Source organism: Monodelphis domestica, chromosome 2 (genome assembly GCF_027887165.1).
Source record: "Monodelphis domestica isolate mMonDom1 chromosome 2, mMonDom1.pri, whole genome shotgun sequence".
NCBI lineage: Eukaryota > Metazoa > Chordata > Mammalia > Didelphimorphia > Didelphidae > Monodelphis > Monodelphis domestica.
In genome coordinates, this window is record NC_077228.1 from 297748327 (window position 1) to 297820415 (window position 72089).

General features: G+C 38.2%; 1 protein-coding gene across 9 annotated transcripts; it reads left to right on the forward strand.

Annotated features, from left to right (window-relative positions):
* Positions 1–26134: 26134 nt before the first annotated feature.
* On the forward strand, positions 26135–58855 carry TFAP2B (transcription factor AP-2 beta). 9 transcript variants are annotated; one of them, XM_016431128.2, is made up of 10 exons: positions 26135–26261; positions 27118–27326; positions 30976–31002; positions 32257–32715; positions 37800–37860; positions 45529–45748; positions 47447–47565; positions 49931–50072; positions 53984–54243; positions 55296–58855. In XM_016431128.2, the coding sequence occupies exons 2-10, from the start codon at positions 27246–27248 to the stop codon at positions 55355–55357; spliced, it is 1431 nt and encodes a 476-aa protein (XP_016286614.2). In that variant the 5' UTR covers positions 26135–26261; positions 27118–27245; the 3' UTR covers positions 55358–58855. The 9 variants fall into 9 exon arrangements, 8 of the variants coding, with proteins under 8 accessions (XP_016286614.2, XP_007484140.2, XP_016286615.2 ...); XM_007484078.3 differs by lacking the exon at positions 26135–26261 and having other exon boundaries at positions 26780–27326; positions 55296–55358; positions 56738–58855; XM_016431129.2 differs by lacking the exon at positions 26135–26261 and having other exon boundaries at positions 26781–27326; positions 30952–31002.
* The last annotated feature ends 13234 nt before the right edge of the window (positions 58856–72089 follow it).

Here is a 72089-nt window from a genome sequence, read left to right on the forward strand (position 1 = left end):
ATCAGCCCAAAGCTCTCAAAAACAGTCACCATTGGCTTGGCTCCAAACTGCTTTTCCTGGTAACATTCCTTTGATTGACAGCTGACCCATTTCCAGCTTCTGTTCTTTGCGTGCATGCCTCTTCAACAGTCTGATAGTAATCTAGGGCAAAATTCAAATTGTATGAATTATAAAAGTTATCCTTCCTAATCAAGGCCATGCTATGTTATGATTATATATATATATGTGTGTGTGTGTGTGTATACATAATTTTCTCTTCATCATACTTATGCATTATATTTCCTTTATCTTATATCATGGTTTAATCTGAAACATGGGCTTTTAAATTATAGGTCTCATTTGCATCATATTAAAGACATTAAGGGCAGACAGATGGTTCAGACTTATCTTCCTGAATTCAAATCCTGCCTCAAACACTTATTAGATGTGTGGTCCTGGGCAAGTCACATAACCCTGTTTGCCTGTTTCCTCATCTTTAAATTGAGCTGGAGAAGGAAATGGCAAACCATTCCAATATTTTTGCCAAAAAAAACCAAACAAACTCCAAAAAGGGTCACATTTTTCATGACAGAAAAATGAAAGAACAGTGACATATTATGAGCTTTTATTCAAATTATCACAGATTTATAGCTTATGAACAAAGAATGCCACCAGAGCCCAATGTTTTAATGATTAATGAACAGTATGGTAAAATGATTAAATTGTTGATTTTGGAATCAGGAAAACTTGTATTCAAATCCTACCTTTGACATTAGTTATATAACCATGAACAAGGCATTTACTCTCCTGATCCTCAGTTTTGTCATATACAAAAAAAGAGGCGATCTTTGAGGTCTCTTCTAACTCCAAACTCATTGCCCTATGATCTCATGGATAATGAATGAATAAATGGGGCAAGTAAAATAGGAAAAAGTCAAAGAAGGTAGAAAAAACAATCATAAATCAATAAATTCAATAAGATCACACTTCTGTAATGCTACACTTTCAAGACAGCATTATCTACCACCTAATTTTATAGATTACATATTAAGGTTTTCTGGTTTTGCTATAGACTTGCTATGCGATTTTGGATCAGTCACTTTAAACTCATTGCAGTTCACTTTTTCCCTATGAAAAAATGAGTTTAATGGGAGTTCTCTTAATTGCTTCATATAGTTTTAATGAAAATAAATAAAATTATTGACTTGTTAAAAGGTGACATTAATAATATGTATACTGGGCAATATTACAGTCTTCACTTAGACTTTAAAATTAATTGTAAAAGTTTTTTTCTTACTAAATAAAAAAAAGTTACCTTCTCTCCCTTCCACCTCATTTCCCCATTCCACATATTGAGAAAGGGAAAAAAACAAAATTCTTGTTACAAACATTGATAGAAAAGCAAAACAAGTTCCCACATTGGCTATGTTCAAATTACATACATATGAACACTCATGCATACATGTACATATAAATATATGCACCCAAATGTCTTGGTAAGGACTCTCAGTCTAACATTACTTTGGCAGGAGATAGGCAACATGTATCATTTTGAATCCATTAGCATCATGATTGCTTATTGCATTTATCAGAGTTGCATTTATCAAACTTTAAAACTAAAATGAGAATTAGTGCTTTGCAAGTGTTTGTAAAGTTTTTGTTATCCTTCAGTCTCAATTTGATGAGTTAGCATAAAAAATTAAGAACATGTTATTAAAATAAAGGTACTATTATTATTTTCCTTTTCCCATTATAGAAGTTCCTATGCTTGAATATATTTTATTCATTCCTGCATTCATTTGTTAGTTTGTTTAAATAAATTGACTGGAAAGACAGGAGATATATGTTCCCATCCAGTGGTGAGTTGCTTAACAAAACTGGTTCTCTGAAAAACGAAAATAAACACTTCACAAGCTTTTAAGTTTAATCTGCATCATTAATATTTTCTCTATAACTTTTGAAATAGATTAACAATATTACCATAAATCAAGCCACAATCTGTAGTGTTTGCCAATTTCTGAAAATTGAATGATCAGTGTTCTCCAGGAATGGGGATCTGGCTCCAGCACAACCCTGATTTCATCCTACTACTGATCAGCACCAGAGTTTTATCCTCTGTTTTCTGAGTTGGGCCATTTCTCTCTTCTTTAGGCAACCTGAGAACTCTACTTCAAGGGTTTACCACATTAATGCCTAATTTAGTACACACACCTGATTGTATAGTTCATTGCCACTCAGAATTCTCAAATTCAAAAGATCCCTTTGTGTTCAGTCTCTCTAGGAACTGTAGTGACCAGTGTATGCCACTATACTTGACTTGAATATATTTTATAACCTTAATAAATGTATAGTAATGGTGATTCGTCAAGTTTTCTCATTACCAAAACCTGATTGGTAGTTACTGCTAGTTTTTCTTTACTAATTACTACTAATTTACTAATTACTACTATCACTATACCATTTTATAGATCAGAAGACAACCAAAGAGAGGCTAAGTAATGTGAACAGGGATTATACAACATTACGTGTCTTAAGTGGTACAGTGGATAAAGCGCAGGATCTGGAGCCAGAAAGACCTAAATTCAAATCCAGTTTTGGATGCTCACTAGCTATATGACCCTGGGCAAGTCACTTAACTCTGTTTGCCTCACTTCCTTTATCTTTAAAATGAGCTGGAGAAGGAAGTGGCAAATCACACCAGTATCTTTGCCAAGAAAGTCTCAACTGGGGTAATAAAAGAGTCAAACTTGACTAAACATCAACAAAGTGTGTCACTTCCTGAGAGATTATCAAAACTAGAACCCTGGGCTCTTGGCATCAGGTCCAGTGCTTTTCCTGATTAACCATGGTGGCTCTACATGTGCTAAAATTGATCACTTGACTATATATTTTATAACACTATATATCATTCTAGTTACTTCAAGGAGTTTCTTGCTTTATATTGTTCTTGTCATGATTGCCTCTCTCCAGGATTATGCCTAAACAAAGGAATAAATCACTGTAGTCAGGGTACAACTTGTTTACCTTCTAGGCAGCCACCAGGTGAACAGAAAGAAAGAGTTATTTCAATTAAAGTCTATTTTCCTAGGATTGGACAAAGTGGAATGCAGCATCCCAATCTGACAGTTATACTCCTGGCAGCTGCATCTAGCTTCAGTCTTGATTCCATTACATTATGTAGAGGGGTATTTGCTATCATATAGAGGCCATATATAACAGGTATAAGGTTTATGGGGTGTAAGAGTAATTCATGACAGAACAGTAAACAGAACTAATTCAATTTTCATTCTATTGCTTATTTGGCTTCGGAAATAGTGCTTTCACTGTAACTAATGAAAAATTAAATTACAGAAACCTCAAAGAATCAGTAGCATGGTGCCTCAACTCGCTGGATCACAAAAATTCGGAACTGGAAAGGACAAGAGAGATGGCAACTTGGTTCAACACAAACAAAGGGAGCCTTCTACAAGATGAGCCTCAAAATGAATCATCCAGCCTTTGCTCCAATCACAAGGCAGCCAGGTGGTAGAGTGGATAGAGAGTTAGAAAGGGAGTATCCTGTCACAGACAATAGTTATGAGACCCTGTTCAAGTAATTTAACATCTCTGCCCCTCAGTTTCTTCATCTGGATAATAATAACACCTACTTCACAGGGTTAACAGATTTAAAACAAGATAATATAATTAAAGTATAAAACTTTAAAGTGCCTTGTAAATATGAATATTTAATATTGTTTTACCTCCTGAGGCAACCAGTTCCACCAGTGGATAGCTTTAATTGTTAGACAATTTTTCTTGGTATCAATCCTAAATTCCCCTCTCTATAACAATAATAATAACAATTCACAATATTATGACTTTGGACTTGAAAGGTCCATTTAGTCCAAAGGTGTCAGGGTCTATATCCACAAAAATTCCCTAGTGCAGCAAACTAGATGAAAATGTGATTGGGAAATGTTTTTTTTTTTAATTAAAAATACAATACAACATAGTGCTAATTCATGGTTTTCTAAGTCAATATGTCTCAGTCAAGATCCTTATATAAGGTTTAGTGGTCATGTTTCTATTTCATTTGATGCCACTGACCTAGCACACCCTCCTCATTTTTATAGAGGAGACAGATGAAGCCCCAAAAGTTTAAATGACATCTAAGTTCAAACAGATCATGAATAAATAGAATAAGCAAAAGTCATAAATAAAGATTTGAAACCAGGCCCTTTGACTTTGAGACCAATGCTCTATTCGTTGCTCCTAGTTCTATCCTTTGGGGTAAAATATGATAATCCTACTCTCTCTACCACATGAAATTCCTTCTAATACTTGAAGATAATTCTCAAGTCATTTTTTTCCTCCTAAGTCTTCTCCAGTATAAATATCCTCACTTCTTCTATTTGATACTCAGATGGTACATGAGGTCCTATTCCATCCTGGTTTTCTCTAGATTATCAATGTATTTCCTGAAATGTGATACTCGTAATAATTGAACATGATGCCCTTAGTGTGACCTGAGCAGGGCAAAATATAGAACATCCAACTTTTTATTTTTGATGCTATCCTTTTCAATGCAACCCAACATCACATCAGCTTTTTTAAACTCCCATATCACACTGTTGCTTAGTCCACAAAAGCCCAAATCTTAAGAGGAACTGTAGAACTTAAGCAATTGTTCTGTGTTTCCCCCTTTTTAGACTGGTGAAGTTGATTCTTTTGAACCAAAACACAAGAATTTACTTAACATATTAAATTTCACTCTCTCTTCTAACTTGTCAAAATCTTTTTGAATTCTAGTTTTATCAGCTTGTGTCTTACCTTCCTCCTTTAGGTTGTCTACAACTTTGATAAGTACACTAGGTATTCCTTTAGTCAAATATCTTATAAAAATATTAGATGGCATGGGATCAATAACATGTCCTAGGGGCATTTTACCAAACTGTACCTGCTGTCCTGGTAGACCCATCTTCCAAGCTGTGAGATGACATAAACAATCTACACTTGACTGTTTCAGTAGGGAGAGAGGATGGGGAGAAACATTATAGGAGATAGCATATAAATTGAACCCTTGAAGAAGCCAGTGATTCTAAAAAGTGGAGAGGGAAAGTGAATACTGGGGATAGACATCATTTATGCAAAGCATGGAAATGAGATATAGAAAATGGAACATTGAGTTTAGTGAGCAACAAATAAAAAAGTTTATGTGGAACATAATGTGAAGGTGGGCAATGTGAAGTATATCTAGAATTGATATCTTCTAGTCATACTGTGAAGAGTTTTAAATGTCAAATGGAGGAGTTTATAGTTTGCTCTAGAGGAAATGAGGAGCCATTGAAGGTATTTGATAAAAAGAGTGACATGTGCTTTAGACCTGTGCTTTAGAAAAAGTATGCTTATACATATTTTTGTACATGTAGGAATTTGTTTTGATTGACTGAATATTTGTTATAAGGATTTTGTTTTAATTTTAATTTAGGGGTGAGGAGTAAGAGAAAATACTTATTAATTGAAAGTTAAAATTTAAATTTAAAAATAGACTTCTGGTCAAGATGGTGGCTTAGAGAAAGCTAAAGTTCAGATCTCCGGAAATCCTTCCCTACCAAACTCAAACTATATGCTCCTAAGGCACCAAAATTCAAAACAAACAACAGCATAGACCCTGGGAATCTTCCTCCTGGACCTGAACCTGGATCAAAAGGTATGGCCCCCTCAAAAGCCAGAACCCGAGATCACTCAGACCTAAGGGGTAGGCAGAAGGAAGGTCCCAGGACCCATCCCCCCAACCTAGAGCGCTGAGTCCGAGGCAGCAGAGGGAACCTCAGAGCCTCAGGGCCGGCTATCCTGAAGGCTGCTTCCTGAAAATAACCTGACCCAGTCGAGGGGGCACCCAGACAGTAGGGAAACAGAGAGAGATGGGGGAACCCGTAGCCCCCTGACCAGATCCTTCCATCTGAGTCCCACGAAGGTCCCTGCCTCAGGGCATACTCAGTCTAAGGTTAATCCTATCACCTGCCTTCAGAGCTCTAGGAAGTCACAGCCCCTCCCCCCTCAGAGAGCAGGGTCCTCTGAAACAACAGTAACCCTCAGGGCTGGCAAAAGGGCCTCGGGAGCCGGCTATTCTGAAGGCCACTTCCTGAAAACAACCTGACCCAGTCACAGGGGCACCCAGACAGCAGGGAAACAGAGAGATATGTGGGGAGCCTGCAGCCCCCTGGCTGGATCCTTCCATCCAAGTCTCACGGAAGTTCCCTGACTCAAAGCATAATCAGTTCAACCCAGAGAAAGCTAATCCTATCAGGAGCCCTCAGAGTTCTGGGAAGCCGCAGCCCCTCCCCCCTCAGAGTGCTGGCTCTCCTGGCTGGCTAAGGCACAGAAACAAACACCCGGCGGAAAGGGCCAAGCCAGGCTCAGAGAGTGGAAGTAAGGCAATGGAGAAGCATCGGGAGGGAACTGAGGAGGGCAGTAACACGGAAACACCAGCAATTCCTGGCTTCCCCAGGAAGACAGAACAACAACTGCATAGAACAGACTATCTGCCTAGGGCTAAAACCTCTGAACACCAGACAGAGATAAGAAAGCTAGTCCTCCACACTCAGATAGAGATGGCAAACTCCACAGAAGCACAAAAGCCCCAAAATTCTAAGAAAAACAAGAAGAAGGGGGCGACTTTGGACACATTTTATGGAGCAAAAATACAAAATACAGAGGAGATAGAAGAGGAAACACAAGCAAATGCTCCAAAACCTTCCAAAGGAAATGGAAACTCTCCACAAACCAATGAAGAATTTGAATCGGAAAAGATCAAAAACATGGAAGCCCTCTGGGAGGAAAAGTGGGAAATAATGCAAAAGAAATTCATGCATCTACAAAACCAGTTTGACCAAAGTGAAAAGGAAAACCAGGCTTTAAAAGTCAGAATCGGGCAACTTGAAGACGACGAGCAAGAATTAATAAAGCAAAGCCAAAAGACCAAGAAATTAGAAGAGAACATAAAATATCTTGCTGACAAGGTGACAGACTTGGAAAATAGAGGAAGAAGAGACAATTTAAGAATAATTGGACTTCCAGAAAAGCCAGAAATAAACAGCAAACTCGAAATCATAATACAAGATATAATCAAAGAAAATTGCCCAGAGATTCTAGAACAAGGGGGCAATACAGTCACTGACAGAGCTCACAGAACACCCTCTACACTAAACCCCCAAAAGACAACTCCCAGGAATGTAATTGCCAAATTCCAAAGCTTTCAAGCAAAAGAAAAAATCCTACAAGAAGCCAGAAAAAGACAATTTAGATATAAAGGAATGCCAATCAGGGTCACACAAGACCTTGCAAGTTCCACTCTGAATGATCGTAAGGCATGGAACATGATTTTCAGAAAGGCAAGAGAGCTGGGTCTTCAACCAAGAATCAGCTATCCAGCAAAACTGACTATATACTTCCAAGGGAAAGTATGGGCATTCAACAAAATAGAAGATTTCCAAGTTTTTGCAAAGAAAAGACCACAGCTCTGTGGAAAGTTCGATATCGAAAAACAAAGAGCATGGAATACCTGAAAAGGTAAATACAAAGGAAACGGAAAAGGAGAAAAATGTTATCTTTTTCTTTTACTCAAACTCTCTTCTATAAGGACTACACTTATATCAATATATGTATACTAACATGTGGGGAAAATGTAATGTGTAAATGGGGGAAAAGAAAGACAAATAGAATAATCTTTCTCACACAAAGATTCACATGGGAAGGGGAGGGGAAGAAAACTCCTATAAGAAGGAGAGGAAGAGAGTTTTTACTTAAACCTTACTCTCAGGGAAATCAACTCTGAGAGGGAAGAACATCCAGATCCATTGGGATCTTGAATTCTATCTTACCCAACAAGGGAAGGGAGAAGGTAAAACCAAGGCGGGGTAGGGGGGAAGGAACACAAAAAAGGGAGGGAAGAAGAGGGGGAAAGGGGAGGGAACAAAAAGGGAGGGACTAGAAAGGGAAACATATCAAGGGAGGGGACAAGGGGGACTGATTTAAAGTAAATCACTGGACTAAAAGGTAGAGCTGAAGAAGAAAGGTTAGAATTAGGGAAGGATATCAAAATGCCAGGGAGTCCAAAAGTGACAGTCATAACTTTGACCGTGAATGGGATGAACTCACCCATAAAACATAGACGAATAGCAGAATGGATTAGAATCCAAAACCCTACCATATGTTGTCTTCAAGAAACACACATAAGGTGGGTAGACACCCACAAGGTCAGAATTAAAGGATGGAGAAACAGAAAACCCAGCAGAAAACCAAAACCTTCTGGGCCTCAACTGACAGAAAGAAGGCAGGAGTGGTAATCATGATATCTGATAAAGCCAAAGCAAAAATAGACCTGATCAAAAGGGATAGGGAAGGTAATTATATTTTGTTAAAAGGGACTTTAGATAATGAGGAAATATCACTAATCAACATGTATGCACCAAATAATATAGCACCCAAATTTCTAATGGAGAAACTAGGAGAATTGAAGGAAGAAATAGACAATAAAACCATATTGGTGGGAGACTTAAACCAACCATTATCAAATTTAGATAAATCAAATCAAAAAATAAATAAGAAAGAGGTAAAAGAAGTGAATGAAATCTTAGAAAAATTAGAATTAATAGACATATGGAGAAAAATAAATAGGGACAAAAAGGAATACACCTTCTTCTCAGCACCACATGGCACATTCACAAAGATTGACCATACATTAGGTCACAGAAACATGGCACACAAATGCAGAAAAGCAGAAATAATAAATGCAGCCTTTTCAGACCACAAGGCAATAAAAATAATGATCAGTAATGGTACATGGAAAACCAAACCAAAAACTAATTGGAAATTAAACAATATGATACTCCAAAATCGTTTAGTTAGAGAAGAAATCATAGAAACAATTAATAATTTCACTGAGGAAAATGACAATGGCGAGACATCCTTTCAAACCTTTTGGGATGCAGCCAAAGCGGTATTCAGAGGTAAATTCATATCCCTGAGTGCATATATTAACAAACTAGGGAGAGCAGAGATCAATCAATTGGAAATGCAAATAAAAAAAACTTTAAAGCGATCAAATTAAAAATCCCCAGCAGAAAACCAAACCAGAAATCCTAAAAATTAAGGGAGAAATTAATAAAATCAAAAGTGATAGAACTATTGATTTAATAAATGAGACAAGAAGCTGGTACTTTGAAAAAACAAACAAAATAGACAAAGTACTGGTCAATCTAATTAAAAAAAGGAAGGAAGAAAAGCAAATTAACAGCATCAAAGAGGAAAAGGGGGACATCACCTCCAATGAAGAGGAAATTAAGGCAATCATTAAAAATTACTTTGCCCAATTATATGGCAATAAATACACCAATTTAGGTGATATGGATGAATATATACAAAAATACAAACTGCCTAGACTAACAGAAGAAGAAATAGAATTCTTAAATAATCCCATATCAGAAAATTAAATCCAACAAGCCATCAATGATCTTCCTAAGAAAAAATCCCCAGGGCCTGATGGATTCACCAGTGAATTCTATCAAACATTCAGAGAACAGTTAACCCCAATACTATACAAACTATTTGACATAATAAGCAAAGAGGGAGTTCTACCAAACTCCTTTTATGACACAAACATGGTACTGATTCCAAAACCAGGCAGGTCAAAAACAGAGAAAGGAAACTATAGACCAATCTCCCTAATGAATATAGATGCAAAAATCTTAAATAGGATACTAGCAAAAAGACTCCAGAAAGTGATCAGAAGGATCATCCACCATGATCAAGTAGGATTTATACCAGGGATGCAGGGCTGGTTCAATATTAGGAAAACCATCCACATAATTGACCACATCAACAAGCAAACTAGCAAGAACCACATGATTATCTCAATAGACGCAGAAAAAGCCTTTGATAAAATATAATGCCCATTCCTATTAAAAACACTAGAAAGCATAGGAATAGAAGGGTCGTTCCTAAAAATAATAAACAGTATATATCTATAACCATCAGCTAATATCATCTGCAATGGGAATAAACTAGATGCATTCCCAATAAGATCTGGAGTGAAACAAAGATGCCCATTATCACCTCTACTATTTGACATTGTACTAGAAACACTAGCAGTAGCAATTAGAGAAGAAAAAGAAACTGAAGGCATCAAAATAGGTAAGGAGGAGACCAAGTTATCACTCTTTGCAGATGACATGATGGTCTACTTAAAGAATCCTAGAGATTCAACCAAAAAGCTAATTGAAATAATCAACAACTTTAGCAAAGTTGCAGGATACAAAATAAACCCATATAAGTCATCAGCATTTCTATATATCTCCAACACAGCTCAGCAGCAAAAACTAGAAAGAGAAATCCCATTCAAAATCACCTTAGACAAAATAAAATACCTAGGAATCTATCTCCCAAGACAAACACAGGAACTATATGAACACAACTACAAAACACTCTCCACACAACTAAAACTAGACTTGAGCAATTGGAAAAACATTAACTGCTCATGGATAGGATGAGCCAATATAATAAAAATGAACATCCTACCCAAACTTATCTATTTAGTGCCATACCCATTGAACTCCCAAAAAATTTCTTTACTGATTTAGAAAAAACCATAACAAAGTTCATTTGGAATAACAAAAGATCAAGGATATCCAGGGAAATAATGAACAAAAACACAAATGATGGGGGCCTTGCAGTCCCAGACCTTAAACTATATTACAAAGCAGCAGTCATCAAAACAATTTGGTACTGGCTAAGAGACAGAAAGGAGGATCAGTGGAATAGACTGGGGGCAAGCGACCTCAGCAAGACAGTATATGATAAACCCAAAGATCCCAGCTTTGGGGACAAAAATCCACTATTCGATAAAAACTGCTGAGAAAATTGGAAGACAGTGTGGGAGAGATTAGGAATTGATCAACACCTCACACCCTACACCAAGATAAATTCAAAATGGGTGAATGACTTAAACATAAAGAAGGAAACCATAAGTAAATTGGGTAAACACAGAATAGTATATATGTCAGACCTTTGGGAAGAGAAAGACTTTAAAACCAAGCAAGACATAGAAAGAATCACAAAATGTAAAATAAATAATTTTGACTACATCAAATTAAAAAGCTTTTGTACAAACAAAACCAATGTAACCAAAATCAGAAGGGAAACAACAAATTGGGAAAAAATCTTCATAGAAACCTCTGACAAAGGTTTAATTACTCAAATTTATAAAGAGATAAATAAATTTTACAAAAAATCAAGCCATTCTCCAATTGATAAATGGGCAAGGGACATGGATAGGCAGTTCTCAGATAAAGAAATCAAAACTATTAATAAGCACATGAAGAAGTGTTCTAAATCTCTTATAATCAGAGAGATGCAAATCAAAACAACTCTGAGGTATCACCTCACACCTAGCAGATTGGCTAACATGATAGCAGAGGAAAGCAGTGAATGCTGGAGGGGATGTGGCAAAGTAGGGACATTAATTCATTGCTGGTGGAGTTGTGAACTGATCCAACCATTCTGGAGGGCAATTTGGAACTATACCCAAAGGGCGGTAAATGAATGTCTACCCTTTAATCCAGCCATAGCACTGCTGGGTCTGTACCCCAAAGAGATAATGGACAAAAAGACTTGTACAAAAATATTCATAACTGCGCTCTTTGTGGTGGCCAAAAATTGGAAAATGAGGGGATGCCCATCAATTGGGGAATGGCTGAACAAATTGTGGTATATGTTGGTGATGGAATACTATTGTGCAAAAAGGAATAATAAAGTAGAGGAATTCCATGGAGACTGGAACGACCTCCAGGAAGTGATGCAGAGCGAGAGGAGCAGAACCAGGAGAACATTGTACACAGAGACTAATACACTGTGGTATAATCGAACATAATGGACTTCTCCATAAATGGTGGTGTAATGTCCCTGAACAACTTGCAGGGATCTAGGAGAAAAAACACTATTCCTAAGCAGAGGATAAACTGTGGGAGTAGAAACACCAAGGAAAAGCAACTGCCTGACTACAGCGGTTGAGGGGACATGACAGAGGAGAGACTCTAAACGAACACTCTAATGCAAATACTAACAACATGACAATGGGTTCAAATCAAGAACACATGTGATACCCAGTAGAATCACGCATCGGCTATGGGGGGGGGGGGAGGAAAAGAAAATGATCTTTGTCTTTAATGAATAATGCTTGGAAATGATCAAATAAAATACTATAAAATTTAAAAAAATTTAAAAACAAAAAGAGATTATATTTGGAGGTATACAAAATGTGAACCTGAGAGGGAAGAGGTTAGAATCTAGAATTCTGGTAAGAAAGATGTTTCAATAGTCCAGATGAAAAGTAATGAGAACCTGAATGAATATGGTAACTATATGAGTGTAGAAAAGGAGATTTATTGAGTTAGAATTCATAAGACTTGACAACTGACTAGAGTAAAGTGAGTTAAAGAGAAAAGTCAAGGATAGTACCAAGCCTGTGAACAGGGTTGATTAGAAATATTATCACGTACTCAACATAAATAAGAGAAATTTCAGTAAAGGGTAGGATTAAAAGAAGACGATGAGTTCCATTTTGACCATTGTGAGGTTGGGGTTGTCTATAAGATTTTCAAGAGTAGATGTTCAACAAGCTGTTGTTAAATTAGAACTGAATTTCCAGGAAGTCTTTACTGATTGATATAACAATATGGAAGCTATCTGGGTAGACAATAATAAATTACATGAGAGTTGATGAGACCATTGAGAAAGAATTTAGTAAGAAAGAAGAGAAAGGCTTTCCTGCTACCAGATAATTTTCAGGAATAATATTCACTTGTCTTTCCCTACCCTGGCCATTCTGGTATCCCAAGAACTCTGGTTTCTCCCTGCCTTCAAACTGTGGAGAATTTCTGACTTCTTGCTGCATATGAAAAAAAAAATTCAAGATAGTTCTCTGAGATGAGAGCCAAAAAGTCACTACCTTGGGAAGTTCAAGAACAGAGACTTTGGGGTGCAAATGGCAGAGACAGAATCTGAGAACCATCATATGATCTTCCTTCTTTATCCACCTTTACCCTCTCATTCTCTGGCTAAGAAGAAAAAGAAAACACAGAAGGGAAATTGGCCCTGGGGCTAAGTGTAATAACATTACTCCTGACAAGTGAGTTGAATGTATTGCATTATTTATAATTAAATGTAAGTGATTCCATTAATAAAAGCTAAAATAATATAAAGTGTTGTTTCACCTTAGGAAACACAAAAGTTAAAAGAAGACTGTGAATGGTAAAAATATCTGAAACTAAAATCTCTGAATTTCAAATGTGTTGACCAAGAAATGGATGAGAAATGATAGTTAAAATTGACTGCCAACCATTATTTGGTCTTTCAAATGCTGATTTTCTGTGATAATTAGGCCATAAAGTTAAGCTTAAATTAATACAATTAATAGAAAAGTGTTCAAAAACATGTCTCATAAGTACTTTATCAATGTCTATGAAAGTTTTACAAAGAATATGAATATCCCTTTATTATTAAATATGGGTTTGGGATGCATCACATCTTTGTTTAGTGTCCCTTCAATTGTTTAAGGATTCTGACAAGTTTCCAAAGAATAGCTTTTTTTTTAGTTCAATCATTACATAAATTCTCTATAACTCTTAGATTCCAAAAAGTATCTCTCTCAATGTTAAAAAAACTTATAAAACCCTCTATCAATATAATTAATGAAAATTTATTCTTTAAAGTCATCCACCAATATAGCAATAATACTATTAAAATTGATTGCATTATTTAAATAAATTTATATTATTTATAATAATAGTAATAGCTAGCATTTATTAAGCACTTATGTATCAGGCATTGTATTAAGTACTATTACAAATATTATCTCATTTGATCCTCATAATAACTCTGGCAGGTGGGTGCTATTATAATCCATTTTTTACAATTGAGGAAACTGAAGTAAAACAGGGAAAATGAAACATGGCTGAGATGATTTGCCAAGAGTCAAACAGCTACTAAGTATCTGAGACTGGACTTGAACTCAGGCCTTTTTCACTCCATGCCCATTGATCTATCCACATCACTTCTTATTTGCTCTTGTTACAATTACTATTACTATAATTTTATTGGTTTGATTAGTGTCTATTATTTTATCATATCATTTCTATTAAATAATTCTACAGAAAAAAGAAGAATGGAAAAAATAGAACAGAGGCAAATTGGGAGATAAATATAATATTCATTAAACTATTGAACATAATACATTTTAAGTTGTTTTCTAGAGGTAGAAATTAAATAAATTATGCATTACATGAAACTGTGAGCACATTAGCTATATTAAAATTTCTAAATATAACATAATGCTAGTATCTATAAAACTGAAAAGTGTTCTTTCAAAGAGCTATATAAATGACAATAATTTTTAATGATTGCACTATTAAATTTATAATGTAGAATCAATCCAAATCATTAAAAGTAAGAAGAGTAACATCAACAGAAATTTAGGATTGACGAGTTGGAAGAAATACTAGAGATTATCTTGCCCAACTTGAAGCCTGAATCTCCTCTGCAGCTTCCTTGAAAAATGGTTCTTTATCTACTTCTTGATTGCTTCAATTGGAGAGTTCACTGTTTTTTTAAAGAGACATTTCATTGTTGGACACATGTAATTTTTAGGTAACTATTCAATAGTCAGTACTGCTATGTGGGTAGGAAGCTGACCTTAAAGTCATAAAGACCTGGGTTCAAGTTCTGGCTTGGATACAGGTATACTTTGTGAGCCTGGACAAGTCACCAGATTTCTCAATGCCTCCAAAGAGTACAATCATCTCCCACCTTATGAACATAATTTGTTCCTGGGAAAACTCCTTATATTGATAATTCTCTTATATAAAAATTCAATTTCCAATTTAAATGGGACAAATTTCTAGGCCTAACATTCAAAATTGACATCCATTTAAAATCCACTGACAATCAATGTTTATTGAATTAAACTTTGAATTAAAAAAACTCTTCAGAAAAGAATTCATGAAAATGGCACAGATTATACCCCATTCAGAGGCATGAAAAAAGGAAGGGAGACATCTGAGAAAACTGGACTTATACACTTGAAAAGAAAAACAAGCTCTATGAAATAGAGATGCCATTTCAAGTACAGTCATCTTTTTATCCCCTGCTAGGTATATACAAATTGGCACCCTATTTGGTGTATGTTAAATTTGAAATAACAATTAGGAAAAAATATTGCCCATCAATTTCCTTTTAAAAAAAAAAACAAAACAACTTTACCTTCTGTCTTCGAATCAATACTGAGTATTAGTTTCACATTGGGTATTATTGTCTGAGACTAGATTTGAATCTAGGACCTCCCTTCTCTAGGCCTGACTCTCAATCCACTGAGCTACCCAGCTGCCTCCTCAACTTCCTTTTTTTAAAAGAACTGCAGAATTTATCAAGTTCCCATCTTTTGGCACCTCCCATTTTCCACCATTTCTCTCAGATTACCAATGGTGTTTTCATAGTTACATCAACATGTTATTTCAGATACCTAAACATTCAATCCAATTTGACCATTACTGATTGCCTACTTTGTAAAAATCATTATCTTTAATGTTACAGGAGACAAAATTAGAAGAAATATGGAACCTGGGTAGGTGTTTACAGAAAGACGATTTCTATTTTGGGGTGAGAATAAGACAAAAACTGCTATTGACTAATATGTCTGTAATCTTAATATAAGGAAGGAAAAAATAAATGCCGAGAAAAGTGTACAGCATGCTATGAAAATTCACTTGATGGACAGAATCCATCTAGTCAAATATAAAAAAATTCAAGGAGGAGGGGTCATTTGAGCTCAATGGAAGGCAACTTGGATTGTAATAGTTGCTTATGCAGGAGAGAGTACCCCAAGTTGAAAGAACAGAATAAGCAAAAAAAAAATAAAAATGAGACTGTTTCAGGAAATGGTGACTCGTTCTTTATGTCTAGGTTCAAAAATATATGGGCATTGATATTTAAAATATCTATTTGTTAACATTACTTTATCTTTCTTAAACTATAGACAACTTATTTCATAGAAATAGATAAAAGGACCCTTTTTGTCTTAATTTTTTTTAACAAATATCTAACCTTAGTTGGTCAGAACGACTTAATGATGAGAGATTCCTCATTAATTGAGATTTTTTTTTTAGAGTATATATTCAGAATTGTATTTAAGTTACTGCGAACCACTTGGGAAAACTGAAATAATTTACTTTTAATCTTTCATAAACTGGTTATTAATGAGCATATTGCATTATTAAGAATATTTTCACCTTAAAATATTTTTTCTATTTTTATCAAAATGCTCCCAGAAAGTCTTATTCTGATTCCTCAACATAGCATGAAAGAATTCTGAGTTCTCAAAGACTTTGTTAGTAGAGGACAAGCTCTGGAAAGTACTATTTTGTTGAAAAAGCTGTCAGTACAGACTAGGAAATTATTACCTATTGCTCATTTCTGTAGATCAGCCCAGGTGATTGTGGAGAGGATCATCAGGGATAGGCTATTCCCATGGTGATTAATGCTTTGGCTATCAAAATAAATGAAATAAAAGACTGATAAAGACAAAATAGCTCTTGGTCCTCTTCCTATGTCCTTGACCTAAGTCCTATGACCACTTCCTTATTTTTAGCAGAGGGTGCTAATAATAGTACAGTTTTAGATCATATCTAAGTATTAATTCCACTGTTATTCTAAATCTGGGATCTTTAGCAAGCAGCTTAAATTATTAGATATATTAATAGAGAAATGAAATATAGTAATATTGATAGCTCCCCATTATAAAGACAAAAATAAATTGCAAAAGAATGGAAGGATAGCTCAAAGTTTCTCCCTGGAGAAGCAAATAAATGAAATGCCAGTGTTGGTCTTATCATGAAAAACAATGAGAAGCATAATTTCATGGGACACTTATTCATCTTGTTTTACAGTGTTCATGATGAACATTTTTGTAAGCAGACCACTTTGAAGATAATTATAGCTTATGCTACAACATCTGTCTCAAAGGATGAGAAGGCAGAAAAATTTGATGAAGAATGCCCAAAGAAGCTACTCCCTCCATTCTAAATCAGTATATGCTTTTTCTATTCACTAACTTTGATAGAAAGGTTGCTATCATGTTTTTAAAAGTGAAAAAATGTCTTTCAAAACAATGTTTAAAAGTTAAAAATGAGAGTCACCTAAAGCCTATAGACTATGAGACTAATGACTAAATATCATGAATACTTTCTTGTAAAAAATTTATTTTAAAAATATTTTTCCATGTTTCCATATTTCATTTTCTTCCCCCCCCTCCACCTCCTCTCCCTACTCCTGGATCCAACAAGCACTTCCACTGGGTTATACAAATGTTATCACTTATGCCTATTTTTAAAAAGTGAAATTTGTTATATGCTGAAGGAAAATGATTGACTACCAATATGACAATCATTTCCAAATAGTTGCCAATCATATCATTAATACAAGATAATGTATTTTCATCTGGAATTGACCTTAAAGACCATCTAGTTTGATCTTCTTATTTTTTTTTTCAAATGAGGGAACTAAGAGCTTGGAAGAATAAGCAACTTACCCAAGGTCTGATACAAATAGTAAAACCTCAGAGGCTAGAGCAAAATCAATAATAAATTACAAGAAAGAATAATAGTAAGAAGAAGATAGTACATAGAGTGGAAAGAATTCCAACATGAGCTACTTAAACAAATGGGGTTGGGGGAATCAGTAAAAGGAAAGACAACACTGACTACCACAATTTACAGAGAAATATAACTGATATATATCAGTTACCACAATGAAGAAAACAAAAGAGTCCAGGATCCTCTTAACTAGTAAACACTTGGCCTCCTTCATGACCAAAGAAATATGGCAGTCAAGAATAATATTAGTTTATAGTATTAATATATTTCTAAAATATTTTATTATTATAATAGATTATGAACTGTATTATCTCACAAGTTAGTGAAAAATGGTGGATAGAAAAATAAAGTCACGGAAAGTTTGGAAAGTGACCCAGTTAAGCTAGATCATATAGAGAATATTTAAGGTCCAAACTAAATGGAGGATGACAAATAATTTACTCTATATCAAGATATCTATAACAAACTAGTTTCCACCAAAGATGATGTATCCATCATATTTTGTCCCTAACATCATGGTCCCCAATTTGCTACATGAGGAAGAAGGAATGACAAAAAGAAAATAAAAATATGGGAAGAGCAATTGAAATAGATAAAGAATATACAAAGGAGATGTGTGCTAGAGTTAACACAATGTTGGGAAGGTATTATGAACACATTATCAAGATTTTCTATAGCACACCCAAATTTCCAGTCATACAATTGATTGAAAGGGGTAGAGAAAACTAGAGTCTCCTGTTCTTACTGATTGTTGACTATAAAAAAGTAATTGATTCTGCTGGATAAATGACTACTTAAATCCATCAAAGTGTTCTTTCTGCAGATATTAAAATCAAAGAAAATCCTTTGGAAGATGCAATAACAATGATAATTCTGTTCAATGACCACCTGGTTGTTAATATCAATTTGGGGATAAAGGAAAAACTTAAAAACTGTTTGCCACAGTAATAAGGGTCCTCAGTGTTAAAGCCAAATGGAAGAGGGATTTTCTATTTGGTGGCCAATATTTCCCTTTACTCCTGTTTGTGAATGGCACTGTCCTGATTGTAGTAAGTTCCATCTTGTAGTGATGGCCTAATGAGATTCAGAATCACTCAATGAGTTTGACCTTAACTATCAACAAAGTGAAGGTGGGGAGCATTAAAGATAGCTAATTGCCATGGTAGATAGAATGTTAGACTTGTAGTCAGGAAAACTTGATTTCAAATTTTGCTTCAGAAACTTATCAGCTGGGTGACCCTAAGCAAGATCATTAAATCTATTTCTAAATTAAATTAGATGCAATAGTCTGTATAAAATTATTTGAGAGCACTATGTAAGCACCAACTATTATTATCACTAATGCCTATTGTGTAAATGACAATTTGCAGCTGCATGGACAGTCAATGAAGCTATTCCATCAGTACAGGCACACTCAAAGAGATATTGCAAATAGACAATAAATTGGGCTGAGAATCAAGCAGATGTAGAAGAGTAGATAGTGTTGCATTTGGGAAGTTGCACAGACTTCTGAGTGATCCTAAGCTTCTCCCCAAAAAGAAGGTCCATATTGTTAACATTAATATTTTTCCAGGCTGTATTGCTGCTAATCAAAGATAAAAATTTCTAAAGAATTAAAGTTATTGGTCAAATGATAAAGGAGGAATATCTTTTGGATCTAAGTGAAACTACACCCTATTATTGAAAAATTACACAGGAAAAGTGCAATAAAAATATCATCAGAGAGATGTAAAACTGGAACATGTTAATCAGGTCATGAGAGCAAGGAATAGTGGATGGACAGAATTCATATTTCATTGATATCCAAGCATATCAAATAGCCAACATATTGGGTGACACCTATGTGGAGGTATTAAAAGAGGATGTAAACAAGAGTTGTTAGGATGAGGAGCATGGATGGGTTTCAATCTTTATTACCAAAACCAGCACCCATTGAAGTGACAAAACAGATCCATTAAAGCATCAATTATTAATTTAATGAGTGAATTATCTGTGCCTTCAATCATTTTCTAAATACTATGCATTCTATAAAAATTAACATTTTTTCAAAGAATCACCATTATTTAAGAAATTATTTTTTGATTATAGACATCATGTGTGTTTATTCATGCTTTAAAAGTTATATTTCAGCTCTGTATTCTTCTAAGAGTTTCTTTCCCTTCTGTTGTTATGGTAGATCAGGTACCTTCAGAGGACATCTAGTCCTCAATCTCCTCATTTAAGAGATGAGAAAACATAAATCTAAGAATTGCCCAAATTTACTCAGAAAGGAATATCAGAGATAAGATTTAAACTCAGTTCCTCTGACTGCAGAATTAATGTCCTTTGTAAAAATTGTGCTTTATTCCCTCTACTATATTTTTGATCCAATCTCACTATTTTCAGGTTATGATCCCTTAAAGCAGTGATGGCAAACCTATGGCACAGGTGCCAAAGATGGCGCACACAGAGCACTCTCTGTGGGCACATAGCCACCACCACCCCCAGAGTGCTTTACTAGAAAGGAAGAGGGACTCAGGCAGAGCTGCTCCCCTCCCCCTTTCTACCATGCCTGAGGACATCTTTTCACATGACCTGCCTCTCTGCCCAGCAGCCAATGGGAGCACACAGGGGGTAAGGTGGGTGGCTCATAGGTAACAGAGCCAGAGGGGAGCAGAGTGCTGGGGACATTCACCTTCCCCCCTCTACACTTGCTGAAGACATTCCTTACTTCACCTACCCCTACACCCAATGAGAGTGCTTAATCCCTCCATTGTGTGGGGTAAGGGTGGGGACAGGGTACAGCACTCAGTCTGGGGAGAGGTATGAATGATCCCCAGCATTCCATTTCTGAAAAATTTGCCATCACTGCCATAAAGCAGTGGCCAGGAGAATTTAATTATATTACTTCACTTTGGCTAATGAGCCTAGCAATCCAGAGCCAGAAAAAGACAAGGTTTGCCAATTTTGTGCTCTCTACATTGCTATGTACTACAGCTACATGTAACTTAGGATCCTAGGCTAAGATTTGGAGAGCACTTTTGAGGTCATTTGATCCAACCCTTTTATTTAACAGTTGAGTAAATTTAGGTTTAGAAAGGTAAAATGATTTGCCCAAGGTCATACAGAGAGTAACTGACAAAAACCAAAGTTTAAGCCGAGGAGCTACAAATTTTTCCCACCATACCAAAAACAAATATCTACCTGTCAAAAAATGTAGGAGGCACAATGGATAGAGTACCAGCTCTGGACTCAGGAGTATTCACCTTCCTGAGTTGAAATCTGGCCTCAGACACTTGCTACCTATGTTACCTTGGGCAAGTCTGGGCAAACCCTCTTTACCTCAGTTTCCTCATCTGTCACATGAGTTGAATAAAGAAAAGACCAACCATTCCAGTATCGTAGTCAATAATTCCCAAAATGGAATCAGGAAGAGTTTGACATGACTAAAAATGACTCAACAGTAAGGCCAACAAGAAAAGAATTTTCTGGTCATAAAAATATGAACATTTATTAAAAAGTTATATACAAACTATTCCTCCTTGGCATCTCCTGGGTGTTGTGCTTGAGTCTTTTTATCCCAGTCCTGGGTCCACTGATCTTGTGCAACATTTAAGGAAACACATCAATAAGTTGGACCATGTCCAGAGGAGGGTGATCAAGATAGTAAAGGTTTCCTGACATGTGTGGATTGGTTGTAGGAACTGAGGATGACTAGCTGCAAGCAAAAAAGACCTAGGTAGTTCAGGGTTGCCATCTTTCTATATATAAAGGTTTTCTATGTAAGAAGAGGATTTAAACTTGCTCTGCTTAGTTCCAAAGAGCAGACATAGGAACACTTAGGGGAAATTGCAAAGAAGTAGTTAAGCTTGCTGTGAGAGAAAACTTACTAGTAATCAGAGCTATGGAAAAGTGAAATAGTCTGCCTTTGGAGGCACTGAGTACTCCTTTACTAGATGTCTTCAAAAAAAAAAAAAGGACTAGGTCACCCTTGTGGTAAAGGAATACTGGATTGAGAAGCAAGGGACTTTGGTTCAACTCCTGTCTTTGCAATCTGCTACTTGTTTGACGTTGGATAGGCCAGCTAGGTGGTGTGTGGATTGAGTGATAGACATGGAGTCTTCCTGAGTTCAAATCTGGCCTCAGACACTTAGCTGTGTGGCCCTGGGCAAGTCACTTAACCCTATTTCCCCCAGTTTCTTCACTGTAAAATGAGAAAGGGAAGGAAATGGCAAACCACTCTAGTGTTTCTTCGAAGACAACCCCAAATGGCATCACCAAGGGGTAGATATGTCTGAACAACAATTGACCTTCGACAGATCCTTTATTTGGGGTAGGGGGCTCAGTTTTCTCAGCTAAAAAAAGAAGGGGCTAGGTTATATGACCTTTAAGATCCTGTCTAGCTCTAACATTTTCACTTATTAAATATGTTGTACGGAGCATTCTTGTTCAGTAATAGGTTTGACCCTGAGGTCTAACTCTTAAATTCTATGATTTATACCTTCTCTTCCTCTTCCTCTTCCTCTTTCTCTTCTTCCACTGACTATTTCTGTCTCTATCCATTCTCCTTCCTCTCCATGCTATTCCCCAGAGAAAAGTAATACTTAGTTTTTTCACAATTCTATTAAAAATATAAATGTTCTATCATATAGAATTCTATTCATACTGGCATATGAATAACATATTAGAAGAAATACAGCTTTTGGCATAACACATTAGAAGAAATACAGCTTTTGGTTTTATGACACCGAGAACATATACTTATATTGGAACTAAGCTATAAGTAATTTGTACAAAATCTCAGAGACACTACTATTATTACCAGAGGCAGCTGATAGTGCAGTAGTAGATAGAGTGCAGGAAGGCCAAAGTTTAAATCTAGCCTCAAATGTTTATTTGATGTATAGCTCTGGACAAATCACTTAACCTTTGCCTGACTCGGTTTCCTCAGTTTCAAAATAGAGATGATGATAAGAAGTGGTGTGAAGATCAAATGAGATAATGTTTCTAAAACACTTAACACAATGACTAGTAAATAGTAATGTTATATAAATGCTATTCCCTTCCTTTATTCTCTCATAGCTTTGTATTTTACATGATATTTTTACATAGCTAAAGTGAGGCAAAAATGCATAAAGAATTTGAATCAGCTTCTTGAGGAAAAGAACTGTTTCATTTTCTCAGTAAAAGAATGTGTGTTGATTGGTTGACTTCATACCTGTAAAATAAGATAGGAGAATAATTCATTTTGTTGAAAAATAAGGACACCAAGAAGATTTTTTCAGCAATTCAAGTTAACTGCAGTTTTTTCAAGTTAATTCAAGATAATGCCACTTGTGATCACATGTAAAAGTTTGGTGTATTTTATAATACTCTTTCAACATCGACTAATGCCTCTTAGTTAAACATTTTGGACGTTTAGATTCTGTCACAGAAACTCCAGTCTGCTACAGTTTCTAAATATCTAGTTAGTATCAAAATAGTAAATTCATTCAGGTGATTCAGAAACTTTTATTCATGAATAAGCTGGTATCCCTCCCCAAAGAATAAATATACAACACCATTTTAAGTTTAATCTGAATTATTAACATTTTCTCCATCACTTTTTGAAATCTAAAAATCAACTAAACAGTAAATTAAGCCCTGGTTTGTGTCACTTGCTAGTTTCCAAAATGTAAAGGTTCACACTGAAAATTTAATAATTGGTAGGGAGCTAGTTCTAGGATACTCTTATAGTGTGTTTAAATTAAAGACTAAGAAACAACTACTATAAACATAATAAGAAATTCACCTATGTTGCTACAATTAGCATCCTGAGTACCAGTTCTGAATTCAAGGAAGCAAGGGAAGTAAAAAAAAAAAGGAAAGGATGTCTCTGGATAAGGTGATAAGTTTTAAAAAGAATTCAGTCTGTAAGTGTTTTAGAAAAAAATATGATGTGTTCAAAGAGATGAAAAGATTGAGCAACACCCCAAAATTCTAGTTTTCTCTTTGTTGAAAGAAAATTTGCTCTTCTTTGGAAAGGCAAGGGAAACTGAAAGAGAAAATAAATAGAATGTGACCAGAAAAGACAAAAATAAATAAATAAATGAACAAATAAATAAAGAAATAGCCTCAAAATGGGGAAACCTCTTCTCAGATCTTCTCCACTTAAATAACTCTTAAAACTTAAAGGTTTTGGCTGAGATGGGAAAAGTAAAAAATGTAAGATTCCCACCCCCCCAAAAAAAAGTAACAAGGGAAGACTGAAGGAATGTCTCTCTCTCTCTCTCTCTCTCTCTCTCTCTCTTTTTCTCTCTCTCTCTCTCTCTCTCTCTCTCTCTCTCTCTCTCTCTCTCTCTCTCTCTCTCTCTCTCTCTCTCTCTCTCTCTCTCTCTCTCTCTCTCTCTCTCTCTCTCTCTCTCTCTCTCTCTCAAAATAAAACAAAGCAAAACAGAACAACTTACTGGATTCTACTAAACTAACAACCACCAGCAGAGGGCTCTGCTCTAGATGAGTTTATAAACCTAATCATGGCCAAAAAAACAAATACAAAGACAATCTCTCATACACCTGTAAGACACTATATACACCTTGAGACAAAAATTTTGGCCACAAGGTCAAAAAGTACAACTAAATAATAAGTCAAATAGACCATTGAAATTGTTTGAAGTTTCATTTTTTTTTCTTGGTGCTGTTAAAGTCTTCTATTTTTCTTTGTATTGAGTTTCAAGTATTAAGTCCTTTCAGGAACATGCATTTATGGATCACATGAAAGAAAGTGAAATTGAAAGCAATAATAGCTAAAAGAGAACGTTTTTAAAAGAGCAAATGAAATTGTGGAAATTATTTAACATATTTTAAGTTTTGATTGTGTTTGGCTTTGAAGTGTTTGAACCAGGCGCTTCACATATAGAGATGCTTGTTCTAAGATTGGTAGTAATAGCATACTTCAGGCTTAGGAGCTTCCGTGAGGCCAAATTGAATTTCTGAAACCCCAAAAAGTCTTATACAAATCTGAGGTACAAAAATAGCTTATACAAAAGCCCAACAGAGGGCGCTGTTGTCCTGTTTAATGACATTTCAATGGCTAATTTTAAAAGGATTTTTTTTTACCTTAAAGGTTTCTAAAATCTTTAAAATCCAGCAATGAAAGATAATTACTTAGGTTTTAATTATCATAATATGCTTTCTTATATTTCTTAGTATCTCCGTATATTTTATTTTTAATCTTGTCTGTTTTAACAAAACCTGACTTTTTCAGATTGAAATCAATTGCAAGGAATCTCAAAGAAATTTTAAATTTTGAAAAATTTTGAACATTAAAATGAACTAAGACTAACTATGGAACTCCTCTAACGTTTTAAATATTATGTACACGTGTTTTTTTTTAAGTAGATACATTGGATTTCTTTAATGGTTCTAGATAGAAATGTGTAGCACAGAAACGATTCTTTTATTCCATTTAATATCTTTACTTTTATCAGCCTTTAGATTTTATTTGCTTCAAAATGTGTTAAATTATTTAATCAAGAGATGTTAGAAAGCTACATATTCTAAAGCTGTAAAAGCATAAAAAGAAAAAAAAAAGATATCCAGTCTCCCCTGCATTTGTTTGAAATTAACTTCAAACGAAGAAGGAAATAGAATTATTGATTTGAAGGGGACAAGAAGACCAAAATTCCATTAATAAATATGGGGCTGGTGATTCTTATGACAAAATATTTATCTAGCGAAAAATTGATGAGGGGCTGATTTGACTTTTCGGAGGGGAACTGAAATCCAGTCCCTACGACAGTATTAAGAAAGAGAACTAAACCTTTGTCCTTCGTCCTTTCCTAAATTATCTTCTGGAAGCAAAAAGGGCAGGAGGAGGTGTCTTCCCTTAACGAAGGGGAAATCTGCAGAGAAACCAGGCTTGCAAACCTGTATAAAATCCCTGTGTTTCACAGGAAAAGTTAAGGAGGTCATAAAAATCAAAAGGCTTGCTTGTGAAGGAAATATTTATTTATAAATTTCCTCCAATAATGTTACTCCTATGTTCTTTTTCATATGACTGATCTACTAATAAAACAAAAGAAAAAGAAATCTATTGAAACGCTTATTTTGTTCCGCCACTAAAGTCCTCCCTTCCTCAGTCGCCCTTTTTCAATTGAATCAGTAATCACCACCACACCCCCATCACACCACACCCCCAGTTACAAGAAGCTCTTTCCGCCAACTGAAGATCTTTACAACCCTCCTCACAGACATCACCACATAGCAGTAGTGGATTTAAAGACAATCTGCCTTTGCAGCGATTCCCTCTTATCAGTTTTAATAACTTCCACCCCAAATTGCCCTGTTTCCCTTATGATTCCCGCCTGTCATTTATTTTCTTCCCCAAGGGTGAAGAGCCCCCTGTGGGCTCACCCACTGGCTGCTGAAGTACTTGCATCCTCCGAAGTAGTAAGGAGGAATAGAGGCGGGAGGAGGGGAACATAGGGGGTGAAATTCCACTCTCATTAATTTTGGGGGTGCCAAAGGGAGAGATTCTATTTCTTAAAGGTTCCCATTTCTGTGATTTTGTTAAATTCATTTCATCGTGGGAATAATATTTACATATCTGTTTATATGGTCTCTCGACTAAAAGCTTCCAGAAATGTAAGTATTTTAGAACCCTGATCTAGAGTTTTGTAGCTTCTTTCAGGTTATAAACAATTTTATTCAACAAACATTTATTAAGTGTCTACCACGAACATATGCCGGTCTATTGTCTCTTCTGTATTTGCAAGCATTCCAAAGGCTGCAAAATAAAATATACTTTAATGATCCAATCCTATGATAAAGCTTCATAAAATGGAGAATCGAAAGGTAAGAATGAGATGTCAAGTCTATTGAAATCACACGTATCAAAAAGACACAAGTAATTCAAATCCAAGAGCTCAATGCAATGTTTAAATTTCTAAATGCCTTTAGAAAGATGGCCAGGAAGCATTAAAACTGGCTTCTTTGGTGAGCTTTTTGTTTTGCAATGAAAAAGGAGCCAAGTTACATAAGTGGGAAGCCATAAATATAGAGAGACTGTCTTTTAAAAACTCCAAGATCCATCTTACAAAAAACAGTTTTCCCCTCCCTATGAAAAGGAGCTTTTGTGTTTAAATACCCTAGTGAGGGTCTCCTTTCCCCAAAATCTACATAGAAATGGGGACTAATGGTCCCTCTTTCCTCATTATAAATGGGGGAAACTAGGCACAGACTTGGATGATTCATCATTTTGAATATGGAGGTTTTAAAAATATTTATCACCTGGAGTAGATATCTATTCATTAAATGAACATTTAGAGCCTCTCTTCTATGTATGACTCAGAAGTGCTAATATAGCTAAGAGTGTGTGTGCATGGGTGTAAATACATGTATATCATATTTAAAATATATAAGTGGCATATAAGTCCTCTGTGTGTAACAGATAATGTTTTACTATCCGACTGAGGTTTACTTCTCCAGCCTATTGTTTCAGACAACAGATATAAGTTGCGATGGGAGAGGAGCGCCGGATTTGGTGTCTATCCCCCATTTCCAATTATAGATGGATCATTTCAGACAAGGGAGAAGTACTGAGAATCCAGACATCTGCTCTTCACATGAATGCACTCACCTCCTAGAGAACAGGCTGCCATCATGCTCTGGAAACTGGTTGAAAATGTCAAGTACGAAGACATCTATGAGGTAAGCAGACATTCTTATATTCATCTTATAACTATAGAAACAGAATTAGAAAATCTTGGAAGCCAAATAGATATATTTAAAGAGATTTACTTGCTGATATCTGTTCAGTTTCATCCAAGTCCCAAAACTTTTGGCAAAGCTTGCTTGGGGAGACTTCAACCGTTGGAGGAAAGAAATATTGGAATAAGGGGAAATAAATGTAGGAGACATCTTTTAATTTTCTTCTTGTTAAAAAAATAGCATTTGGGGGCTCTAGGATGGAACCTAGTGTTACTGACTATAGGCAGAATGTCAGAGAAACCTGGGAAAAGAAGGTTCCCTATGCCTTGTGCCAGAGAATGATGGAAATTATTTGTACTTTTAGCCTCATTCGCCTGTTAATAAGATTTTTAATTTTTCTTTCAAAATTATTTCTAGAAGAGATGGATGTGGAGGGAAGATATTTTAAAATGATATAGTCTTATTGAAGAGGATGATTCAATAGATAGGTATGTAGGTAGGTAGACAGAGTGATAGATAGATAGATAGATAGATAGATAGATAGATAGATAGATAGATAGATATAAAGAAAGAAATAGATCCTGTTGTCAACAAGGCAAAATTTCAATAGAAGTCAATTTCTTATTTAGTGTTTCCTCAGGCTTTGTATTTTGCATCGCCAACCACTTACTCCTTTATTTTACCTTTGAGGGAACCACATTTTCTACCTACACTCAAAGCATTTCCCCCCGTAATTGAAGCCACAACCTTCCATCAGAATGAAAAAGGCTGAGAACCAAAATATGAAACAAACAAAAAAACCCAACCCAACAACAAAGCAAAATACAAAAGTTATACCTTTATCTACACCTTCTTCTCTCCCCCCCCCCCCCCCATAGTTTTTACTTAAAGAATATTTTGCAATGAAACTCTGTCCAACCAGCCGTCTAGGATGGAACGGTGGGGTTTCTCTGAGACAGCTAAGATCGTTGAATTCTTGACCCAACGCAGAATGTATTTATTATCGGTTGTAGAGCGAGGTGCGAAACCCGGGATAGGCGATTAAGGAACTGAAGAGCAGGGGGAAAGATCGAATTCGTACGGTGAATGGAGGGAAATTGCTGCTCTCTGAACCCGCAGAAGGGTAGCGTCCGAATTTGAATCTAGTTAGTAATCTACTAAGAATCTACAAAGAATTTTCCAGGTTGGAAAGCCCTTCGAGAAAAGTCTATAGAAGAAGAAGAAAGGTTGGGGTAGAAGAAAGGGAAAAGGAAAGACTGAAAAGACTGGCAAGAGGAACGGAAGGCAAGAGGGAAGAATAGAAGCAAAGCGGGAAAGTTAGAAGGCGAAAGGGAGAGAAGGGATCTCTTGGCAAGCCTGCATGATCCTCAGGAAGCATTTAATAAAATTAAGTGATCCTGATCTAAAGTACAAAGGCCATCAAAGCTTCTCATAAGCAGCCAGGGATGGGGGTGGGGGACGGAAAGAAAATACAATTCCGCCAGCCTTGGGACGACTTCTGTAAGCCCGGCGGGAAGCCGCCTTCCAGATACTAGGAATGATTCAACTCACAAAAGCTCCCGTCAGGCTAATTATCAACTGAACACGGGCAAAATCCGACAGAGGCAGAATTAGTATTGATGGAGCTAACTGAGCTTTCCCCCGCCTTTGATTATTCTCTGTTCCCATTCCTAAGAGTGGAAGGTTAGGTCCTGACAAGCAACATTTTCCCTTGCCCAGGTCTCAGACTCTGAGCCTTGTGTCAACCTGGTGCCGCAATTGAAAAATACTCAGCCCTGCTTCAGCTCACAGGCAACAAGCTCCTACATTTTCAGGAGTGAAGGGGACGTGGTGGGAGGGCGGTAAGAAAGAGACAAAAAGCGAAGGACCAAGAACTGTGCAGTATATTACTAGATCTTTTGCAGAACGTTGTTCCCCAGTTTTGTTTTGTTTTTTTGTTTGTTTGTTTTGGTCATGTAGCTACCATGACTTAGAACAAGGACTCTTCAAGAGCTGTGTTTTGGTCAGCTGTTCTTTTTCTATCTTTAATAGGAGCGATCTGAGAACCACATAGTCGAAAAGATTTATATATAATATATATATATATATATACATATATATGTATATATATGAATATATATATATGAATATATTAAATATATTTTATGTATATGTAGTAGGAGGGAGTATGGTTAATGTAAATACCTTTGTGTAAAACTCAAATCATCCATTTTGCTGAGTTTTACAAATTTAGATAAAAATATCCTTCCTTCAAATATAAGGCATGAGTTGATTACTATACGTGTTTTTGTGTATGTGTGTGTGTGTGTGTGAGAGAGAGAGAGAGAGAGAGAGAGAGAGAGGAGAGAGAGAGAGAGAGAGAGAGAGAGAGAGAGAGAGAGAGAGAAGAGGGTAGAGGATAGGGAGAGGAGAGAGAAAGAGAGAGAGAAAGAGAGAGAGAGAGAGAGAGAGAGAGAGAGAGAGAGAGAGAGAGAGAGAGAGAGAGAGAGAGAGAGAGAGAGCTATTCCTCTGTCTAAATTCTCTGCTCAGAAAACAAGAGAACAACTTCAGTTCTGGAATGAGGCTATTTAAGAAGGGAGGAAGGTTGAACTTTAACAGAAATGGCAGTCAGGCCAGTTGAACGGGTTCCTGAAACATCCAAAAAGGTTTTATGTTGCCCCTGGCTTTGCCTCGAAAGGATAAATTTAGTATCCTTTCAAAATCATTGCATAAATTTTAAATCTGGGTGAAAATGTGGAGTTTTCTCAGTCTTCAAGACCATGGGAGTGAAATGAAAGACAACTACACACTTTTCTCCTCCCCTCTTTGATTTAGTAAATAAATGTATTGTCTAACATTTAGCAAAAGTCCTTAATAGCTACTATAAACAGACAAATTAGAGCGGTTTCATTTTTTTCTTAGAAAGGATTAGAAAGGACATTTTATTTTTAAAATCATTACAAAGCACCAAGGGCAATCAATTTCTTGTATTAGGAATGTATAATTAAATGTAAAAGAAGGAAATATGTTTTTGTTTTTGTTTTTGTTTTTCGCCTCTAGCGCTGCTTTTTCCGACTTCCTTGCTCCAAATAAGCAGTGTCTGGTTTACACATCTCCTCGGCTCAGTTAATTGAAGTTATGCTTCTTCCCTGCTAAACTTTTTCCCCAACTCTGCTTTTGCCAGCCCCCCTCGTCTGATTACATCTAGTAATTCTCCACTGAATGAACGTCATTTACAATAGTAGGGGAGCTCTCGAGCTAGCTGCAGCTTCACGCTCCATTTGTCCTCCATTCTCCCTTTAAAGTAGTCGTGTAATATTAATAGTCATGAATATCAATTATTATGAGGCGGTGTAGGCAAGCGGAGGGAGGAAGGGGCACCGAAGCAGTCTGAGCCTAGCTTTGGGTGGAAGAGGATTGTATCTGGAAACCCAAAGAAGGAGGGGGGGAAAAAAAGAGAAAAATAGAAAGAAAGAAATAGAGTAGCAGATCTCTTTCTGTGTGCCATACACTGCCAGTCTGATTTCGGGGGTGATTTTTTGATGGATAGTCCTGGGAAATACCTCAAGCTCTGCTCCTGTGTCCAGAACGTTTCTCTGCCGTTCTCCTTGATATATTTTTTTTTTATCATTGTTTTATTTTTAGCAGTAACCAGACTTTTTTTTCCAGATGTTAGTCCACACCTATTCAGCCATGGTGAGTTCGGATCCACGTTGTACAAGAATTGCATGCTCTCTCTCTCTCTCTCTCTCTCTCTCTCTCTCTCTCTCTCTCTCTCTCTCTCTCTCTCTCTCTCTCTCTCTCTCTCTCTCTCTCTCTTTCTCTCTCTCTCTCTCTCTCTCTCTCTTGCCTTTGGCTTGGTAATTTAGCACAATAATTGGAGGAGGCTGCAGCTGCTTCTCTCTTTCGCATTGTGTGTTCTCGGTTTGAGCTGGACAAGTCAGCTGGGGTAGTGGGGGGGGGCAGGGAAGAAAAAACTTTTTTGCCATTGCTGTCAGAGATTTGAACTACTGTTTCTACAGAGAAAAATGGGTTTAGCATGGCATATTTACAGGAAAAAAAAGTTAGATTTTCTAATTCCCTCTTCCCCTGGACTTTCTATTTAGTTTATGACCCACTCTGAGCTGTGTTAGACTTCCCCCCTCCCCACCCCCCTACCCTTGCCCAACTCCAAGTCCTCCATTTTCACACCCTAGAGTATAATGGTGTTTGAAATAAAAAACGGTCTTAAGAATAACTCCTGGAAACCACAGTTCAACTTAATTTAACACTGGTTGAGGATATTATTTCAAAGGGAATCAATTTAAATCAGACTCTACTTAAGTTGTTTAATTCTATCAGAGGAGGGGAAAGTGAAGAATCCGATGAGATTCTTTTTAGTATGCGAATATAGCATTATTGTGTTCTATTATAAGTGGCTTGTCACTGGGGCTTGGCTGCCAATTGGGTGACTAAGTTGGAGATTTTAAACAGAAGGTGAGCCGGAATATACATCTCAACTTCTATTTTGTCATTCTTTGGGCTCCTTGAATAGTTAGGAGAAATGATTCAAAACCTTGTGGAGAGCACATACCATATATAGCACTCCTACATTTTTAATTATGGCATTTAGTAGCTTCCCCTTCTCCACCCCTACCACCACCCCTCCTCACCCTTTTTCCTTGGTTTGCTACTCAGAGGTTCACATGTTGGGTTTTGTTTTGGTCCCCTTCCTACCACCATCTCCACATCCCCCCTCCTTTATTTTTTTCTTCTCATTTTTCTTTCCTTTCTCTCAGTGCTTTGCCTTTAGGAAATTTTGAACATGTTTGTGCAATTTGAGTGAACTTTGGGTCTAAGTTTCTGGCTTTGATTTATTTTCTTTCAGCTCTTCTCTTTTATGATTAGTGTGTTTAATCAGGTTTTCTCCGTTTGTTGTTTGTATTTTTTGTTTGTTTGTTTTACTTTCAGGACCGGCATGATGGAGTCCCCAGCCACAGTTCTAGACTGTCTCAGCTGGGTTCCGTGTCCCAGGGACCCTACTCAAGCGCCCCTCCGTTGTCTCACACTCCGTCCTCGGATTTCCAGCCACCCTATTTCCCACCCCCCTACCAGCCGCTTCCCTATCACCAGAGCCAGGACCCTTACTCCCACGTTAATGACCCCTACTCCCTGAATCCCTTACACCAACCCCAGCAGCATCCTTGGGGGCAAAGGCAGAGGCAAGAAGTGGGGTCAGAAGCCGGCTCTCTCCTGCCACAGCCTCGGGCCGCTTTGCCTCAGCTCTCCGGACTGGACCCTAGGAGAGACTACCACTCAGTCAGGCGGCCTGATGTGCTGCTACACTCGGCCCACCACGGACTGGACTCTGGCATGGGGGACAGTCTCTCCTTGCATGGCATCGGACACCCAGGAATGGAAGACGTTCAGGTAAGAAGAGTCTGAAGGGAGGGAAAGGTGGGAGGGTGCATAGGTAGGAAAGGGGGGGCAGGGCTGAAACTTGCCCCATCTCCATCACTTATGTTACGGTGCTGAGCTTGGAATCTTTACAGAAAGAGAAGTTATTCACGGAGGCCCATGATACAGAGATGGGGACATTCTGTAATGTTTAGTTTTGGGCTCTGAAAATTTTCAGAAATTAGACATAGGAACTATTTTTTCCTAGGATGTAGTGTTCAGAACCAACAGGGATTTTTCTCTCTCTCCCTCAACATGCCATTTCTGAATATTTTTCTAGTGCTTTGAGCAGAGAATGGCAGTCTTTCTTCCAAATAGATCCAGAAACAAATAACGTTCCTACTAAACTCAGTAAGTAAAAACCAGACCTTCAGAGAAAGAAAATGACAGCTTTTCCCTCATATCACTTTTCCAATCTGTCTAAAGGCAGATGCCTGTCTTTAGAACACAATTAAAACTGAGTTGATGACAAACACATTCTTGGGAAAGAACTATGTCCAAGCCGGGTTTCTCCTTTTGCCTGTCCTTTAGGGTATAGAGTGGCTCTTTCAAGTAATTTGGGTTGCCAAATTAAAGACCAGTTCCTGGGGAGGAAGGCATGGTAGGCAAGCAAACATTTAAGACATTATGAGAGTGCCAGAAAGTGTCACTTCATATGAAGGTAGTGGAGGATAGCACGTGGGTTTTCTTTTATTCTCTTCTTTTTATATACCAACAATTTTAGAAGCCTGATTTCCAGCCACTTGGTCCAATACACCTCCTCTCCAATCCCATTACCCCCATGTGAAAAGACATCACGTGTTTTAGTGTTTAAAACAAAAGCCGCAGAACAATTTCTCTCCCATCTGCAAACCTACATAATAGGGTGTGGGTTTGTGAAGATTAATTTGTGAAACCAAACAAAGAAGCAGGCAAGAAATGATGCATTATAAACAATCTGGGGGATTCTACCCAGGACTCTGTTTTCCCTAATTTAAAATGTCTCAGGATAAGATTAATTTGGCCAATACAGAAATGGCACTTTAGAACTTAGACACAAGCTTAGTTTTATATGTTATGCATCCTTTTATCAAAATTCCAGAAGACAAATGAAATTAAAAGGAGAGTGGAATGGTCTTTTCCCTCATATCACTTAATTTGTATATATTTAAACACTCAACATGTTGGGACAACATTGAAGGCTATATGTGTGGTCCATTCTATTGAGTTTATTGGGTGTTTTTTTTTTTTAAGAATTTCACAGTTATTTGTTAATTATTTGTCAAAAAGACACAGATTCTCAGGATTTTGATACCTAAGGGTTTTTTAGATAGAAAAGAATCATAGTTTTATTGATATAGCCTAGTTTGACTCTGTTTTCAGTTACATTAATCATGCAAGTATAGAAGAAATACTTTAAAATTTTATAATGAATCAGACTGTATATGTAAAAGAAACTATTTTAAAATTAATCTTCCTAGAAGAATAAAGTTCAAAGTGTTAAAAAATGGATGCATACCAATTTATTGTTATTGATGATGGTAGTCACTACCTCAGTCCAGGCCACTGAAAGGAGTTTTGCATTTAAGTCGAATTATTTATATTTCAATTGAATAGTTTAAGATACTGCAGCTACTTTCATTCCGTCTTTTTTGTTTGAGGGTTCAGGTGGGGGTTGAGAGAGAAGTTTTGATATTTGTTTTGGTCAGAACAATCTGTAAATTTGATTCATTGAATAAATGCATTGGATGATGAGTCAGGGTTAGAACTACTTGGGAAAGTGGCATCTACATTTGCAAACCGAAACAAAGCTAAGGATTCCGCTTGGCTGAAAGTAGTTGGTAGACAAGCGCTTTTGCAAAAGGAAAGCTCCTTCCATAGAGGTGTCTGGATGATTGTCGAATTTAGGGGTGATCGCCATCCCTCACTTTAACTCCCTCTTTAGCCCCTCGAAAATGTTAAATGATAGCTTTCAGGGTGCAAAACGGTTTATGGGAACTCTTTTTGTACAGCTAGCCCGAGAGAGACACACCAGTACTCTAAAATGATTTGTTTCATAAAGGATTCACCCCCTCCTTCCTTCCACTTTCCGTTGCCTCCCTCCGCCCCAAATTCCCACCCTCTGCCACTCCCACCCCGTTTTAGAAGTGAGAGAATGGCAGCGGAGAGATGGTTTCACTTATTCAGCTGTGATGACTTAGGTTTCTTAAGACATGTAGTAAGTGGATGAGGAGGAAGAGACCGTTCACTTGACAGAGACCAAAAGAGGAAGCAAAACTGGAGGGCAGAGCATAGTTGTAGTAGGTGAAGAAACGTAATGCTTCTCTAGCGAATGGTTCAAGTTTTATTAAGTAGTTGTGAATGGAGTTTGTAGCAAAGAGAAACCCAGAGATAGTAGCCTAGAATTAAATATTGCCAGTATTCTTGTGTGTATGTGTGTCCTTCCAACAACTAGTTACCATCGAGAATTAGGGTGAAGGCGTTTGTTCTTTTTTAAAAAGGGTTAATTACAGGGTCTGTAAGGTCAGGGCCTTAGCCTGGAGGTTGAGCATCTGCCTTTGTGGGGGGAAAAACGCTACGGAAAGTCGGATCTTTCATTGTTCATAGATCTATCTTCTGCTATAGACACAAAAATGAAGACATTCCCATTCCCGCCTCTCCCAGCTTTCATACCTGAAGGAAGCATAGTATGTTTTAGTGAAAGTACGTACACACATTGACACACACGAAGGGCAACCGCCCAGACTGGGGGAGGGGAAGCTAATTAACCAAATGCTTCTAATATTTTTTTTAAATGAAACTATAAAACCCTGTCAATTTCTATTTCAATTTACTCTCAGGGGCTATTAAACCAGCAAATCGTTGTTTGGGTTCTGTGTATGCTACATTTCACTGAGTGTGTGTGTGTGTGTGTGTGTGTGTGTGTGTGTGTGTGTGTGTGTGTGTGTGTGAAAGAGAGAGAGAGAGAGAGAGAGAGAGAGAGAGAGAGAGAGAGAGAGAGAGAGAGAGAGAGAGAAAGAGAGAGAGAGAGAGAGAGAGAGAGAATTACAGTACCTTTTTTGGATCTGTTGAATTTTTAGACATTTTCCTGTCTCTCTTCTCTCTCCATACCACTATCACCTAAGCATATGAGGAAGTTAAGTTGGGGGTGGAGTGGGGGTAGGGCCGGGTAGAAAGCATCCTAGTCTCTTAAAGCAACCCCTGGTATCACTTTTAACTAAAGAAGTCTAGTAATTAAAAGTCTGAGTTGTTTTTCCACGTTTCCGCATGCAGTCCTAATTAAATCTTTACGATCCTCTCTGTGACTATTAAGTGCCAGCATGCTGCGTGAATATCCTGTACAAAAACCCAGCAGGCGGCCGTAATTAGATAGAAAATCAGACAAGAGTCTTCTCATTAACTACAACAACTAACCCACGTTGCTGATGAAGCGTAATATATATATATATATATGGCACATATATACATATAAATATGCACACGTGTGTAGAGATCTACGAATATATATGATGTGTGTACACTTACAAGTGGTTCTTCCCACTTGTAAATCTCTCAACAGACACATGTAGATATGTCATGTATTTTGCATGTATGGATCACTATAGGGATTAATCAATTTGTATTTCATAAGAAGGAGATAATAATGTAGCAATTGCAACGCTAGAATTTGTTTTCTAAGGATACCAACTTTCCTCATTTTTCCCATGATAGAAAATTGACTTTTTAAAAAGCCACTTTACTCACATAATGTCACTCCGTTTGCTTAGATTATCTCCTTAAAAAAAAAAAAAGATTACACACATATTTCACTTGTTTATCAGTATTAAAAAACACACTTAATGAGAATTGTGGGAGAAAGGGATGACGCTCTGGTTAGATATTATTCCATGGTGATACTGAGGTGCTGCTAAAGTATATAATTTTACTCTAAAATATGTTGATTTCTACTTATATCACTCTAAGAAAGACAAGGAAAACTGAGCCAAAGCAAGTGTTCAGAAACCAAGTATCTGCAAGTTTAAGAAATGTACTTAGGTGTTCCTCCTGTAGAAAACCAAGTTCAAAGATTCTATTTGTATTCAAGTCATCTATAAATGACCATGTTCATATTCTATTCAATTAATATAAGAAATAATTTTAAGTGTCTACTAAACTCAAGAGTGATATTTCTGCAACCATATTTGTACTGGAATCAAAATTGACAAATGAACTTCCAAAGAAGCCATTTTCCATAAAAGTCTGTTATACTTATACCTAATCTTGATTCTCTGATAATTTTATTGGCAAGATAGAATACTCCAATTTGCAATTACTTGAGCTAGGCTTAGGGTTTTATCTGGACATGGGGAAGAAGAGAGCTGTTGTTTTATGTCATCTAGAATGAACACCTTTTTAACAGGTGTGCTCCTTGCTAGGGAGAGAACACCTTTGTTGAGAATAAAGTAAGTAAATTATTCAGGCTCATATTTTTCACATTGCTCAATGAGATGCTTATACATGCACAGGGAACATGTACTAACTACAATAGTTGTGAGGTCCTGTCTGCTTGCAAACATGTTTCTATGTGTTGCTGTTTGCATTCCTCTCCAAATTGCTCAGACTTTAATTAAAATCTCATAATGTAAACTATTATATATAAAAAAGAAAATTTCCTTGAGTTATTAAGATTCAGAGGGATAAAAGTAAAAAAGAAAAATAGTCCTTTATAATCTTTTAAATCATATAGATCTTACAGATGCTGTCAAATTACAGTAATCCTTAATGGCAAATGATATAAAGGTTTATTAGATGCAAAATACATGTATACATTATCTATGTGTTTTATGATAGCAAAACTCAATATTGCACCCCAGATGGCTCTCACCTCTTTTTCTTCTTCCACTGGAAGATTGTATCATTTGGGTGAATTTCATTTCCATGTCAATTTGGGGGTAATAATAATAATAATAATAAACCACCTCCCTTTGTGAATTAATATAAATGGAAATAACAGAAACTCCAGTTTGGAATGACATGATTTATGTGTGTGATTCTTTAATATCCAGTCAATTTGAATAGTGATGTTTTTATATTCACAGTCAGTTGAAGATGCCAATAACAGCGGCATGAATCTATTGGACCAGTCTGTCATTAAAAAAGGTATGGATTATCTCCCCAAAGCAGAGCAACTTTTATTGTGCATTAATGACTTTATCTTTTCACTTTGAGAAAATTATTTATTCTACAAGACACAAATTTGTGTCCAAAATGATATGGCTCCAGTGATTGACTTGACTGACTGTATGGAAGTGGGAGTTGGGTTGGAAAGGGGAGAGGCTAGAAGGGAGGGAAGGAAGAGCTAGGGAGGGGGAGGGGAAGAGATACTATTGCCATTTTCCTGACCATATATTCATCTAAAGAGAATGAAAAGGACCTCAAATATATTTTTGCAATTCAGCTCCTGATTAGGTTTTGTGACTAGCTGGGAAATACTTATTTGAAAAATATGCAATAATTGATGCTTGAGAGGCAGTGCCGCAGTCGCTCACATTTTATCTTTTCACTTTTTTGTAATTCTTGATCTCAACTTAGAATTTTAAGGAGGTGAAGATTCCATTCATGGTTTTATGGGTTGTTATTTTCCTATTGTGCCAAATGTGTTTACTAAATGCACACATCCCAAGAAACAACCAATGCACATTTAAAAATCTTTATACATACATATGCATAGATGATTTAATGTGACTGCAGAATCACCCCATACTGTTAAAGGGCATGTGATATTAACAAATGTTTGCAGTCTCTCGTACAGCTGTAAGCAAAATAATTAACTAATTAAACTAATTAAATGTAATTACAATAACTCATTTCAGGCGTATTGCAGCTGCTTTTTTTTTTTTACTCTTCTCTTACACTCACTGGGAGAATGTATGGCGATTAGCCTGCTGCAGAAATATACTAATGCCACTCACACACCACAAATTTAGAAACTCTAATGTGTAAACAGTAAGATCTTTAATTATCAAAAGGACTGCTATTCCAGGATATGGTGTTAATGTCAATAACGCCTGGTCTCAGTAGTTTATTATTCATTTGATCCAAATGAAATTCAGAGTCTTTACAAGAAAGGATTCTCTGGGAAGCTATAAAACGTTTCAAAAGGCCAGAACATTGAAAGGGTTATACAATACAGATTCAAGATGGGGTGTTGTATTCCACATTTTCCTTTTCTTTTAGAATGGCAGAGATAACACATCTTAGCTATGGGGAAGAACAACTGCTCTAGAATGAAATAAGGAAATGTTGGAATGAAGACATGTTATTTAGAATCTAGATGTGGAGTATCAGAATTGGGTAGAAAACTGTGTATGTGAAGTGCTGTTTAAATTTTACTTCTTTCCTTTATTTAGTTACTTTGGTTTTCTTTTGGTTGGCTTTCTTTTTAGTCTGCATGTTTTCCATGGATACTTGGACTTGGGATGCCGCAGTTTTTGTAAAGCATGCCCCCTTCTTTGACAGCGAATCTCATTGTTGTCTCTTGGGTTTTCCCTTTGGTTAATTGCAGAGTGATTTGTGGAGGGAGTTTTCCTGGTTTTAAACTTGTATCTGTGATAGTAAGGTATAGTCTTTCCCAAAGACTTGCTTTTGTTTGATTTGGACTAACTAGGTTTTGTGTGTGTGTGTGTGTGTGTGTGTGTGTGTGTGTGTGTGTGTGTGTGTGTGTGTGTGTGTGTGTGTAAGGAAAGAATACTATCTACATACTTTGGCCATAGGCACATTTGCCATTACTCTGGTATAGTTATAGCATGTGGAACTACATAGGGCATATGAAACACAAATAATAAGAAATGTAATACAGCCTCTGAAAAATGTATAATTAAAGTTTTCAGCCTAATGTAGCAAAAGCTATATATCACAACACGTTGTATTTTCACTTATATAAGGGATAGACATACATTAATAAAGTATGCATGTAAAAATGAGTGTCTTAATGAATAGGAAGAATCAAGGATAACTTTTAAAATATTGCTTTAAAGTTGCTGGTTTTTATAAACTGGCACAAATTTATACTTAAATGTTTTATGCTTTACTTTCTGACAGAAAATAAAACAATCATATGTTATTACACTTACATTCCAACCTCTTGAATTTAAATTTATTTGTGGAAAAAATGCAAATAAAATGCTGTCAGCTCTATTGTTCACATTCTTTAATAAATGCTGCATCATACTCAGTACAGAGAAAACCTTTTGAAGAAAAGCTAAAAGTTTTCTTTTTAATTTTACATTCACAATAGAATTAAACAACCACTTGACACTCAGTTTAAGAATTACCCACCCCCTTCACTCTATTCTTCCTCCACTCTTTTCTTCTCTCTTACAATCTCTGACTCCTACCCCATAGCCTTTAAAAGGATGTGTCCATCAGGTTAATTGTGCAATAGAGTGGGTAAAAAAGGTGTGTCTCTGAATTGGCTATACAAAATTTCAATAATTGGCAAGGGACAGAGTTGTTTAATGTATTTGCTAATAGACTTTTTGAGGTTTCCATGAATAGTTTAGCTCATGAAACAGAAGGTTTATCAGAAGGGCTTATCCAAGACTGGATATTTTCTAGGATTTTATGTTTAGGAAATCATGAGAGATTGGACTCTAATCAAGCTGAGTATTTTGCACTCTCAGTCTTCCTAGAATAATGGTAGTTTAAAAATATTTTTTATGGGGAAATTAACCTATCCTATTTATCATTTCTGTTGATGCCCTATCATAGACTCTAGGCTTGCTGCTCTCTTGTTATGTTTGCTATCTGGGCTTAGTTGACATTTCTGAAGTAATTTAGTTAAGAGGAAATGAGTTGTTCCAGTAGAGAGAGCAAACGAGTGGAGTGAAGGTAGCCAGCGTGATAAATGGCTCTTTCATTTGAAGATCTCCAGAGCTCGTTTAAGGCTAATTTTCTGTATTAGCCCCCTTTGAGCTATTAATGCAATAGGCAGGGACCGTGGCCCCTCATCTCTGAGCTGCCCCATTAGAGCTAACATTAAGCTGCCAAGTCTGAACTCCATTGTGGGAGGGGGGGGGGGAACGATAATGAAAGGTGCTTTTTAAACTCTCCTAATCTAAACTGGCAGAGGGTGGTTAATACGATTTGAAGGGGGCTGGTCAATGAGCAATCAATAAAGTAATAATGAGAAGGATGCGGTACATTAACAGTCTAAAAATCCAACGAGACATTAAAAAATCATTCTTAACTCTTAGTTCCATTAAGATTAGGAAGGTGGGGGGGGGGGGGGAGAGAAGTTCTGCTTATAGAAATGATCACTGCCATCATAACACGTTCACAAGAGGTTCAATTCCCCTTTTAAAATGCTTCAGTATTCCGAACTCCAAAAACAATTTGTTGGATACTCCGGACCACGGAAATATGTCATTTGATACCCTGCAAATTCTGACGTGTTTTGAACTTTTCCAAAGTTCAAATTTTATTGCAGTGGTTCATCGTCAATCCCTTTCCAATCTTTCTCTTTTTCTTGCTGAAAAGCACCCACGATTCCTTCCCCCTTCACACCATAAATCGTTGCTTTCTTTTTCTTTAATAAGGAAAAAAAAAATGTAATAGAAGCCCTTTGAAATGGGTTTGAAATGATGAAGACCTAGATTCTAATTCTGCTCCTGCCTCTGACCAATTGTGTGACTGTGGACTAGTCATTTAATTCTCTCAGAAGTCCCATGTCCTCTTGAGTAAGGGAAACGTTTCGCTTTCCTATCCTGCCTTAAAGGGTTGTGGTAGGCATGAAATGAGGTTTTAGAAGTGATTTGTAAAAAGTAACTCACTAAAGACGGCTATGGTATTTTTACATAATTGTATGAAAGCACATTATTTTATGTAAAGGTAAAAGCACTTCAGTCCTTAGATGGTTTTACAAGTGTCCAATACCTTCGAAAAATACCTCCCCCACACCCCATAGTTTTGTTGTTTTGTTTTGTTTTTCCGTCGCTAAACCGGACCGCAATAACCACATTCTCAAAGCAAAAAGATCGTATTACAGCCACCGAAGTAATGAAATCACAGATACCTGTAGTGTGAAACCAGACGTATGCACCAGGTTTCCTTCTGGGGACTTAGTTTTCTCGGGAAAGTAAGCTCTCCCCTTTAGGCAAAGATCCTTCCCAGTATCACGGAAGCAGAATACAATTTTGTCCTAGGGAGGAATAGGAAATGCTGAGGATATAGGAAAAGGAGGGAGCTGGGATGTGAGTAACCATTTCAGAAAGGGGCTGACTCTTAGGGAGACCTCCAGAGAGCCAAGTCCATCTAATTTTTAATAGCGAAGACTTCTTTTAGGTTATTTTTCTCTTGCTAGGGGGCCTCAAACTGTTCTATTCTAATACACCTTACTCCTCTACCCCCAGTATTAAAACAGGGTACAACTAGAATTCGTTTAGACTTCTCTGTCAGCCAGGTGAACCCAAAGTAAAGATTCCAATTAATTAATAAACATTAAGCCCCCACTCCGTGCCAGGCACTGCAGTAAGCGTAAAGTAATAGTTATAATATGAATAATATTTTCTGTGGTTCATTTGAGTAATATTTTCCTTTGACTCGCTCCCCCTTCTTAAAAAAAAGCGTTGGTCACTGTAATGAAATATTGATTGTTTAATGAACGCTTCCTCTACACCCCCCCCCCCACTCCCTCTTATGTGAAGAGAAAGTTTTAGATTAAATGAGTTTTTGTATTTTCTTAATCTTGAAGTTGCTTGTGCAACCCAATAGAGAGCTAGGGAGGGGGGAACCACTCGGCTTTAATGTATGCACAGAAAATTGTAAACATGTAAAGAATTGAAAGCTTCACGCTGAGTTTTGCTATGCTCCATTTCTTTACCATTTCCTGCTGTCGTTTTAAACCTATCTCACTCATCTAGAGATTCGTGCGCTAGAACAGTATGCTCATAATTACTAACAAATCAACCGGGCATTGTTGCTCTGTCGGTTTATTGATAAGCTGAGAGGAAACGGAAGGAAAGAGACAAAAGAGAATAAAATATTAGGTTAATCAGGTTCAAACAAAGTGGGATGGAGTGTAGGCAGGTGATAATAGAGCAAAGAATTTGGAAGAAGAAAGCCTGATTTACGGAAGTGGGAGAGAAGTCATATTCAACAGAAAGGGGTAAAATCGGAAAGAAGTTTGGAGCTATGTGTGAGGGTTAGAGGAAACTATTCTGATACTTGAAACAAATTAGAAACTAGAAATAAGACAAAACAAAACAAAACAAAACAAATACACTTTTTTTGGTGCGTTTTTTTGTTTGTTTGTTTGTTTCTGGGTAAATGAAGCCACTTCATTCATTAGGCGCTTTTGAAGGCTGATTAGATCACTAGTATTTAAATGCTAATATATATGCATAGATGCACACATACCTTCTTGTGCACACGTGGGAGGTAGTGAAATATATTCCCCAAAGGAACTGACTCTTGTCAGGTAAATCAGGTAATTAACAATAGCTAAATTAGAGGGAAGGTTATAAATGTCTCTAGAGCTATGGCTTTCAAAGAGACTATCTCTGGAAACTCCCAAATGTAGTAATAGCATAAGTTTCAGGGAATTTTAAGATATCCACGATAGATGTATTTCATGTCCTATAGAAGGCAAGATGTGAACTTTGGAGAGGTGAGGTGGGGAGAAGCACCATAAAAGAGGGAGTGGGATATTAAAAGCCCACATTTCTCTAATGATAATTTAATTGAAAATGATGGAAAGATGCATCAGGCAAAAATAAGTTTTCATATCATATATTACAGCTCATGTTAAATTTCACAATTTCAAGTCATTTAAATTTTTCAAAAAATTTGAGTGCTTCAAAGGGCAGAGAAAATGATACTGAATAATTGTAAGGTTGAATATTTCTTCTTTTGAAGTGTTCCTAGAGCACTTGTTTGTGTTGCCTTGGGGACTTCATAGGTTATGTGTCTCTCTGATGCATTAAAATAAGTGTTGTTGTCCACATGGAAGTATATTAAAGTTGGTTGTTGGTTGGAGGAATAGAAAGATGGGTCATGCCTGACATAGTCTTTGGATAAACTGAGTGACTTTAACTTGGGTCACTTCAAAATTTCAAATCTCATTTGCAGACCCAAGAGTGTTTTGATTGGGCCATTCTCATATGAAAACATTCATGACCTAGAAAAAGTCAGAGCCTTTGAGAAAAGACAATCATTCAGAATCCATTTAGAAAGCCAAACATTGATGAATCATCTCTGTTCTCTTTCAATCCATCAATCAGTTGGGATAAAATTTTGTATTCTGGACTAATTTTAGTGGAGACGGGTGTGGAACAGAGAAGAGAAAGTAGAGAATCCTTCTTTAAAGTATGCATAAGATTTCCAGTCCTGAAAAGTCTGTGTAGCTCTTAGTTCTACTCTCTAACTCTCAAAAGCCCTTCCTCATTGTTGGTCTAGAACAGAGACTAGATGGATTTGCATGAAGCAAGTCTGTTATTTTGGGATGTCTTTTAAGGCTGTTACAGAGTTTTCATTGAAAAGCTCTCTGGTAGTGAGCAAGAAGCTATAACAATGGTAAATTTCTGCTGTACTTAGTCTGTGCAACTGAAATTATGAAATTGTCAGATGGCATAACATATTATGATTCTTAACCTCAGGTGGTATAAAGAGATAGACAATGTGGAACAAGAGGATAAGGCTAGGGTACTCCTGGGGTCCTAAATTTGATCAGGGGATGATTCCCTTTCCACATAAGTTAGAAGTTTCAGGGGTCATCTTAAATTGAGCATACTTTAACAAGATACAGCACGTAAAGATATCAATTCAAAGAAGATGCCTGCCTAATAACATGCAAAGAGGGATGGAGACCAGCCAATATAAGTTTTTGGAAGCAGGAAGTCTGATCATTAAACTTTTCCTTATCTTCTCTTCCTTCCCTTTCCCCATTACCTCCCCAACAATCTTGCTTAAATAGCAAGAAAATAAAAATGTGATTAAAAAAATTAGCCCGGAGAGATGGAATACACCTTTGTTGCAATGGCAAATAGCTTTCAGGTCATATTAACTGCTACATAAACCATACCTGGAGTATGATTAGTTATCAATTACTTGCTGAAATGAAGCAACCCCAGGAAGGCCACCCCCTAACAACATAAAAAATGAAAGTGACTGGCTGATTGATTGGAGCACCTGTTGTAAATCCTAACTCCTCAAAACAATTATGAGCTAGCTATTTAGATTAATTTGCAAACATAACTCATGTCACCAGGGGAACTGTTTTCACTTAGAATCTAAGTCCTTTGAATTTATTTCTAGAGCTGCCCCTGTTTTGATCCCCATTTTAAAGAATCTTTACAGTTCTTATCACCCCAACCCAAATTTCTACCTACAGCTGCTTTTGTCCTGAATTGCTAGGCCCAAGAGCCACAGTCTCTATTGTCTCTATTATGGTTTAGGTTATAGTGAAGAATAAGAGAGTTGCCTCCAAATGTGGATTCTCTCTAAGAGAATGTCTTTTTTTTTTTAATTTCACTCTCAAGAAAAGATGCCTCCATTATCTGTTTCCTTAATAAATAAGGTCAGAGTGGAAGTGAAATTTGCAAAATCAGTAGCAAAATAATACCTTAATCCATTTGGATTTTGATGATTTTTCTAAAGAACATTATCTGCCCATTTGATTTTACTTTTTAGGTGGATAAACTAGACTACAATTTTCTGCTTCCTTAATGTAGTTTGCAGGAGGAAAGTGAAGGAGGCTGGCACATAGATGTAGGCCTCAATTTCTTGGCTACCTTTATTATATGCTTTATTATTTTTAATTTTTTTCTCCAGTTCCGGTTCCTCCCAAATCTGTGACTTCTCTGATGATGAATAAAGATGGCTTCCTGGGAGGGATGTCGGTTAATACAGGAGAGGTGTTTTGTTCTGTTCCTGGTCGTTTGTCCCTGCTCAGTTCAACTTCAAAGTACAAAGTCACTGTGGGGGAAGTTCAAAGACGACTCTCCCCTCCCGAATGCCTGAACGCTTCTCTCCTTGGTGGAGTCCTGCGAAGGTAAAACTCTTAGCAACCTATGTGTTCCCTTCACCCCCATCTCCCCTCATGCCATTATCCCACAGAATAAATTTACAGACAAGTTGTTATTTTTGCTCCGGGTTGGGGAGGGGAGCACAGAAGGCAAAGACTAAGAGATATCTTCCGGAAACATGGAAATGAATGCTAGGTACCAAGGAAGTAACTCAGGCGCGCACAGACAGACAGACAGACAGACACAGAGACACACACACACACACACACACACACACACACACACACACACACACACAGCGCTGAACAATGAAATACTCCCAGTCAGACCACAGCACTGCAAGGGTGCTCCTTTCCCAGCCCCCTGTCTCTTTCTCTAGGAATGATTTTGGATTTCTGCTTTTCTCGTTCCTTCCTCTCTGCACAGTACCTTAATAATTTCTTTCCCTTCACCCATGACTCCTTCGAATAAATTAAAGGTACTTTTATTTTCTGGACAAAACAGTGACCTGTTCCTGTCTATGAGCTTACTTCCTGGAGTCCTTTGGATCACTTACTGCTTAGAAAGAAGGGGAACAACCTCAAGGATCCCCTTTGAAAATTGGATGTGGAGATGCCATTTAACTCAATTTTCAAGGAATCCTAAGGGGGATTATTACTCTAACGTCTGTTGACCCTTAATAGTGACATATGAAACTTTTTCTCCAGTAGCTTATTTCATTCAGCTGATCAGAGTTGCCCCTTAATGAAATACTTAATGAAAACAAACAAACAAACAAACAAAAAAACCTTTCCACAAACGGCCTTGGGTGCAAAGGAGGCTCTGTCCTTTTCTTGGTTTTCTGTTCATAATAAAGAGAAGAGAGAACTAGGTAGATTTGGTTTCTTAGGATTCTCTCTCAATACGTTGGCGCAGTACTATTTGTCTTCCTATTAGTGATTACTTTCTTGTCCCTTTTACCTTCAGTTCTCTTTGATTCAAATGTAGTGGGAACATAGATATCTCCCAGCAACTAAGTTTAGGAGTTCCTTTACAGGTTTTAGTTTGTCATGCAGTTGTCCAACACCAACCTATGTACATACATGCATAACATGCATGTGTATAGATAAGTAGAGTGGTAATAAGACTGCCATTTACTCTCCTCTTTCCTAGTAGAGGTACCCTTTCTCCCTTTCCTTGATTTGCTCATCTGCTACTCCAGCAAATGCACTACCTTATCTATGTAGGGCATTTGCCTTGATTCCTTCACAGGAGAATGAGGCTAGATAAGGAAAGAGAATGGACAGGTAGATGATAAAGGTTCTGGACCTCTGCCATTACATACTGTTTGTATATTGTCCACTGCAGTAACTTATTTAAAAAAAAAAAAAAAAGCCTCTGTGTGTGTGTGTGTGTGTGTGTGTGTGTGTGTGTGTGTGTGTGTGTCCCTCCGCATGTGCAAGTTTTACCTTCTCAGGACTAATATTAGTACCTACACACTAATGATTCCCATCTGCTATCATTTGTTCTTCGGAGATAAAAAAGAAAACTACTCAATTTTTAAAATGTCCTGTATTGCAGAAATTAAGCAAACCTCAGCAAACAACCAAAAGGAAAGGGGGAAAAAATGTGCTAACCTCAAGTTAAAACCTCTTCAAGCTCCAGTGGTCTTTAGATTGCTAAGTCTAAACTTTGTTTCAGGAACACTCTGAGGTTAATCAGAATGTTAATTCTTGCAATTTCAGAGCCAAATCGAAAAATGGGGGGAGATCTTTGCGAGAAAGGCTAGAAAAAATCGGTTTGAATTTACCCGCGGGCAGGCGCAAAGCCGCAAATGTCACTTTACTCACCTCCCTGGTGGAAGGTAAGCAGAGAATTGCAGTTCATTTTACAGACTGGCTGATCTTAACTATTTCGGTGATAGGCTGACATTTTACAGGTTTCGTGATTAACTGGAAATCACTGCAATTTTTGTGCCACTATAACTCAAGCATCACATTAGATGAGACTGCAAAGATACTTTAATAATGGCCAATGGGTGCAGGAAATTTTTCATAGAAGAGACTGAAAGTTTATTTTTCTAATCAAAGAACTGGAGAATTTAAATCTGAAAGAGACCTTGGAGGTACCTAGTTTTATCTCCCATCCCATGCAGAAATCTCATCTACAGTTTGTAACTTTTGCTTGATGTACTAACTGTATTCCAACTGTAGCCTTCAGAACAACCTGAGAATTTATGGAGGAATACTTATTTACTTAGGAAATAGTAAGTTCAAGAATCATATCATTCCTTCTGTCCTGGCATATATAGATGATCTTGAACACATTACTGCCAAAATATAACTTAATTGAATTCACAATTCCTTGTGCATCTAGAAGAAAATGGAAAAGAGACCAATAATACTCTTGGATTAACCATCATTCACTTGCCATAATTATTTGCATTCTACTTCACTCCTTAGCTTGGTTTTGGGTAGCCTGCTTGTGTTGTACAATAAGTAAGATGGTCTACCCAATCCAAAAGGAATAGAGTAAAAATAAAAATCAATTTGTAAATAGAAAATGGATATGAAATCCATTCGAATGATGCTAGCAGGAAGCAGTTTGTGGAGTCCAATATATGCTTTGTTATAGAGGCTTTCCAAAAGCAAAGTAATGAGCCTGATGATTTTAAACAGTTCCTTATGGACTCAGTTTCATTACTTTATAGTCACATCAATTTTGGGTGTGGATAAATGCTATAAAAATGGATGCTTTGGTTATTGTGACACTATATCTGCAATGATTAAGTACTACTCACTCAGATATTGAAAACAGCCTTGCATTCTAACTTCTCATTGAAAGTGTTACCTGTATTAAACACTGTCTCTAGACAATTATCTAGGTATTTATGGACCTATCTCAATAATAATATGGATTCTGAATAAGCAAGATATTTCATTCAAGTTTAGGTACTTAGTGCATCTACTTAGTGCCTCCACTGTTCAAAGAAGGAAGGAAGGAAGGAAGGAAGGAAGGAAGGAAGGAAGGAAGGAAGGAAGGAAGGAAGGAAGGAAGGAAGGAAGGAAAGAGGGAGGGAGGAAGGGAGGAAGGAAGGAAGGAAAGAGGGAGGGAGGAAGGAAGGAAGGAAGGAAGGAAGGAAAGAAGGAAGGAAGAAATGATCAAGGTGTCATCAGCAAATAATTTAGAAGTGAGTTTCCCAGTAGAGTGGAACCGGAAGTCCATTGAAATGTCACCACTTGGTTAGCAGTACTCAAATTGATTAATTTGTTAGTCTATTACGGGAACTCCCTTCTTCCCCCTCCTCCTTCCCACCCCTTTAAGTGACGTTTAAAAAGTAAGTCACTTATTCAAAATAATGTGGTTGTGGAATTATTAGACATATCTGTTTTGCATGTTCTGAATCTTCCTCCAGAGCACCCGGGGCGGTGCTTTAAAGGGTTTTTTAATGCTTTATTCTAAAGGGGCTGCGACAAAAGCTGCTGGAATCCCCCTAGAGTCTTAGTTTTCTCCAGCTCCCAGTCTTCTTCTGGTGGCAGAATGTACATCAGTGAGAGTTTGATGACACAAACCTCTGGAGGGTAGAAACCTGAAACCTGACTAGCAGGGGAAGTGACAATTAGAATTAAATTCGGAATAATTATTTCTTTCTTGAATGTATGTATGCATGTATGTATGTATGAATTCTCTTTGGCCGCCTGGGGTTTTTGCTGTGTGGCGAGAGGATGAGGAAATGGAGTGATACTTGGATTTTTAAAAAGGGGCACTGATAATACTCTGGAAAGAGGGAGGGAGAAGGACTGAAGGAAGGAGGGGGAAAGAGTCTGATTGGGCTCTCCGAGTTTTTAGCCCTTGTGTAGAGATAGCTTCGGAACACAAATTATTACCCCTGCTTAAGACAAAACTCGGGTTACCAGGGACTCCGAAATTTACTATTTAGATAAGACTAGGCTCAAGTTCACGCAGAAATGAGGTTCAGAAGTTGCCCTTGGGGTGGGGCGGAGATGGCGGGGGTGGGGGGGAATGGGGAAGACAACAGAAACACTTCGTTTCCCTTTTGCTTTAAGAAAAGAGGTGCTAGCCTTTCATTCGCTCCTGTTTTCAAAATCGCAGCTTGCCTCTTCCCTCTCCTATGTCCCTAGTGGGGAGGGGAGGTTGCTGATCTTTGCTATTTCCTTGGGCACATTTAGGGTTTCACGTTGATCGTGGCTCAATGCTTGTCTTTTCAGGAGAAGCTGTTCATTTAGCTCGGGATTTTGGGTACATTTGCGAAACTGAATTTCCCGCCAAAGCTGTTTCGGAATACCTAAACCGGCAGCACACCGATCCCAGTGATCTGCACTCCAGAAAGAATATGCTTCTGGCTACAAAGTGAGTGTCACTGTTCCCCAGTCTTCTCTCGTCACAGTCTCCTAACCTTTAACCTTTTTAGCTGACGAATTAGCGCCCCCTCCCCTTAATCTCTGAATAGTCAAAGGATTTTCTCCCAGAAAGCTTTCTCTAGTTCCATCACTTTGTAGGGCTTGTGTGGCACAGTTGTAACTTTGGCTTTGTGGGATGCTGATCTAGGGGTGGGGCAAGTTGAAAAATTTTAAAGGTACCAACCTCATAGGATATATTTCCTCCCTCCCTCCCTCCCTCCCTCCCTCCCTCCCTCCCTCCCTTCCTCCCTCCCTCCCTCCATCCCTTCCTTCCTTCCTTCCTTCCTTCCTTCCTTCCTTCCTTCCTTCCTTCCTTCCTTCCTTCCTTCCTTCCTCCCTTCCTTCCTTCCTCCCTTCCTCCCTCCCTCTTTCCTTCCTTCCTTCCTTCCTTCCTTCCTTCCTTCCTTCCTTCCTTCCTTCCTTCCTTCCTTCCTTCCTTCCTTCCTTCCTTCCTTCCTTCCTTCCTTCCTTCCTTCCTTCCTTCCCTCCCTCCCTCCCTCCCTCCCTCTCTAACTGTATAGATATAGACAAGATACTTATCCTCTTTGAGACTGGTGGTAGTGATAAGACCATGTGTCAAGAGCTAAAGGAGACTTCTGTTTTCATCTAGCCCAACCTTCTCATTTGACAGATGCAGAAACTGAGGTCCTAAGTGCATAAGTGACCTGCTCAGTGTTATATAATTCAAAATAGAGCCAAAATTCAAATCCATATCTGGGACTCTTTCCAGAGAATATCTATAATAACTACTTCAAAAGATTTTTGTGAAATAATGAGATATCTAGAAAGTTTTTCAAACTTTTAAGCACTATACAAAATATCATTTAAAAAAACATTATTCTTTCCCTCTCAGCTTTTCTTTCCTTTCTCTCCTCCTTTCCTCATCTCTCCTCTCATTTCTTTCCTTTCTTCCTTCCTTCCCAATCCCTCCTTTTCAACCTATATCTCTGATCTTGGGTGTATATATGAGACAGAATTTAAATACTCTGAATTTATCTCTGGCATCACTGGCATTTTAAGAAAAATTGCATCTATGCTTGCTTTGTGTCCCTGTTGTTCCTTAGGTTTCTATATGTGTATTGTAATATACAAATAAACATGTATGGATACATGCATGGTATGTGTATAATGTACATGTATATACATACATCTATAATTACTATGTTTCCAATGTTACTGTTTGTCATCTTCCACAGACTTGTAAAATTTACTACAACTCCAGAGGGGAAAATAGTAAATCTATTGCTAAATTTAGGTCTATAGCTCATTTGAACTTTTACAGTGGGTTTTCTATTTATTTGATTTACTCCTGTCTTTGGCTTCTGTGTCATATTGTTTGGTGTTTTATGGTCGGCTTAGGCCTTCAGTGGCACAGCTCTGCATGTTCTCGCGCGTTTATCTTGCAGGCACGGCCCAAACAGTGATCATTTATTTAGTGCTCTAGGACGCGGTTTGCTCCGTTGACAGCGTAATTTAAAGAAATATATGGAAGGCTGAAAAATCATTTGCTCAAATTTGTCCAGATGTTTTCTAGACGTGATTTGAATTTGATTGCCCCTTTCCGCAGGGTCAAAAGATATTAATGTCCCAGAACTTTAATTGCTTACAGACCCTGGTTTGGGCTTTGAAGATTTAAAATGTTTGACTCTTTACCATTTGTTCCTCCAAATTCAAAGTTTCCTTTTTGGCACTTTGATAATGAAAAAGAACTGAAGGAAAGACTGTAACCATTGCCCCCATCAAAGCTTGTCAGGGATTTGCCACAACTTTGGGCCAATCACCTAAGAAACTGTAGGCATCTATCTCATTTTCTTTATCAAATTGCTCGTCCCCGGATTCACTGGGGGAAGGGACTCCTCTTTTTATGGAATCCCAAGACAGTGGACCTCATGAATTTGATGCTTTGTAGGGAAGGGGAAAGGTCCTGGGAGATAAGAAGAGGGGTCAACATTGAAAAGGGAAGTGGGTACCAGGAAATTATGAAATAAGTAAATTATTTTTCTAAAGTAATAATGATGTTTTTAATGACTTCATTTGAGACAGAGTAGGGTTCCAGGGCTCCCCCAAAGTCTTCTCTTTTTTTCCCTCTTTGCCCTGGCAAAGTCAGGGGAATCAAATCAGAAGGGGCTGCCTTGATTTCACTTTTTTTTTTGCAGCCTAGCCATGCTAATGACCTTCCTGACTTCTTGAAGTGTGCGTGTGCATGTGCGTGTGCGTGTGCGTGTGCGTGTGCGTGTGCGTGTGTGTGTGTGTGTGTGTGTGTGTGTGTGTGTGTGTGTGTGTTGTATCTTAGATTTAATACTGAGCCTATTTCTCACTCATGGCTATGGAAGAAAGGGTCTCCGAAAACTGGGGAAATTTGAAGGAGAAAAGGGAAGAGAAAGAGGTGTTAATATATTTTCCCTTTCTTCAAAGTAGGGGGGGAAATGCCCCAAAGGCAAACACTTTTTCCTGGTCAACCACCCGGAAGGGACAAGCCTATGGCAGAAATGTTTTATAGGCAAAAGCCAGATTGCATTATAGCTCCCTTTTGCTGTCTCTCTTTCCTGCCCAATTAATTTAAATGTATAAAGTCTACTAAGATTCGAGGGTCTGCTAAATATGATAGGCCTCCCTATCAGGAGTTTTTATTGTCAGATAGGATATTCCTCATTAAAATATTTCAAAAAGGGGAAGACATTTGTTTCTCCTCTGTGCCCCTGCCCAACCAATCAAAACAAAAAAATTTTCATTTTTTTTTTTTACCTTCAGGGCATAGTATAAGATGTACTTCTTTTTTAGTCTGACATCCTAGTGGATATGGGCGGTTGCTTCATTTTCCCCCCTTGTTATAGGAACTAAGACCAAAGCAATCCATAAATACCTGTGCACATAATAATTCCATGCTGGGTGTTTTCTCCTAATCATAAATATTTTGAGTGTTATTCATTTTTTTATATCCTAATTGTTCTCCTAACCTCCCAGTGCTCAGGTTTTGAACTATTGATATCATCCCTTATTTTCTTATGAAGACTTATTGGTACCTAAATAGTATTCAAGATAAGCATTCCTTACTGCCCTTCTGGCATAAATAGTGACTGGCCTGGGGCAGAAGCTTCATAATTTGTAGAGTTGCAGTAAGTGACATTATGCCTCAGTCAAACTTGTGAATGAATGGCTAAGAACTTAAGGGTCATTTGCCTTTGATGGAAAGGTGATTAGAGAGGAAAGAAAGCTTGGGAGAAGTGGCCTTGGAAAGAAAGGAGTGAGGAAGGAACTCAAAGGATTATCACTTTTGAGGTACAATGGGATAGAGTACTTGGGTTTGGAAAAAGAGAACCAAATTGTGATTCAGTTCTGCTGCTTAGTTTCTGTATGACCCTGAATTTATCACTTAACCTTTTCCAGCCTCAGTTTCCTTATCTGTAAAATGAAGTGCTTGGATTAGATGTTCTTAAAGGTTGTTTCCAGTTTTAAGTCTCTGTGTGTTCTACATTTTAAAATAATCTTGAAAATAGTCTCAGGGTGATATGCAGCTGTGCAGAGGTAGAACCATAGGGTTGGGGAAAAAAAAGAAAAAGAAAAGCCACATGGAGAACTCATGAGAGAAAAGTTAAACTTAGAGTTGAAATGATCTCCCTTTCATCAGGGAATTTCCACCTCCCTATTCTCTCTTTTTCAATCCCCACTGCTTAGTACCAGAGACAATTGGAAAGAGAAGTTGCCTCACCCAAGTTGCCTCTCTCATAGCTAAAAGTGTCTCTAGGTTTGCTTGAGTTTTTCCTTCCCCCCCTTTTTTTTTTCTGATAGTGAGGAGGAGGGGAGGAAGACATTTGATGGAGATTGTCATTTTTGCTGTTGTTCTTGTTCCTCCTCATGTAGGCAACTGTGCAAAGAATTTACAGACCTGCTTGCCCAGGACAGGACACCTATTGGAAACAGTAGGCCCAGCCCCATTTTGGAACCTGGGATTCAGAGCTGCTTGACCCACTTCAGCCTCATCACCCACGGCTTTGGGGCTCCAGCTATCTGTGCTGCCCTCACAGCCCTGCAGAACTACCTGACAGAGGCTCTCAAAGGCATGGACAAGATGTTTTTGAACAACAGCACCACTAACAGGCACACATCTGGGGAAGGACCAGGTAGTAAAACTGGAGACAAGGAGGAAAAACACAGAAAATGAAAAAAAATTTTTTAAAGGAAAAGGGAAAATCTTTTAAATAAAAAAAAGAAAAAAGAAACATTTCAATTTTAGCTTTAAAATATTGGATTGGCTTTGGAAGAATTATATTAGGTAGAGCACACACACAAACAAAAGTTAACAAACAGAAAAAGAAAGAAAAATAACTTTTTAAAAATCAAAGGCGCACAACGGAGCAACAATACTGGTTCTCAGTGTCTATTCAAGATACACTTGGAGACAACCACCCGGATTTTCCACTTCGGTTCTTTCGATCTTAGTAAAGCTGATAATAAAAGAAAACCCTGATTTTTTTCTTTGGAAAAATAAACATAAGACAAAACATGAGAAAACAGTAACTTATTGGAAGAAAATCGGATAAACATTGGTGGTGTCAGTGCTTTGAAATCTGGTTGGCTGAGATGCACGAACTGTTTTTTTTTTTCTTTCTCCTCCCTTGGAACTTCCCCCTTCCCTCATTCCCATACTACTTTCTCTTCTTTTCCCTCCCTTCTTCCCTAGCTCCATTTCAAAAATCTCCCGGGATGAAATGATTGTATCTGGGCCTTAGGCATTGTGTTTAAAACTTTTCATTTCACTTGACGTTTTGTTTTTAAGTCACTGGTACCATCCCCCCTCCCCCCCAAGCTTTGATGGTTAGGGACGGCGAGGGAGATGTATGTTGTCTGAGTTGGGAGGGGAAGGCAATCAGCGCTAGTGGAGGTTGCTGCGATCATTGGCAGAGACTAGGGAGAGAGCCTGGGAATCTGGAAAATAAGATTGAATATGATGTATTAGTCATCTGTTTCAGTTTCCTCATTTCCTTAAAGAAGTGTTTCTATTCCTTAGCAATGCCAGCGTCTGCACAAGAATCTTTCATTTGGTCTAGTATCTGTGTGTGAGGTACCGGTTTTCAGAATTGTAGTAAAACAAAAACAAAAACACGAATAAGTTAATTAGTATGTATTCCTTCGGAGGGGTATGTACCATTTCATTCTCTTCTGTTTTCCAAAGCTGTGCCCGCATGGTTTATGAGCTTCTTCAAAGAGGACTTGGGCTTTCTACACAATCTATAAGGTACAGAGACAAGCAAAGTTCTGATACTTTTTTAATCAAAGCCGGTGTTTCAGGATTCTGCAGGTGCACTTCTTTAAAGAAGCTCAAAGGGAATAATTTAGGAAGCACCCGATATCGATGTGGAAACAGCTGTCAAAATGGTTGTTGCTAACAGTGACCTGAGCTCTGAGATTCTATGCAGAGACCAAATTAAAGGGGGGGGGGAGGGGAGGACCTACAGGAAATTGGGGGAAGGAGAGGAGGGGAAGGGAGCCCAGTATTCTTGGCATACTATCCCTTTTAGTAGATTCCATTTCTCTAGAGGAAATTATTGAGATGGTCTGGGATTCTTGTTCTTCCATGAAAAGCAGCAGGAGGGGGGAAGGAGGCACTAGAATCTCTGCATCACTTGCTATATTACAGGATGCTTTATGAATGAGGGTTTATTTTTTTCCAGGCATGCACTTGTTTTTGGCATATAGATGGTAAAATAATGCAAAGTGAAAGGAGATGTGTTTCAGCTTTGATTTTGCCGTCTGGATACATTTTGACTATTCCCAGTGGGTAGAGTTTTATGCATTTAAGATCTCTCACTTATGGCAGAGCAGCTACTTTCTCTGTCTTATTTCGAGCATTATCTTGAAATAAGATATAGAATCCAGGCACACCCTAAAAGCAGAGTGAAGAAAATGCCTGTGGGGGTATGTTTCAGAATTCAGTGTAAACACACGTACACACTTTCCTAAGCAAGGCCAAGGAGAACATCCTCATACAATTTTATGATTCTATTATGTACCCCCCCCCCCCCCCAACACATCTACCTTCTCCACCTTCCAGCATTCCTCTAAGATAGAAATCCAGATGCTTTTGGCCTTGAGTTTTTGACTTCCGAATATTTACAGTAGGCTGCCTACACATTAATGCTAGCTACTATTTGCTCAGACACTTACCCTGCCCACGCCCCCCTTTCCGCAGCTCTCTCCCACCTCCTATGCAGAATCCCTCATCTAGGTGCCTCTCAAGCAGCCAAAGCTGGCATCTCCATAGGATGCAAAATGATTGGCATTTTTGTTTCACGGGTGTGGCTGGCTTCAAGGACATTTCCTCCCGGCTTTCCTCTTAGCCTTTTAGAGGCAAACTTGATGGGTTAAAAAAAAAAAAAAAGAGCCAGAGCTACGCTGGAGGTGTTCCGCTCAGTAGGCCCACGGTGCTTTTAACTTGAGGAGAATGCCAATGCCTTGGGACGGGCGTTATAAAACTTTTGGAGCTCCAGCCTTATTATTCCAGGAGCCTTAAAGTGTCTTTGGTCAGGTAGCGTCGGCAAGCTAAAGCAGATGTGTTCTGATTACTCTTAGCCCGGATAAACTGCACTGAAAAACCATCATCTCCTTTCCTTGCAGGACAACCTGTCCCACGTGCGTGACGTGAGGGAAACGTAATGGACACGCATTGCACTTACTGTCCAGTACTGCCCTTTGAAAGCGTGTCTCCTCCGATTCTGGCCGGTTCTGTTGAGGAAATAGAATCAGGTCGAGCTCGCCCTCCCCACTCTCAGACTCACCCCAAGGGCTAAACCGGACTGAAACCCCAAATCTCTCAACTAGGTAACAGGCTGAAAAGGAACACAGATTATCAAGGGGAGTAGGGCTTTGGGGTTCTTTTGAGTCCCTCTTGGACAAAATGTCCACATTACAAGCATCCTCCTTGAGGTCTAGTTTGAATATTTTGAGGGAGGGGTAAATCTCTCATAGATCATGTCAACTCCTCTACCCCACCCCACCTCCAGAAAAAAAAAAAAAACACCAAAAAGAGATCAGTGGGCTCTTTTGGAAAAGTAGACTATTATCGTCTGGATATTTACAAAACCAAAATGTGTCCACTCGATGGCCCTCTGTAATATTTTTGTTTCCTCCTCCCCTCATCATTCCTTCTACTTCTGACAAGCTCCAGGAGGCTTCTTCTGCCACTTCTCTCCAAGGAAATAGATTTCCATCCCCATCCCTTTGCACTTCGATACACTTCTTACAGGCCAGGCAGCTCTGACGTTTATCTGATAATTGAGTTATTAAAAGATTTGGTTTCCGTGGGCCCATAAATCAATAAACAGTAGGATTAACGCGAAAGTTTGACTTTTAACTCAGGGGAAACGTTTAAGGCAAACCCCTTTTAGCCTTGTTTTCAAACCAAACAGGTGGGTCACGTCGTTTTATTTTGTTTTGTTTTGTTTTTTATTTTCCTTTTTTCTTCTCCTTTCTATTTTTAAACACAATCATTCAGCTTGGGCACCTTCCTCAATTATTTCCCTTGGTTTTCTCACTCTCTCCCTCTACCCCCATCCAAAACCGAAGTTAGAAAAAAGACTAGGGGCGCTAAAATCACAAAACTCGCCTCGGAAAGTTCTTTGGAAGAGACTAAAGGTGGTATTATTCTTGGGCTCTATCCAATATTCATTCAACAAGTCTTCATTGAAGACCTACTAAGGGTGTACCAGGCATTATGCTGGACCCCTGGTTAATGACTTCAATACGAGATTTCTGCTTAAAAAAAAAAAAAAAGTGTACTCCTTTCCAACCCTCCTAAATCTTTTCCTTCTACTATCTCTTTCCTTCCCAATTGAGCACCACTCCACTCCCCCAGTTCCCAGCTCACCACCGCTGCCCTAGCAAAGTTTTCTTTTCCTTTTTGATCTTTAGCTCCTTAATTTCCTTGCATCCACAAAAAGAACTTATGCAGGATTTTGAACATTTTGCTATTTAACATCTCTCACACACCCCCTCACAAAAAACAGATTTTTTTTCCCCACCAGTTAGATCACATCCTCTACAGCTGAAGGAATGAAAAAGGAAGTCCGAATTCACCTAGGGATTGTTGACTCCCTTACAGAAGTCTCAAGGAAAAGGGGCAGTGCGTTCTTAACCATTGTTTTTGATAAATGTCATCACATCAGATACTTTGTAAATTTTAATGTATTATGTGAAAAGAAAATATACTAAGACAAAATCTGATGTTCCTCCCGAGCCTAAATAACGTTTTCCCTTGTGTGCCAATGTATGCTAAACTATCTGAAAATAAACAAAAAGACAGACAAAAATAATAAAATTCTTTTTTTAAAAGGGTGAAATGAATACCATCCGTCTTTATAATGCCAAAATATACTCCTTTCTTGGATTTGTCTTATTCACTAAGAATCTGACCACACTCGAGAAATATCAGTTTACTGACTCTTCATGAGAATAAATCTGGAAGGGTAACGATGTTAAGTTTGTATATATTTATTTATGCTTAATTTAATGGGAATGTGTAAATATGGCGAGCAAGTAGTTTGGGATTATTTATCTGTGAATCTATACCTCTGTGAATGGGTGGAAAAAACCGCTTGACTCTAGATAGTATCCTATCTGAATTTTTCTGTTCTTTATAGACAAGCTGTTATGGTAATGGGTAGAAATTGGTTTATTGTCCAGTGTTGATCTGATTTACATAAATAAAAAAGATGTTGTGTTTTGGTTGTGTTCTTATCTTCAGTTTCTTGAATGTGGGTACTGCTTCGTTCTGCGGACAAATTAAGTATAGCGAAGAAGTTTTTGCTGTTTCTTTCCCCTCTTATCATAGGGGGATTGGAAAACACAAGACATGTTTTCATTAAAAAAGAAATACAATAAATATTGCTTCTCAGAAATACTGGCACTTTTTGTCTGACTAGGAAGTGTTAATAATTTTTTATTCCAAATTGATACCCTTCTCTCCTATTTCTAAGCAGATTTACAATAAAAGTCATATTAACTATATCCTTTGGTTTATTTTTGCCTTTTGAAGAATAAGCTGTCAAATCCTTTCCCCATGTCGCCATTAAAAAGTGGGATTATATCTTTAAATAAAACTCCTTATCCACAAGGGCCGGACCTTTGGGTTGCCATTCCTTGAGTGGAGGTGGATTTGTGTGCAAGCCTTGTAGGGGTTGGTTGGAAGCAGAAGAGGGAAGAGGAGAGAGGGAGCAGGAGAGGGGAGGGGGGGGAAAGGGGAGGTGGATGCTATTTGTGGCCTTGGAACTCAAAAAAGTTAATTGGCCCATTCGGGATCGAAACCACGACCTTGGTCTTAAAGCAGCCCCATAGTCCCAAACGAACTAAATAAAGACTCTGAACTGAAGATGAAAAGGATTATGCTCGGGTAAAGAAAAAGAATCCATGTTTTGGGAAGGCAAGTGCTATGTACCTAAGGCTTTGGACAAATATTCAAAAGCCTTAGGAGACCCTTCTACCTACAGTTAATGGGCAAGCCTGTTTATTCAATAATTCTTTATTAAATGACTACTATGTGAAATATATTCATAAAGAATCTATCATCAGGAAGATTGGGCACCTTCCTCTGGGCCAAGGAAGTCTCTGGAAAACAGCATTTTCAAGTGGAAGTCCAAGTATATAACTTCATTTCTGGAGGTGGAGAGAGTGGACAGCTATATCTCACAGAATCAGGAAAAGAATTGATGAAAAATATTCCACTTTTTCCTTCCAAAAATCATTGTTTGGTCTTCTTAGTAATGCTTTACCTAGTAAGATTATCTGTGTTATATTATCATATTAATTAAAAACGAAACCTGAAAGGGAAAAAAGAAGAAAGAAGGAAGGAAAGAAGGAAGCAAGGGAGAAATGGAAGAAGAAAGGAAAGAGAGAGAAGAGAATAGAGAATGGAAAGGAGAAAAGGAAGGAAAGAGGAAAGTAAAAAGGAAAAAGAAAGGGAAGCAAAAGACAGTAAAGAAAGGGAAGTGAGGAAAGGATAGAGGGGGAGAAAAAACTAGGAAGAGAAGAGGGTGTGAGAAGGGAAGGAGGAAGGAAAGAATTAAAGGAGGAAGGGAGAAAAGTAGGAAAGAAGAGAAGAAAAAGGGAGGAAAGAAAGAATTAGGGAAGGAGGAACAGGGGTAGGTAGGCAAGAAAACTTAGGCATACAGAACTGAGAAGGTTGTAATTAAGGTGTGCAGAAAGCAAATTATTATTCCTCTCAGGTCCAGGTGAATGGATGAATCACATTTAGTTTCATTTTCATTTGCCTTGGTAAACAGTTTGCCATAGTAGGAATACATAGCAATGCTTAAGTTTTATTTGCTTAGTACTTTTCATCTATCCATTCATTTATTCATCTACTTGACAAACGTTTATTAAGTATCTATTATTAGGAGCTGGCTGTGTTTATTGCTCTGGTTATAAGGAGAAGAATCAAAAGTTTCCTGCCCTCAAGAAGTTTATAGTCTAGCAGGGAAGATATGCATATAAACAACCATAATTTAAAATAGAATCTGATTTGGAGACCGACGACTTCAGTCTTCAGGAAGCTACTCTGGCTATGGGTTTCAGATATCCTATACTTTGTGAGCTTGAGGACAAAGAGAACCGACCCCCCCCCCCCCCCCCCCCCCCCCGCCCCAGCTATTCAATGCTTCCTGAGCTCAAAGGATTTATCTTTTTAGGAAACCCAGAGGCGGTAAAGAGATGAAGGAAAGTATCTGGAAGAGAATGGGCAAAGATAGTGGAGGAAAAGAAGAGCATAGAGGGAAAAAGAAGAAGAAAGAGAAAGAAGAACGTGTGAAGGTCGATGTAAGGTAGGGCCTAGTGGATAACTGAAGACTAACTGGTGGATAACTTCAAACTAACCTGGGATAAGGAAGCTCCATGAACTCAGAACTATTCCCTGGAACTTGGAATCATTGGGTCAAGGGAGCCGAGCTCTGCTTTCCTGAGTCTATTGATATGCCCTGGAGGCAGAGGAGAGGGGATTCTGCCAAATAGTTAGGGATTAATGAAACAGTAAATGCAGAACACTGACGGTGATGATGAATGGGCTTTCAGCCTCTGGATGACTGGTCTTGCCTGATCTGACTAGTCCTATCCCTGCCAAGCTATGTTCTTCTTGCTGGCCCTGTGCACCCGCGGCCAATAGAAACCTTTCTCAATTGCAAAGCCCAGTTTCAACACTCCTTTCCCCAACAAAGCTCCATTTCCCCAAACCCCGTTAGGTCTTGGACAGAAAATCCGTCGCAAATACTGAGCCTTACTTAAGAGAGTTTGAGCTTCTTGCGGAAAGAAGAGCTTTCTTGAAAACGTTTAAGAGAACTGAAATGGAATCACGAATGAATAGATGAACTAACAGAAATCTTTTATAATTTTGACAATCGGAGGAAAAGATTCACAGCCTTCAGTTGGGGAGATTTGCGACCTTCCTCGGGTACCCCGCAGAGTTCACGCGCCTCGTGCCCAGGGAGGAACCCGTTTCTTCTCCCTCATGGTCGCTGGCTTACCTTCTGCATCCGCACAACGAGGCTTCGAGGGCGGATAGCCTGTTATGTTTCAACCCGCGAAATTAAACGCGCCGTTCCCAAGTCCATTAATTTTAGCTTCTCATTAATCTATTTATAAGTGAGCCCGCACTGGCTCTATAAATACGGTCCTATAAAATGCACCTTTCGCCCATAAATCTTCCCTGTTGTTTATTTACATAGAGGCCCCTCACTTCCTAACGATCCCCGGGTAAACTTCATTAAGGCCCGGCAGCCAGGGTTCAGGCGCGAATGCGAACTGCTGTCTCTCCAACCTTGGCGCAAGGCTATCTGGGGAAGGAATGGGAATGGGGAGGGGGCGAGGACCATCGCTCATTTTTTCTTCTTCACTTTGTTTTCACGTTTCTGTCCCAAATCCAGCTCGTCCTATTTTCCCATCACAAACTTCACATTGATTTATATCGTCATAAACAGCCTTCTACTGGCCGCGGGCTTTCTCATAGCTTGGGGTGAGTTTCCTCGCTTGTCGGCGTGGCAGCCGCTGCTTCTGTACCAGCGCTCGTAAATAACTGCTCTGGCTGCCCTCTGATTAGGTCAGTCAAATGTATTCCTGAGCCCCATTTATTCGTTCTCTGCCTCTTGTTCCTGGTAGAAATCTCTCCACGTCCCGCCCTAACTTGCCCCCCACACCTCTAAGGATACAGACCTACGTCTACATTGACTCAATTGGGTCTCAAGGATGTTTACTTTCCTACACGCGTGCCACTCGCGTGCGCCCGACTCTGGCCGCGTGAGCTGTGCAGACGCACACAGACACAAGCGCACCTCCCTTCGAGTGCGAATTGTCTTCACGAACGTGCACGCGCGTGCGTATACACGCACATGCTCGCTGCACAACGCGGCAGAGCAGCCTCGTCCCGGGCGTCTTTGCTCAGCCTTCCACACAACTTCACTAGCCAGCTCTGGGCGCGCTCTTGTTCCTGGGATCCGGGGGTCTCTGGTCAGCCTCTAGTTGAGTGAGGCGCCTGCTGGGAGAAACCTTGACTTTGCAGGGTCCTAGCACTTGCATTTTGGTCAGGCAAGTTCAGCACCTTTCTCACAGTCACCCCGATTGCACAAGATAAAACATCACATCCCCCTGGAATAGTTTGCAACGCTAATCATTGGTAGTTGGTGAAATTGGTCTGGGATTAACCCCAAGTTAGAAGTAATTTAGGTAAGATAAGAATCGCACCTTCAGCAGAGAGAGGCCTGGATCTTTTCAAACATAAAAAAAAGCAAGAGATTCTGTTGCGAAGCCAAGCATACGAAGCCATACGAAGAAAATTAGGAGCGCCTTAGTGGCATGGGCAACTGGCAATTATTTGTTAGCAGGTTCCGAGCTCATCCTCCAAGATACTTAGAAACGTTCTAAGGACATTGCTGTCAGTTGTCATTAACAAGCTCCTTTGCTTACCAAGGAGACAGGTAGGGATCTGAGATGCAGATAACCGCCAAGTGCACTTTGGTAGGCTAAATTTGTTCTGTTAAATGTCAAAGCAAAATGTCATGGGCGTTAGGGGTGTTTCAGGAACGGTGAGGCTGGAGTTTGACAAATGGACCAATGAGTATGAGGAGTTGGGAAGAGAGGAAGAGAGGACTTTTCCTTAGTTCGTACCAGAGGTTAGTTGGCATCAGAGAGCTGACCCAAATCCAATAGGGATCTCCCTCTGGAAGCATATACACATATTACACATATTCACCCAAGGTCAGAATGGAACATAGTCATAGGGCTCTGAAGTGCATTTAGAGCTGATGCAGCCACTCAGCTTGGAATGTCTTCAAAGAAGCTGGTTATTACTTGTGAAGATCTCTTACTGTGCTACCAGACCATGGGGGGGGGGGAGGGAGGGAGAGAGAGAGAGAGAGAGAGAGAGAGAGAGAGAGAGAGAGAGAGAGAGAGAGAGAGAGAGAGAGAGAGAGAGAGAGAGAGAGAGAGAGAGAGAGAGAGAAGCCTGTCCTCTGGGAAATGAAAAGTTTAGAGACAAAAAATAATAAGTTATCAAGAAGATGCTTGCTAATGTGTACAGAAACAGAAAAATGCATGGATTTGGATCAGGGTGAGAAATAGAGGGAGTAACCCTTCTAAGAAGTGCCATAGGAATACTCATATATACAATGCCCTCTCAGCAACTTACTCTATTCTTTTTCCATCCCCTTTTAGATTACTCCTACATTATTTAAAATGTAATAATAAACCAGAGAGGCAAATCCACCAAAGGTTTGTTCTGATTCTTCTATGTTAGTGGAACATCAATCTTTCTGTCATGTCTTAGCAAGCTGGAAAGACTTGGAAGACAGACCAGGTATCATCTAAGAACAGAACTAGTCCAAGTTCAAAAGAGTCTCCTCAACCCCTGAAAGATGACCATAAAAGGATGATTCCATCTCCTTCACATCAAATTATTAAAAATCATCTATTAATGGATGGAGGGACTTTGCACTGTTGAAGAGAGATGTGTTTGCCAACAAAGTTATCTTAGGAAGATATATTGATTAAACTTAGTCATTTCCCCACTCCCAATTAAATTTAGTCACTTTCTCAGAGATAAGTTTAGGTAACAGATGGTATAGATAAGAGTCAAGATTAGTACCTGATTGATTTACCTGACCTTCTACACCTGGTTTAATAGAATGGGTAACCAGTTTGGGCTAGGTATATATTGAAAACAAAACCAATGGGGCCAGATTTCCATAGCCATTTTGAAAAATTAAATACCCACCAAAGAAGCATAGGTCTAGAGATAGAAGAGACCTCAGGTGCAGTATAGTTCAGTGCACACATTTTATAGATGAAGAACTTGAGGTCCAGGGAAGTTAAGCAACTTGTACAAGGTCATACAGGTAGTAGGTATTAGAGGTCAAATTTGAACCCAGGTTCTCAGTTCAGTCAGACTGAAAATCTAGGGCTTTTTTTTTTTTTATTATCCCACTGCTGGAAAGAATCATTAATCCTGTGAATATAGATCTTTTCTATATCTATTGTAGCCTCTCATCCTAAGAAAAGGAAAGAACTTAAATTCTTTTCTTTGGATATTTTCAGCAAGATTCCATGAAGTATTCCTTAGCACAAAAAAGCTCTCAAATAATGGGGAGGGGTGGAAGGAAGATGAAGATTGTTCTTCCAATATCCATATTTCCTTTCTGTTTGTGGGGAAAGAAGAAAAAAAAACCTCATAGAGAATCAGAAATCCATTCCAAGCAACTAAGAAAAGGGAATACGGGGAAACCTGTCATTTTGTCTTCCTCTGAAAAAAGTTCAACTGAATGGTGCCCTTCAGAGATAACAACCCAAGACAAAGGGTCCAATAGTCCAAATAAGGATTGGTTGTGTTTTATTTGCAACTTTCTCTTGGTACTGAATCCCGAACTTGGGTGTTTTGGTGGTTAAGATTAGAGCAGTAAAAATCAGGGAAGAATTCTTTGGGTAGGGAGGAAGGGAAGGATATTTTTTATAATAAAATGAGGGGTGAGGAGAACAACAGCTACTCTGTCTTGTTGGGCCTTTGGTTTGTCAGAATTTGAAAGTGTCTGAGGTATTTATGTACACCTAAGCCCCAGGTAATTAATATTACTGTTTTCCTCCCCTTGCATTAACCTGTGGGCAAATTCTTAACAATCCTATCCCTGTTTGTCACCTTCTCATCAGTGACAAAAGATGGATTCTGCCTCTCCCCAGCCTAGCTCTACTCTGTTTACTTTCAGCTGCCAAGAGGATATATTCCTACTAGTGTCTGACCAATGTTTGGCAGCCCAAACGTCTTTTGTCCCTCCCCCAACTCTGAGCATCCTTCCCCCCTCCCCCCTCCTTCTCATCACAGGCTCAGCAATCTGGAAGGCTTCGAGGTCCAACCAGGAAAGAAAGCAGGCAGGTAGGATAACCTTCTTCGGCTGAATGGGTTAAAAACCCCAAAAGAACATCCAGTTCCAGGGATATTCAATTAAAGAAAGTGTCCAAAACAAACAGGAGATGTATAGCTGAGGAGTACTTTGCCTAGTTCCATTTCCACCCACGTCACACTTACTCTGCAGAGCTTTTGGGCATGGAAACTTTTCTTATTGGCAGGAAAATAAAACTGGCTTCCAGACAGATGGGTGTGTTCACACACCTTGTATGTCTCCTTATATTCACATACAGACCTATGCATGTAGTTGTTTATATAAACACATGTGACTCACATATACATACATCTAACAGGTTTAAATCTTTGGGTTATTTTGAGGAAGAAAGCTGGCATTTGCCTGCAAAATATATGCATATATGTAAAATGTGTGCATATATCAGCCCACAGAAATCTCTGTTAGAGTATAAAAAACATGAAGGACATTGAAAACCCCTGTTAGAGTATAAAAAACATGAAGGACATTGAAAACCCCTGTTTTTTGCTTGTTTGTTTTTGCTTTTGCTTTTCTTTTTTAGTGGTCTGTAAGGCTCAGCGCCAAGCCCGGCCAGCCCTGTGTGACCTTACATGGGGTAACGAAATGGACGCTATAGTGGTCTAGAATTGACTGATGACAAGAAAGAAGTCTTGGCTGAAGGTAAAGTTCTGTGAGTCAAATGACTTTCCAAGTGGGTTCACTACCTCTAGTGTACGTGAAAAGACTAATCAATTTGAAGTGTGAGGATCTCAGTTCAAATCCCTTGACTCATCCAGTGAGTGATGTGATTTGTGCCAAGTCACTTTAATCTCTCTGTGCCTCAGTTTCCTTAGATGTAAAACAGCTCACTTAAACTAGATGATGGCTCAGGTCTTTTCCAGATCTAAAACTTGGTCGCTGTCAAAACGTACTCATGCTGCATTCATGGTGACATGTTTGAATCATTTTCCATCAGTAGCAATTGGTGATGTGGACACATTTAAGTACTATGCTCTTTATTTTCTCTTCATATTAAACATATACTTAGAACTTTGGGACACCGTCTCTCCCATATCCTTTTGACTTTTTTTTTACTTCCATATGGTATTCAGTAACCTACAGAGTGATAACTAGGTTGAACTTCCTGCTCTCCCCCTTTTTGTTAGTACCTCTGACCATCTTCTCTCACTCTCCCCCATTGTTTCCCCCCCCCCTCACATTCTGTCAAGCAATAGGCTGTAAAATAGTTATCCAGACCAGCAGACAGGCAAGTGCCTTTTGAGAGTAATTTCTGCCCCAAGCGTTTAGCCTGGGGCAAAGCAAGCGTGCTCTCTAACTGATCAACCTGGATATTTCATTATTCATTAATTTACTGTTTAACCAAATCCCACTCATTATCAGAGGCAACGCTTGGCAGAGCCCAGCGAACAGTAGCAGTTGGTGTCAGGCGTGGAGAATTGGCCCATTTGATCCCAGGCTGTTTTATTATTCAACACCACTGACTGAGAAAAAGGTCCATGAATAATAAAGAGCCAAAGCGTGTTTGAACTGAGAAGCATGACACAGCCTTACAAAACAGCAGTTAGAAAATTAAAGGCGAGGTGGCCCAGGCTTTGCATTTTTTATCCTGGCTGTGGGCACAGACATTTAGATTCCCTACATTGTTTTCAAGAATAACAATAACAACAATAATAATAATAATATCTTTAAGAAGGGAGATATGTGTTTCAAATACTGGTACCCTTTTCAGAACTCACTACTGAAGAACTAGGGAACAAACTTACAAAGCCAGAAACAAACATGCCTCAAGAGGGGACCTTGAAAGCCTACTTTCTAATCAGAGAATTGGAAAGAGCCTTTGTGGACCTGCTCAGGCAGGAGGGGAGATTCAGAGAAATTTCATTCTTCTTTAGACCTCTTGTCATCCTGACTCTGGGCAGGTTTGTAAATTACTTACTTCATCGGGCTGATCAGATCCTTGCTGTATTCTTTACCATCTAAATTGGTCCCTAGATAGGCCCTGGGTCTGTAGGCACATATCTGCACAGGGCATGAGGAAATGCTTCATTTCCTATTGACATATGCGCTAGTCAGACTCATATCTGGAAGGAAGATCAGAAATTCAGTACCACCCTTGGTATGTGTGAAAGAAGGGGCTGATAAATATAAGAGGAAAAGGATATCCAGATACCTTTCAACATTATTATTTTAAAATGCTAGAGCCCCTGCAATATCTCCCCTGAGGTTACTCAGTCAACGATAAAGTGATCATCCAGCCTACTACTTCCCAGTCTAAATAATAACATTTAACAAACATTAAGATGTCTTTTTTTTTTTTTACAGAACACTCTGTTGGGCACGGAAAGAAAGACAGTATTTACTCTGCCCTCACAAAGCTTACCAAGATTAGACCAGTTTAAGTAAAGTGTGCATTATGACATGGTAATTAAATTCCAGTTCGACAAATATTCATTAATGGGTATAAGTTCTGTAATAGGCAATGGGGATACAAAGACAAAAAATGAAATAGTTCCTTCTCTCAAGATGCTTAAATTCTATATTCTTACATCCTAAATGAAGCATTGAAAAGTTTCTTATTTTATTACCAGTCCCCCACCCCATAGTTATGTTGTATTTATTTGGTAAGCAGCAAGAGCCATCATCTAGCTCAAGTGGGTTATTTTACAGATAAAGAAACTGAGGCACAGAGAAGTTAAGTGACTTGCACAAGGTCACATAGTGAGTGAAGATATGAATTAAAATACTCAGATCCCAAATTGATTGCTCTTTTCACTTACACTAGAGGTAGTGAACCTTTCTGGAAAGTCATTTGACTCATAGTAATAAATATTGGTTCTCTTCAATTAGAATGTAAACTCCTTAAAAACAGGGACTAGAGTCAGCAGTTGGAGAGTTAGTCTTGGAATCAAATAGACCTAGGTTCCAAACTGGCCTGTGACATAGGCTGGCTGTGTGACTTTGGCTAGGTCATTTTATTTCTTAGTGCCTCCCAGACCATGCTCTAAGCTGGAGGACATCTGTAGAATTTCACTGATAGTATTTCTCCAGGAAAGCTGCAAGTCAGACTCTCTCCTTTTCTCCACCAATTTCTCAGTCTTAGTTTAGTGCCTGATATATAGTAGGTACTTAATAAAAGTAGAATGGGGCTCAATTATATGAAAGTATATAAGATGCAAAACAAGGTGGGAGGGAGGCAGTAGGGTTGGAGTGTTATAGATTGTAGATATATATTATGAATTAAAGGATGGTAACTTTGTTAGAACTGATGTAATTAAGGTGGGATACAGGTGTATATTTCACAGTGAGGACCAGGACCATCTTCAGCCCCTGGAAGATATTATTTGCTCTTGTGGCCATTCAATCAACAAGCTTTTATTAAGGATTTACTATGTCAGACAAATCGCAGAGGCAGCTAGGTGGCACTGTGGCTAGAGTGCTAAGCCTGGATTCAATTGCGTCATTTTCAGGCATTTCAGATTCTTTACAATCCCATTTGGGGTTTTCTTGGCAAAGATGCTGGGAGGGTTTGCCATTTCCATTTCCAGTTCATTTTCCAGATGAAATGAGGTAGACAAGATTAAGTGACTTGTCCAGGGTCACAGCTCATCATTGTCTGAGGCTGGATTTGAACTCACAAAGCTGCACAATGAATATCCCTGACACCAGACCCTGTGCTCTATCCACCTAGCTGCCTGAGGCTGGAGTCTGGAGGATCAAATTTCAAATCTGGCTTTAGACACTTCCTAGCTATATGAGCCTGGGCAAGTCACTTGATCCGAATTGCTTAGCCCTCACTGTTCTTCTGCCTTCGAACCAAATACTTAGTATCAAATCTAAGACAGAAGGTAAGGGTTCAAAAAATGGTGCATAACCCAGTACCTGTCACATAATAGGCACTTAATAAATACATACTCTTCTTCCTGTTTTCCCTTCCCCTGTGTTGGGTTTCAAAGGAAGGTAAAAACATTGTCATTGGTCTTGGGAAGCTCACATTCTAAAAGGAGAGAAACAATACAAAGAAATGGTGTCAGGGAAATCTCTGGAAAAAAAACCAAAACAAATGCTGGAATGGTGAGGAGAATGGGATTTTGAAAAGGCCTTCAGGAGAAGGTGAGATTTGACCTCAATTTTGAGGAAGCCAGGAAGCAGAGATAAGGAGGAAAGGCATTCCAGGCATGAGGGACAACCAGTGACAGGCACAAGGCAGTGACACCCAAGATGGCAATATTTCCAAATTAAAGCGTGTGGATGTGAATTTGTAAGAAGACCATCAAGCTCGGAAAGGACAAGTCTAGGGAGAGCTTTTTTTTTTTAACTCTTACTTTCTGTCCTAGCAAACAGGGAGACAAAGGGGTAAAGGCTAGGCAAAAGGGGGATTAAGGGACTGATCCAGGGCCCCTTAGCCAGGAAATGTCCAAGATCAGATTTGATCCCAGGTCCTCCCTACTTCAGGTCTGGAGCTCTATTCACTGTGCCACCCACCTAGCCACCCCTGTGGAGAGCTTTAAGAATCAAACAGATTTTATATTTGACCCTAGAAGTACTAGGGAGATATTGGAGTATATTGACTATAGGGGTTGAAATGGTTTTATATATCTATACACACATGTATACACATTCTATAATAAATAAAATACAATAATGATGTATAATAAAATATATAAAATCAATGATACATGATATTATTATTAGCCACTTAGCTTACTTGGTCTTCAAACAAATAGGTCTTAAATATCATGATATCCAATAGGCTCTCAAATACAATACTTTATTATTATTATTTTAATTTTTTAAGCTTTACCTTCTGTCTTAGTTTCAGTTCTAAGACAGAAGAGTGGCAAAGGTTAGGCAAAAGGAATAAGTGACTTGCCCAGGGTCACACAGATAGGAAATATCTAAGGCTAATCTTAATCCCCACTGAATCCTCTCGCTGCCCCCAAATATAAACACTTAAAACCAAATAGATTTCATGCCCTTGCTCATTGGGAGAAAGAAAGGCAGGCTTAAAGAGAGCTAGGACTTTAGGAAAATCATTTTTGTTTTTCGGTTTTAACTATATCTGATTCTTCATTACTCCATTTGTTGTTTTCTTGGCAAAGATGCTGAAGTGGTTTGCCATTTCCTTCTCCAGGTCATGGGAATTGAAACAGGCTTAAGTGACTTGCCCAGGGTCACACAGCCAGTAAGTGAATGAGGTCAAATTTGAACTCAAGAAGATGAGCTTTCTTTACTCCAGGCTCAGTGCACCACCTTGCTTGCCCTAGGAAAATCATTAACACCACGAAAAGAATGACAACAATGATGGTCATCATAATATAATGAATTGTCCATTGACTTGAGTCAAACCTTTGAACAACAAAATAACTAAACTTTATATAATGTCTTATGGTTTAGAAATCCCTTTCTATACAACCATCCCTTTTGGTAGGTTGCACAAATATTACGACCATTTTACAGAAGAATACACTAAAACACAAAGGACAGAGGAGAATTGGCCCAAAGATATGATGGAAGTGTTTGTCAACATTCTTTATTATGGTCTTGTGTTAGAGGTGGGACTTGAACCAACATCTTCTGAATTCAAGGCTCATTTCTGTACACCTCATTACCTCTCACATAACTACTGCCTCATTTTATTCCCACAACAATCTTCTAAATGGAAGGAGAGACTTGAAGCAATTGCCCTGATAATTCAGGTGAAAATTTAGCTTCTAAGGAAAAAGAGGGTCTAGGGGCCTGTTTGGTCCAGATGGACTGTCTCCTTTGATGAGCTCTAATGGAGAAACAAGGTCTTCACATTACTCCGTTAGTGTACATATTCATAGTGACAAATGGAGTGCAAATTCCAAATCAAAAGTGGCCTGGATGATCAGAAAGTACGCTGCAATAGGAGTCAGAATTTGTTTTAGTTCACTTATGAAACATTGCTCTGTGTCTCCCTTTCTTCAACTATAAAATGAAGGAAATAATTATATTTATGCCACCTACCTCACAGGAGCATTTGGGAGGAATGTATGAATTTCTATTGGTTAAGAACCACAGAATACTCCCAAAATCTTGAGTTTAGCATTTAAACTGGACAGCTTGGGACACCTTGTACCTGTAAATGGCAGTAAATGATTCCTATTATTTTTTCCAAAAATTTGGAATGGGATGCTCCCTGAAACAAAACTCAATAGTAATTTAATGAACACATTTCTTAGGATTTGAATTTTACTTCTGTAAACTGGGTCATGATGATGATGATAAAGAAGATGATGATGGCAGCCAGGTAGAAGATTAGATATAGTGCCAAGCCAGGAATCAAGAAGACCTAATCCAGACTCAGATACTTATTAGCTGTGTGACCCTGGGCAAATCCCTTAACCCTATTTGCCTCAATTTCCTCATCTGTAAAATGAGCTGAAAAAGAAAATGGCAAACCATCCCAGTATCTTTGCCAAGAAAACTACAAGTGAGACATGTAAGAGGGTCAGATATGACTGAAATGATTAAATAACAGCAAAGCAACAACAATCATAATTATTAATAACTGCTTCACTTGCTCAGGTCCTGAAACAAAT

What these genes read in the sequence shown, in the direction of transcription:
- TFAP2B (XM_016431128.2), top strand. Translation starts at nt 27,246, where the DNA reads ATGCACTCACCTCCTAGAGAACAGGCTGCCATCATGCTCTGGAAACTG. An exon ending in CAGGAATGGAAGACGTTCAG is followed by an intron (nt 32,716 to 37,799) that starts GTAAGAAGAGTC and finishes TTATATTCACAG; the next exon opens with TCAGTTGAAGATGCCAATAA. An exon ending in CTTGGTGGAGTCCTGCGAAG is followed by an intron (nt 45,749 to 47,446) that starts GTAAAACTCTTA and finishes TTGCAATTTCAG; the next exon opens with AGCCAAATCGAAAAATGGGG.